The sequence below is a fragment of the Gymnogyps californianus genome, chromosome 1 (assembly GCF_018139145.2).
Source record: "Gymnogyps californianus isolate 813 chromosome 1, ASM1813914v2, whole genome shotgun sequence".
Classification (NCBI taxonomy): Eukaryota; Metazoa; Chordata; class Aves; order Accipitriformes; family Cathartidae; genus Gymnogyps; species Gymnogyps californianus.
This window is the reverse complement of record NC_059471.1, coordinates 210,544,268-210,615,975: the sequence shown is the minus strand read 5'-3', so window position 1 is coordinate 210,615,975 and position 71,708 is coordinate 210,544,268. Positions and strand designations below refer to the sequence as shown.

The 71,708-nt window shown below is 44.0% G+C and overlaps 1 protein-coding gene across 1 annotated transcript; it reads left to right on the top strand.

Moving 5' to 3' along the window:
• The first annotated feature begins 36,810 nt into the window (after window positions 1–36,810).
• Window positions 36,811–71,129, top strand: ELAPOR2 (endosome-lysosome associated apoptosis and autophagy regulator family member 2). The gene is made up of 20 exons (XM_050907514.1): window positions 36,811–36,989; window positions 37,615–37,762; window positions 40,618–40,704; window positions 44,197–44,302; window positions 44,952–45,104; window positions 46,185–46,273; window positions 49,639–49,819; window positions 50,577–50,705; window positions 51,676–51,766; window positions 52,930–53,032; window positions 54,266–54,403; window positions 54,689–54,952; window positions 55,928–56,101; window positions 57,579–57,768; window positions 61,891–61,987; window positions 63,212–63,313; window positions 65,421–65,547; window positions 66,332–66,510; window positions 67,509–67,674; window positions 70,729–71,129. The coding sequence occupies exons 1-20, from the start codon at window positions 36,826–36,828 to the stop codon at window positions 70,786–70,788; spliced, it is 2,748 nt and encodes a 915-aa protein (XP_050763471.1). The 5' UTR covers window positions 36,811–36,825; the 3' UTR covers window positions 70,789–71,129.
• Window positions 71,130–71,708: the final 579 nt, after the last annotated feature.

Below are 71,708 nucleotides of genomic sequence, written 5' to 3'. Positions count from 1 at the left end.
CACTCTGGTTCATCAGGACTTCACGGGGAGGCTGTGACTGAACGTGCTTATAAAAGAGCACCTTTTTTTTCTTGGGATGAAAGGATTATGGTTATGTGAACTGCAATATTGAATAATGAGACCATTTGTAACAGGAAGAATTATATCTGAGATCCTTCTAAGTAAAAGGACGAACTTTGCTTGCATGCAAGTACTAGAAAACCTTTGTACTTTTATGATTACCCGATTACATAAAAAATTTTCCTCTCCAAGCCACCCAGTTAGAGCTGTATTAAATCCATGAGCTCCAGACACAAGTAATTACATGGCAAACACCCCAACTGTGTGAGCAAATGCGCGAGCACCCTTCTGCTAGAGAGCCTGTATAGCCCTACAATCCTCTTTGTGACCCCCAAATACAGCTCTGTGGGCAACTTCTTCCCTTTCAGCTCTGCGTACAGCCTCATGGTTCGCCTTCCCCAGCCCCATGTGTGTCTGCCTCCAAGCCTTCCAACCATCCTACCCCCTACACCGAAGCACAGCCCACAATATCAGTTATGTCTGGTTTTGCCAAGCACGTTGCTCTCTGCTTGTTGCCAAATGGCAGCAGAGATTTAAGTGTTCAGCTGCTAATTCACATTCTGCACTACACAGGGTGTCTTCAGATGGTTTACCCCTGTGGGAGCTCTGTTACCGCCCAGGACCCACGTGGGTGAAGCATCTGTGAGTGGAAATATCCTAAATCAGCTGAGTGGTTGGCTGTGCCTTGCAAGCTGTGGGTTTCTCACTACTAACCCGAAGGTGGGACCTTGCTCGGCGATGAGTTTCCCATGGGCAAAGAAAGACACCAAAAAGCTGCTTTCTACTTCTGTCTACCATCATCTAACATGATATAGCTTAAGATTGGGTAGCATGTGGTCAGAGAAGAAAAAATTAGTTAGAACTTGATTATGCACACGGTAGCATCATTCACACCATTTTTCCTTCCTTAAAAACCATGCTGAGTGTGTAAGTGCAATGGCCTTGTACAAACAGCTGTTAGTCAGCTATATTATTACTATTTCAAAATATAGAGGCTTGTTCTCTGTGCAGGATGCGGGAATGGCAATTAATGGTCCAGTTACACCCACTTCTGTCTACAAAATTTAGGTCCTGGCTCTTCAGAGTGTTTCTCCATTTGGGATCGCTTACACTGGGAGCCAGCATGCGGATGCATGGCTCCTGGCAGCCGAGGGGCTGTGGGCAGAACCAAGCCACTGGCACTTATGAGTTGCTTGTGGCCAGGGGATTATGAGGACAGGAACTGGCTGCCTGTCCGCGGCGTGCCAGGTCTCATTGCACAGCCGTGGCGAATGGGGGAGAAGAAGAGGGGTCAGGATGTGCACCGTTATCCTCCAGCGTGGACTTGTCACCACCCTCAGGGAATGAAGAACATTTTCTCTGTCCTTTCTGTGAGTGGGACAAGGACATCTCCCACTCCGTTGCAATGGTAAGGTTTGGTGAGGCACCTCCCAAACCCACGAGAGGAGTGGTTTTGGTTGCACCTCCATGTTGTGCACTGTCAGGATATGCCTCTTCACCAGGTACCTTCTGCAAAGCACTTCCCTGCTTTAAACCCAAAGATAATCCTGGGATTACACCTTCTCCCTCCACTCTACAGGGCATCCATCACCCACCATTGCTATCACATAGCCCCGTGGTCTCCACGAGGAGGATGTGGCCCTTGTCATAGACAGCACCAGGCTGTTCCCAGGGAATGCTCATGCCTTACCATGCCTGAACCCATCTGCATCCCCCAGTGACTCTGCTTCCTGGCCACGGCTTTCACACCAAGCAAACAGCCTTGTTGCTCTGCCAGCGTGGGAAAAAAACCATCTTAGCTCCTCCTCTGCTCTCCGCTGGCCTGACTTCTGCATGCGCCGCTGCTTGCTGATGGCCCTGCCATTCCTCATATGCATTTTTATCCATAAGGGTCAATTAAATCACTAATGCCATCATCTGTCTGCCCAGGATGACTCCCAAGCACCTAACATTTTGCTGCGTAATAACGCAGAGGCACTTACTTCTTTGAAGCTGTCTCCGTCAATCACTGTAATGTATTTGCACAGCGAAAGGTATTTGGAATTAATGTGGCCCAAATCACGGCTATTGATTTAGCCCTCCTTTCTGTTTGACACTGTTTATGTTTTTTAACGAGGACACGTCGGCCATGCAGTTCACATTGCGCTGAATCATCGTTCATAAATCAGCAGGTCAGGTTGGTTTTTTATTTTAATCTCCCTGTCTGGCAGAGTGGGGATAGTGGTGCTTCGGGGGCAGCTCAGCCGCAAAGGGATCGGTCACTCCTGGGTTTAATTTTGCCGTGATTTACTGCAGCATCACACAGTAAAAAAAAAAAAAGCAAAGCAAACGCCCAAGCTCGGGCAGATGGCCTGTGCTGGTAATCCTTCATCGTAATGGCTCCTGACAGAGCAGCTGTGGTTCAAAGCTAGTCAGGGTTTTCCGTCAGAGACAACAGTTTTCCTGGGATATGAAACTTGGCTGTAGCAGTTTGCTTCACTCGAGCATCTCTCATACAAAAGAACAACACAGAAGAGGGAATTACTCTTTTGGAAAGGGAAGAGATTGAGAATCTGCTGGCACGTGACTTTTAGTCTCTGCCTATGCTTATGTATTTTTAAAAAAATGTCTCAGCCTTTAAATTGTGGTGTTGGAAAACTTTCGTAGAGGCTGGAGGTGAAAGCCTACAAAAGCAAAACAGCTTCAAATGGTCACAGATCTTCATAAGAGACCAACACGGAGGCAACAGTGAATTAGGGAGTCTGGGATTGCTAATGGAGGATTTGATTTAGCACTTTATTCCTTCTCTTTGTGAATCCCATGGACGTAAAGTTATTTTTTTCTGCAGGAAACCCCCAGGAGCTTCGCTGACTTTGTCATCTCTTGTGTTGGATTTTCCAGTCCTGCCTGAGGCGTCAGGCAGGTAGAAAGGCTGTAATTGAAATTTGCTGCGTTCGGTTCTGTGTCTGCACGTATGTGTGCGAAATACTCAGCCAGTGGCGGAGGATTCATAATTATTTCTCTATCTCTGTGCCCAGCAGTGCACAGTTGTATGTTGATTTGCTGTAGTCGAGATGAGCAGACTAATTACGACGTTCCATTGTGAACACTGAACTATGGCATTAGACAGACAGTTGTCTGGTGTGTGACAAATTGTGAATAAATAGGACAGGACGTTGCACAGAGAAAGGCACGTGGAAGGTAGCAGGTTGGAAAGGCATGGAGCAGCTTTGGCTGACTTGGCAGGGCTGCTCCATCCCTGGAGTCTCCCTGAGTGCTGCAGGAGACTCTTAAGGCATGTTGACTGCGGTTATCTCTGCATTGGGTGTTACGACGAATTAGTACTGATGGTGTCTCTGTCTGACACAATAAAGCTTTGGCTGGGTTCTCTCCAGCTCACGTGGAACTGCCATACAGGTTGTGCTGTAGCTGTATTCTGAGTCCTGACAAATTTTTAAGTCTGCAGTATTTTAAATGAGTGAAATGAGAGAAAAATGTCCACTGGGTTGGTTTTGTGGTTTTTTTTTTCTTAGAAGAGAATGTTCTGGTGGATGGGATTTGAAGTCTTCCACATTAAAAAGAATGTTTTCTAATGCATTTTGACAAGCATGCTTTTAGCTGGAAAGCAAGCCATCTCCTGTTGAGTTGATATTTCAGAATGAAATATCCTTTGCTTTTCAACTGAGAAAACTCCACAACTCAAACAATCCTCCCTCCTCCCCTGCCTCCTTCCAGCCTTCAGGGTGAATGACTTTGACATCCTGAGTGGTTTCATCTTAAAGACCCTCAGGTGGCAGAGACTCCTCTGAGATGACATGTACCATCCTCTGGAGGCCCTACCTCTCTCCTTGGACAGTGAAGGGAGACATTTAGACTCATTCAAATGAGGACAGCAAACTTCCAGACTCCAAACTTGAGGCAGATTTGATATACTGTTGAAATAGGTACAGTTTGCGGAGAAAAATGGAAACATAATCATGCTATGCCTGTGCTTAATTCTGATTTTCAGAGCCAATTATGAATGCATTTGGTTGCCCACTGCAAGGTACAAACATGTCATGCCCATATGACAGCCCTTAATTTCCACTTGTCCCTCCTTAAATGTTGAATCTTGCTTAAAACTTCAATTCTTGCAAAGTACACTGTGGTCAGTGATGGGAAGATGCTGTGGAAACCCATGCCAACCTTAGCCTGAGAAATATAGAGTTAACACTATTTGGAAATCAGCTGCTTTATATGCATATTGCCTTTCAGTGTATTATTTTTATGATTTTTTTTTTTTACATCTAGACTACATTAACCTTGTGCTGGCTCCATCACGCTGGCTGACATAAGATGGATGGTGTTGGTGGCCTGGCATAATGGCCCGCACGCCAAGTGCCTTTGAATGGCACCCGCTGCCTTCAAAGGGAGAAGCCTGTTTGCTCAATAAAAGCATGTTTAGCAGTGCTATCTATCTGCCTAATTGGCTGGAGAAGCCCATGCTCCTGATTTTATGTGATGAGCTTTCCTTGGCAAGAAAACAGATGGATTATCAGGAAAGCTTTGCAGAATGACAAAAATGGGGCCAAATGTTCCTATTTTGCTGCTTTTTGGAGCTCTGCTGAGGTGCTGGTTGGGATTGCCATGGTGGGAGCTGCTGCAAGGAGATTTCCTCCCATGGTGAAAGCACCTTGCTTCCACCAGTCCCCACTTCAGATTTAGGATGCTCTTAAGGAGGAGATTGATCCAGTCTTTAGACCCTCAGGAGACCTGCATTCAATTTTCTTGTGTGCCACCTTGTCATAGCACTTGGGGCATGACTCTAAGCTAGTCAAGAGCCCAGCTGCTGTAGTAATAGGTGCCTGGGTAGAGCAAGGCTCTTAAGTACCTTTTGCAAATATGGGCCTAAATACCCTGGGTCTGAACTCAGAATTAAATTGGGGATAACAACACTCGTTTTCCATAGAAAGGTGCTATGAGGCTAAAGACACCAGATAGCCCAAGATGTGCTTCGATATTCTGTGTCATAAGGAAGCAGATGTAAGCTAAACACTGAATTATAAGATTTTTCAGACTCTTATTTCAGATCTCAGATCTAGAAGCTGAGAAGAGCAGTACAGAGCAGGTATTGACATCAGGGCTGTTGTCACCCATTTCAATGGGTGCCACCACTACCTCAGAATTTCACATTTTCCAGTTAGAGTGGGAACACGAACCCCTGCAGACAGATCCTGCTTCGGACACGAATTTGCAGCAAGCTAGGTGAATGTCAATGTGTGTGTCGTGAGCTGGTCAAGAGCTTGTATGCTGAACTTCCAGCATGCTCAGAAAACTTTTGCTTAACAGAGACTGACTTAAGCATGTACTGCGGTCTTTCCTCGTACCCGTGCCTCAGGTGATGCTCCAGTTTTCGGGAGAGGCGTAGGTTTGCTCTGTTCTTATAATTTCAGACTTGCTTTGAATTTTGCCTTTGGTGCTTTTTTGGGTTGACTCCCGTACATTTTAGTGTTAGGGCGTTAGCTGCAACTCCTTCCCCAGCTGCGTGACAAAGACACGGAGCCTGACTATCTGTCGCTGGTGACAGTGGAGCGGCGCGGCGAGCCTGAGCCTTCAGTTCTGTAAATTCCTGTTTATCAACAAGATTCTTCTGCTTTTGGCTCAGAATTAATAATGCTTATTTACTTCCTTACGCGGGGAAAACGCCTGATAAACTCAGAGGGAATCATATGCAAATTCTGCAGCCCCAGGAACAAATATTACGCCTCTTTTAGCTCTGCATGCAATCAAGCCTGTGCAACTCTTTCTGCGCTCTGTTGTGACAGACAGCGCAGTCTTGTTTCTATTTCAGGCCTTGACTGATTGAACTTTTGTTTGCTGGGTTTTGGCTCCGTTGTTCCATGCTACCTGAAGAGGAACTGAGGGAGCAAACAGCTTTCCTGAGCTATTGTTACTGCCCGGGGCAGATCTGAGCAGCTTGGCCGCCCCACGCAGGCGTGAGCAGCGATCCTGAGGGGTGGCCAAGGGGACAGGGACAAGATGGGGAGTTTGGCATCTGCTCTTTGCTGGAGGGATGAGGCTGGTCTGGCTTGGCAAGGCCACAAGGCTAGGAAAATTCTCATCGGCATCTCCAATGTCAAGAGGGAGGGAAGAGGGTTGTCACTGCCCCAGGAAAATGGTTGTAAATTGTTTTTTCTGCTCCGCTTGCTGAAGACTATCTCTGTCCAAATCTTTTGTGGCCTTTTCCCGTGGGAGTTTTGCATAGAAATAGGAAATAGAAATAATGAAAGGGGGAAAAACGATTATGTGGAATTCGTGGGGAAGTATTACTGCAGCTGTTTTAGCTGGAGCTTTAGGTCACAGTCCTTAAAGGAAAGGGAAGAGCCTTTGGTTGCTCCTGATTTACCACACAGGTCTGAATGCCTTTCTGCCTTGTCCTGAGTTATATTTCTGCCCTCCTGTATTTCTGGGGCACCTGTATCCCTTTCAGCTCTCTAAAGACCGGCACTTGTCTCAGGCCAGGTTAAGGTGGTCTGCTGGCAACCGTCTGAATTCAGAGCAGCATGTGCTTCACTTGAAGAGTGATTTTTATCTTACCAGAGTCACAGATTCGTCTCCATGTAGCTGAGGTGAAGCACACACTGAAGCACTCAGGGTGCTATGAATGGGCAGTTGCATTGCCCCTGTGATGTGTTTCCCTCTCAGTGTCCATCAGGATATTTTCTATCCAGCTCTACAGACCTTAGGAGCTCAGATACTTGTTTCCTTGCTATTGGCAATCCCTTGTCAGGCTGATCTGAATCCCTGTGTAGAGGTAATTGGAGTCAAATTTGTGTGTGTGCATATTTGTTGGGGTGCCACAGAGACAGAGGCTGCAGGAGAAAGCACAAAGCTGGAGTAGCGCAGGTGAGGAGAATAGATTTGTAATCGACAGAAAGGAACAGATGGCTTTGGTTGTAATGCCTGTATTTATATTTAATGTTAATATTCCTCCCAGAGCACCAGCACTTCAGTGATATGTAACACAACATAAAAGCATTTAGGGAGAGAGGGGATAAGGGAAATGGGTTTGTCGGATCCTGGGAGAAAATCCAGCCATGGACTTTGCCATGGGTTTCAGTGGGTGTTAGCAAGCAGAGAAGGCAGAAGTTAGCTACAACCCTCTTCTGGAGCACTGTGGGCATTGCTTTGACATGCCCATGCCATAGACCCTGAGGAACCATGATGGGACCCTGGAAGGAAGCGGCGTTTGGGCCCCATGCCCCAACTGCAGTGAGATGTTGCGTTGTGAAAGGAGCAATTTCTCAGAGCATTTTGTTTATTCCAAGATAGGGAAAGACATCAAGCTCCTGCTCTGTCGTCCTTGCTACCCATGTCCTGGCGAGGTCAATCCCATCCTGTCTGGCTCCTTATAGAGTCTCCTCACGCTGGTCCATGGTGGGATTTACTGGCGTGCTTGGAATTGCTTTCTGATTCATTCTGTGAATGCAATTAGTCACCACCGGCACACAGGTGGAAGATGAAAGTTAATTCTGCGGCACCTAATTAGCTGTCATTGCTGGAAGGGTTTGAAAGCAGAGACAAAAAGTTGCAGTTCTGGCTGCATGATCGGAGGGTCTCATGAAGCAGCAGTGAGATACACCAGATTTCACCTGAGACCTATGTGTTACCTTTAATGACCTTTTGTCTTTCTGTTAAAAGATAAACAAGAAGCTTGAGTCTCTGTGGGTGTAAATCAGTGTAGCTCTGCTGCAGACAGTGGAGCTGTACCAAATTTTATCAGCCAAGGAGAGAGGAGCCTGCGGGTTAAATGATGACAGAATTATCCTTGTGTGAGTTCTTGTGTGTGCGTATGAAAATGCACATGCAGGTGTGTACGTGCTCACACACTAGTTAAAAGTGACTGCTTTTTTTATTTGTTTGTATTTAGTGCACCTTGGAGGCTCTACCTAGACAACAGTCATAAATGAAATGTCATCAGATCTTTAACACGTCCCCGACTTGTTAACAAAATAATCGCGTGATTTGTAGTTAAAAAAGCCAATTGAAAGACTCGCTGAGTAATATTCCTTCCAGTCCCCTTACATGTGCATATATTAGAAATCCATCTGATACAAAGCACAGGACAAAAATGATCGATAGCAGGTTACAGTGCTCTTTATTACAACGAATTAATTGATCACGTCTAGCAGATTTTCCTCCCAGCGGAAGCTCTGGGTATTGAACGTGTCTCTCTCATTTCTCTTCTATCCTTGCTGTTGGAAACATGCCAGACAGTTTCATATCATCATTTAAATTTATTTGTGACCTGAGAAAGTTGTGTCACCCTTGAGACAGTTAACCTTCAGCTAAAAAGTTTGGTGACATTGTAGGAGATAGAGGGATGGATATTATAGAAAGTTTTCTGATGAGAAGGTGGAACTCCTCAATCCAGTCCTGCATCAGCAGGTCCCACCTGGAAGCTGCGTTGAAATGTTTTTCCTGATCCTTGAACTACTCTTATTTGACTGGCATCCTATTCTAAAACCAACATACTCCAAAGGTATTAACCAGCACTGTTTTTCATAGTCCTGGGCAGAGAAGCCCAAAAGCAAATGATTGCAGGGAGTATCCCTTCAGCCTAGAGAGGAGACTTCTTGTATCAGATGATGACAGGGAAGTGTTGGTGGAGAAATAGAGTGGGAAACTTCTACTGCTTTCTGTGCCATACTATTTGACAGCTTATGGCCTCTTTCTAGTAGGTGTTTGGCGGCTCTCATATGTGGAATGACCTGTCAGAGACACAGCAACAGGTTATTAACCTGCTGTTTTTACAAGCTCTGTCCTGACAGAAGTGTCCTCTTCGAGGCTCCTGTAACTGGCCTGTTACAGAGTCCTAAATGTAAAGAAAGTAAGTGCTCCAAGCCTTTCATTCTTCTGAAGCTATGCAGACAGTGGGCGACATGCTGTGGAATTACATTAGTTAATTTAGATCTGTTTTGTGGTTTCGCCCTTTGCCTGTAGAGTAAGAAGTCTTACCTGTCTAAGGACTCAGCTTCTGGATTCCACTCCTGACTTGTCTCATAGTTTGACGTTAGGTAAGGGTTAAACCACGACACACTCAAAAATGGTCTGGCTCCCAAAACAATCTACAGAGAAGTGTATCATCTCCAGGTGTCCGAAATGAGATTATACTTGTAGGGCAGGTTAGTGAAGACTTCTTTGAGACTCCACAGCAAGCCAGCAGTTGACCAAGGAGGAGGACTTATGCCTCTGGTCCATACTAACCTGCCTATGCATTATAAAAGAGCCCTAATCCTCCTGTTTGCTAAAGGATTTGAGATCTCCTGCCATTTTTACAAGGTGCCATTTACTGCTTCCATCTCATGTGCTTTACCTGAGATGTGTCTACAGCCCTCACTCCCACATCTCCAAATTACCCAAGTCAAGCTATGGGGGGACAATGGAACAGGGTGGGGGGAGGGTTTAAATCCTACTTTCTCATTTAGGAAAAAATATTTTAGGGCTTAAGATACATGCAGCCATGTATCATCATATCTGAATTTCTTGCTGATGGCTTTCCTGTGAGTTGCTTTATGTAAAGCAGGGAGGGGAAGTATTAAAACAGGAGTCAGCATTTCACCAAAGATGCAGTTAAAACACAAAGTTTATTCTTCAACTCTCTTTTTTTATGGCCTGATTGGCATTAAAAAGTCTCTCTTTCATGAAGATTTGTAAGGCTTTGTTGCTATGAACCAGAATATGCATTTGGAAATTCTGTTGAGTGGCTGTGGAGATATGTATCCCTAGAGACTGTTTTAATTTCCATATTCATGAAACTGTTCTGTGGTGCCTGAGAGAGACCCAAACCCTTGAATAACACAGCTGTGAAACCTGGGAGAGGAGACATCAGGATCAACGCGCACTTTTGCCATCACTTTAACCCAGTCTAAGTCTGCGTGGCCATTAGGTCAGTCCTGTTCCCTGCTTTTCTTCCCCTCTCCATCTTTCCACCTCGGCCACCCATTGCCACTTTCTCCTCTGTGTCCACAGCAGCGCTCACACAGCATGCGATGAACTGGATCAAGGAGCTGTTCTGGCTAAAAACTAGTGTAAAAACATGACTTTATGATGGATCAGGTTCTTCTAAGCTGTAGTGCTAACAGAAGGGAAGAGGAAAAACGTGGGCTGGGGCAGGCAAACGGCCCAATATCCCTTATTAACTTATTAAGCCATCACTGGAGATGCCTCCACACATATAGTTTGTCTGGCTGAAAATACTCTTTTCGAGGGCCATTTTGCACCAACCTGTAGAATTCTGTATTTGGTATCTCCACCCGTGAAATTCAATGGGATGATCTTAAAAGGTAGAAAGGTCTTTGCTTTCTCTAGAGTTTTACTTGCAAGGATGGCAATGGCCATCGCCTGTTATTTAATACTTAAGAGTGATGAGTACCTGAGCTGGTTGACTGTGGCTCATCCTGTTGTCCTTTGAAGTCAATGGCTATCTTTTATTGACTTAGCTGGGCAACAGATGAGGCCCTGGATGAAAGAGCCACTGTTCCACTAAAGACTACTTTTCTCTGTAGCTTGCAAAAATAAATAATCCCAGACACTTTCAAAAATGGCTGGGGTAGGGCTGCACATAGCTTGTTTGTGAAGCTTTATTTAAAAGAAAAATTAATTTCTCACAAAGGGCTGCTGGCTGACCTGACCTTTTCAGACTGAAAATCGTCCCTGAAAGGATAAATAAGATAATGATAATAAAAACTCTCCTAGTCATTACTGGACTGCTGCTGAAAGGGACTTGGCAAAGGCTGAAGAAATGTCAGAGTGAAAAAGCTCACCGTCTCTGCTGAAAGATGATTGTGTCTGACCCCGTCCGGTGCCCCGTGGGGCTGGTGAGATCTCCAGTGATTTCAGCCAGAGGGAGGGTGGCTGAAGGCCAAGAGGAGACGCTGCTCAGAGCACAGCCCTGAAGTTTCATGCAAGTGAGATTGTGTTACATGGGAATGCGCTGTCCTTAACAAACCATATAGTAAATGTATAGCAAGTGCAGTTTCTTGGAAGGACACAGCCAGCCCTTGGTGCCAGCCATGCTCTCTGAATCTGTTTATATGTCGACGTGGTACCTTTTGCACTGCGCTTTTCAACAAATAAACCCTTCACCCCCGCGTATTTCTCCTATCTCTTGTGCTTAGCTTCCTTGATTATGATAACTGTTTCATTAGCTGCCTAATGAATGGTATGTGCACATTAGCATCATTTTATCTAGCTGATAACTATGAGCTTTACCCTGCAAAGCTGTGTAACATCCATCACTCGGGGTTTTCTAAGAGGTTAGGCAAACTTCTGTCAGGAATGGTTTAGGTATGGGGGGCACAAGATGGACTAAATGGCTTCTGAAGTGCCCTTCTAGCCCTGCTATCTCTTACTTTAAAACTCTGCCGTAGTAATAACATGTTATTTCTATGACAAGCATCTCTGGGAGGCTCAGTTAAGAGATGGGTGCCTCTTGGACTATGAGCTGTTCAGAGGCTGCACCAATGCATTCAAAAGTGAAATGGCAGCCCAGCATGTCACAGCTGGCTGAAGAGGTACGAAGGGAAGGACTTGTCTCACCTAACCTCAGAGGCTTGTGTGGAAACGTGTGTGTACAAGCTAGGCTAGCTAGCTCCTCCAGCTCTGGAGGGAGAAACAAATACAGTTCACGTGCCCTGGTCTGAACACCTGAGATGTGCTGGAAGCACCTCCTCTCTCTGCTGACCATCATCCCATGCTGCAGTATGTTGACCAAGGGCAAAGGAGGTCCTTTGACCTGGTTGGCATGAGAGCTCAGTACCTTTCTCATTTCCACTGGGACACAATATTCATCCAAACACTTTTCTATCATCAGCTGTTTTTTTCTAAACATTCTAAGGGTTGTCTCTGTCCTCCTCCTGCTGATGGAGCTGCTCATGGCTCTCTGAACTTACACCATCATTCTGCAGAGATCTGTCCACTGCAGGTCACTCTGCTCACTGGCCTAGGACTAGACATTTATTTTAACACGTTTGGGTTAGAATCCTGGGAATTATGTTTAAACAGGTTATATAAAAACTTACCTAAAATGTCATTTATTCTGATTCCTCACAAATATTGATGATATATTTTTGCTGAATTTTGGCTTTCATTCAGTAAACCTCTTCAGTTCATCTTTAATTTGCAGATGGCTTTGGCAGTGTTTCAACCTCAGCTTCTGGTGGTTGAAACCTGGTGCTTGAATTAGGCTCAAGATGCAAATAGGCTGATTTTCAGAAAGTCTGAATATATGCAGCTGCCTTGTGGTGTTCTAAGTAATGCAATTAGGGCTGGGTTTCTCACTGCCAAAAAAGCTGCAAATGAATTAGGAGTCCGGAAAGAGAAATGCAAGAGAATACACATAAATGTCTTTAGGAATTTGGGGATTTAGGAAGATGGATGGAAATAATTGAAAGTCTGGCTCAAGTTTTCAGCTGAAAAGCAGTCATATAAGTAATTTCAAAGGAGATTAGAGAGGAACGTGTTCACGTTCAGGAGAAGTGTAGAGCTGGGCATTAGGTCTGAATGAGTGATGTGACAAAGCCCTGCTGATGGACAGGTCTGCTGCTCACTCATGGGCTGGGGAAGATAGGAGCACAGAGGGGAAGCAGGGATATTTATTGATGCCAGAGGATATAATTAGAAATAATGAGCGCAGTAAAAGAGGAGGATGGGCTAGAAGCCCATAACTAATAAGCCCGAAACTAATAAGAAATGGGAACTTGCGTCTCCTCTTTCAAAGCCTGAATTAGGAGAAGTGACTGATAGGCAGCCCTTGAAAGCACTGGAGTAGTCTCAAAGTGTTGAAAGTGTAGTCCCTGAGTGTGCTAACGCTACAGAGGCCAAACTTGGGGAAACACAGCCACGCAGAGAGACTGCCGTGTTTCTACATCTGCTGTCTTTTCAGATATCACGTCTTGGTGTACCAGGGAAGTGAAAACGTTGTCTCCTTTTCAGCGTGATTAGTCCGGGGGATCACAAGAAGGCTCAGTGGGGTTGGACTCCCTTATTATCTCCTCCTGTGTTCATTCTTTCCTCAAAGAGGCTTTTATTTGCCTGGGGGTCTTTTTTTTTTTTTTTTTTACAAATACACGGCTAATCCCTGTTGCACATGTAAATATAGATAGCACATAGGTCTGTAAAGATTACGGATGCCCCTTTTGGCAAGCAATATCTTTTAATAGCATTGTGTGCAGTTAATCGGGTTAAGCAAAAGTACCAGTGGAACAAGCAGAGCAAGTTCAGGGAAGGAATAAGTGACAGACCTGTTGAGAGTTGTTGTTTAGTAGTATTGTGGCAGGTAGGGTAGAAGCTTTTTTTTCTTTTTTTTTTGGCTCATTGATGTCTGTGGTTGGAAAACAACATGAGCAGAGCAAGCTGTTAAATTGCAAGAGGCTCTTGCTATTATATTTCACAACAGATATGGTAAGTGTTTATTGCTTCTGGGCTTCATCCATTGTTTTCTGCCCAGATCAAGTGTTCAGTGCATAGGGAACTGGTTGTAAGGGCCTGTGCCCTCTCTGCCCTTCAGTTCCAGTTAAGTAAGTGGGAAGGGCTACAGGGCATCTCCCATCTAGGTGAAAGGAGGGAATGAAAAGATTATTGCAGAAAAATGGGAAAGACACTGAAGTGGGTGTTGCTCTTTGTCATGGAGAAAGCTCAGTTCTACAGGGATTCATCTGGGAGAAAGCTCTCCAGTCAATGGAGAGGAAACCAATACTTCTAGAGTTTCAGAAATGCCCTGAAATAGGCATTGACTTTAAGAGGAGAGGAGCTGTGCCCTGGAAATGCCTGTGTCTGTCAACTGTTGTAAAGGACCGTGAGATGACTAGCTCAGATGTAGAGGTCTACACTGGAGATGTCTAACACTACATGCACTGGGTCTGGGGACCTGGGCAAGAAGGAGCACTCGGTGCCACTTAAAGTCAAGCCAAGGATTGTATGAGAAGAGGTGCAGTGGAGTTAGAGGACACACTGGGGGGGAAATGCCTCGCTGAAATGTTGCTCAGCCAGCTCATGGTGGGCTGGAAGCTGGAGAAGGGCTGCAGGGCAGGAGGTGCCGGTGCCCCCAGGGAGCCAGGAGATGTCTGCTGGAGTTCTGCACAGGATGCATGTGAGGGTGGCAGGCCCACACCATCGATCCCATATCGATGCTTTCTGAACATAGGACGCTGGACAAATTCTGTCATTTTTTTCTCCCCCTGGCAGAGCTGTGACCAGTGCACCATCTCTCTGAAGTCATGTGCATGTACGAGGGCATCTTTTTTGTACACGGTGTCCTTCAAAGAGAGCGTATGTACGTCAGAGACTTTCTTATAACAGCTTTGCATGGTAGTGCAGATGTGATGTCACTAATTCTCCAAGAACAATAAAGCAAAATTCAGCACAGGGTAAAACAAACACGCCTGCCTATTTTTGGTGGCATTTTTCAGGTTACTATTAACCTTTCATTTGAAATTTAATGCTGAGGACTACACATTGATTCTGAGTGGCTTCTTGGAACAGCATCAATTTTCAATTTAGAAAATTGGGGTTTTTTTAAGCTTAACCCTATATGGGGTGTTGTTCATTTTTTCCTGAGAGACACTTTCCTGTGGAAACCTACTCTTTGGGTCTGAAATTCAAACCAGTTTTGCCAAAGCCTAGGAATGATGAGCAATAAAATAGGAAATGTTATAGGAAATAACAGCTGAACTGGGGGAGGGACATGTTTAGAACATTAAGGCCAAGCCCAGAAAAGTAATAAAACAGAATCAGAATTACAGTCAAAAATTAAAACAGTACCATGGCCAAATTTAAAGATACTATATGTCTGGATGATAGTGAGGAAAAAATATTGAAAGCAAAAACAGAGTAATAGCTGGCAACGGATAACATCTGGCAATGGATTTGCCATGAAATTCATTTCAGACAACTGGTGGGTGAAGAAATTTCTCTGTCAGGGAGGAGAAGAAATCCCAACATAATGCAATGGCATTTTTCAGTAAGAGGTAAAGGTGTTGTAAGTGTCCCATGGTGCTGAGGAGGCTCCTCTGTCAGCCTTCTATATTTGGAAGTTCAAATTGCTGAGGCAGATTAGAAGCGCTGAGCCCGGTAAGCCAATGTTAGTGGGCGATTTCCAGTGCCTGCATACATCATGTGTGCTCTGAAGGTGTCAGTGCTGCAGTCAAGGGGTGTTTCCAGCTTGTAGGGATGGACCTGAGCTACGCTGGGTGCTAAGGAGAGTGTCACCATGGCTGCTAAACCAGCTTGAGATGCTGGATCATTTAGCTGAACCAGAGCTCCATGCAGTTATATTCACCCACTATAAGTAGCCAAGCTGGTTACTTTAAAGCTGGCCAGTGGTGCAGCTGAAGTTATGAGCTGCTGTCATGCCTGTGATGCAGCGTGGATATATTCTGGTTATAAAAGAGGGATACAGCTGGGCCCTCAGTGGTTGTTTCTAGGTAAAACTATAGTATAGGGGAGAAGAACTAGAGAAGAGAAGAGAAGAGAAGAGAAGAGAAGAGAAGAGAAGAGAAGAGAAGAGAAGAGAAGAGAAGAGAAGAGAAGAGTGTAGGAAAGCCAAGGCACAGCTGGAGCTGAACTTGGCTAGGGATGTGAAAAATAACAAGAAGCATTTCTTCAGGTACATAGGACAACAAAGGAAGATGAAAGAAACTGTACCCCCCCGATGAGCGAAATGGGAGACCTGGCTACAACTGACATGGAGAAGGCTGAAGTACTCAACAACTTTTTTTGGCTTGGTCTTCACCAGCAAGTGCTCCAGCCACACCACCCAATTCACAGAATCCAAAGGCGGGGACGGGGAGAATGAAGTACTGTCCACCGTAGGAGAAGATCAGGTATGAGACCATCTAAGGAACCCGAATATGCACAAGTTCATGGGACCTGATGAGATGCATCTGTGGGTGCTGAGGGAACTGGCGGATGAAGTGGCTAAGCCACTGTCCATCATATTTGAGAAGTCATGGCAGTCCGGGGAAGTTCCCACTGACTGGAAAAGGGGAAACATAACCCCCATTTTTAAAAAGGGGAAAAAGGAAGACCTGGGGAACTACAGGCCAGTCAGTCTCACCTCTGAGCCTGGCGAGATCATGGAGCGGATCCTCCTGGAAACTATGCTAAGGTAAATGGAAAACAGAGAGGTGATTCGTGACAGCCAACATGGGTTCACTAAGGGCAAATCGTGCCTGACAAATTTGGTGGCCTTCTATGATGGGGTTACAGCGTTGGTGGATAAGGGAGGAGCGACTGACATAATCTACCTGGACTAGTGCAAAGCATTTGATACTGTCCCACACAATATCCTTGTCTCTAAAATGGAGAGACATGGATTTGACAGGTGGACCACTTGGTGGATAAGGAATTGTCTTGATGGTCGCACTCAAAGAGTTGTGGTCAACAGCTCAATGTCCAGGTGGAGACCAGTGGTGAGTGGTGTCCCTCAGGGGTCCATACTGGGACCAGTATTATTTAGCACCTTTGTTGGGGACATGGACAGTGGGATAGAGTGCACCCTCAGCAAGTTTGCCGATGACACCAAGCTGACTGGTGTGGCTGATACTCTAGAGGGAAGGGATGCCATCCAGAGGGACCTTGACAGGCTAGAGAGGCGAGCCCATGTGAACTTCATGAAGTTCAACAAGGCCAAGTGCAAGGTCCTGCACATGGGTCGGGGCAATCCCAAATATGGATACAGGCTGGGCAATGAGTGGATTGAGAGCAGCCCTGCGGAGAAGGACTTGGGGGTGTTGGTGGATAAAAACTGAATATAAGCTGGCAATGTGCGCTAGCAGCCCAGAAAGCCAATTGCATCCTGGGCTGCATCAAAAGAAGTGCGGCCAGCAGGTCAAGGGAGGCGATTCTGCCCCTCTACTTGGTTCTCGTGAGACCCCACCTGGAGTGCTGTGTTCAGCTCTGGGGCCTCAGCATAAGAAAGACATGGACCTGCTCAAGCGGGTCCAGAGGAGGGCCGTGAAGACGATCAGGGGGCTGGAGCACCTCCCCTGTGAGGACAGGCTGAGAGAGTTGGGCTTGTTTCACCTAGAGAAAAGAAGGCTCTGGGGAGACCTTATAGCAGCCTTCCAGTACTTAAAGGGGGCCTAGAGGAAAGATGGGGAGGGACTCTTTATCAGGGAGTGTAGTGATAGGATGAGGGGTAATGGTTTTAACCTGAAAGAGGGTAGATTTAGATGAGATATTAGGAAGAAATCCTTTACTGTGAGGGTGGTGAGATACTGGCACAGGTTGCCCAGAGAAGTTGTGGATGCCCCCTCTCTGGAAGTGTTCAAGGCCAGGCTGGACAGGGCTCTGAGCAACCTGATCTAGTGGAAGGTGTCCCTAGGGAAGTTGGAACTAGATGATCTTTAAGGTCCCTTCCAACCCAAACCATTCTATGAATCTATGAATCTATGATTCTATGATTCTGTGATTCTAAGACAGTAGCATTTGTAGCTGGCAGAGATTTTTGGAGCTCTGTGTGTGTGACCAAGGGCAGAAATTAATTTGCAGAGCCTTCATTACAGTCAATTACCAGAGGAACAACCAAGTCCATGGAGTGGTTTTCAGACATAAAGTTGAGTTGAAGGTCAGATAAAAAACAAAACCAAAAAAAATCCCCCTCTTCCATAAGGGAACTGAGCACAGTTGAGGAAAAAGTAATGGAAAGAGACCATGTAAGAACTCTAGTTCTGCTGTACAACCTTCCTCGTGAGTCTTGGGACTCCTCTGTGGACACGGCTAGATGGACACAGGGATGGGGTGGTCAGAGGGAAGGACATCTGTTGGGTCCATCTCTCCAGAAACCTCATCTGACTGGTTAAAGCTGGAGAGATTTCCATGGAGGGATGGAAGAGGAGGGAGGGAGACCTGACTCTTCTGCCTGAACTTGGAAGGAGAGCAGAAACCCTTTTTTCTTTATAATTTTAGTTACTGTCCTGAGTTTTGAATCTCCGGTGATAGTTGACAGTCAGACAACCGTTAGAGGGGATGTTTCTGCACGGTGGGGTGTGTCCCTCACAGCTGCACCACTTCTGAGACCTCCTTTGGCTGCAGAGGGATTGCATGCTGGCTAGACATCCCTGAAGTGTATTTTGAGTGGGTGGCTATGAGAGCAACCTGGATTGTTGACACCAAACTGCTCTCTATAATTTTTTTGACCTGATATGAAATAGAAAAGAGATCTGAACATGAGTCAGATTCAGAGCATTTCAATATCCTTTTCTTGCTTCACTCCAGCCTTGCATATTTAATTTAATAGATCATTTTTCTCTTATGTGATACGAACCATGAGATGGATCTATTACAGATATGTTATTTATGTATTCTGGTTGCGTTATAGGCAGATTTCATACCAAGATGAATAAGGACTGGTTTTTTCTGTTCCTTGAAGATTGTATAATGAGATGAAAGGGGGAAAATGCATATTTTAATTGAGTATATTTGTAGAGTTGAGTGTGGTATATTGTATTTCATGTGTGGCTCTGGGTTTGATAGTATCTTCTTATGCCTTGATTTATTTTTGAGACAAATAGTTTTCCTTTCTGCTGTGCTGTTAGTTAGGTTTCTAAACCATAGGTTGAACCACAAAGACATTTACTGAACCGTGAAAATATTAATTCCAGAGAAATCAGAATATTATTTGCACTTGCATGCAAAATAGCAAAGGCTTTAGTGATGTTTAGGTAGAACTTTATTAACATCTGAATATCTCTGGAGAGCTATGGTAACAGTAGGAGAAGTATTAAACTCAGTATTGTTTGTTTTTCTTTAAGTAAATGAGGACAATTGCAAGTCTTCTCCTTGTGAGTCAGCTGAATATTTGCAGGCATTAACTAATCTATACCAGAGCCAGCATGGGCCGACCCTTATCCACCTGATTCCCCTTCTTCTGCTCCATCATGTGGGATGTCAGCACTGCAAGGGGTCATAGAAGGAGCAGGAAAAGATTGCCCCCCAAATAATCCTTGTGTGCACAGAGTACCTCCTCCCAGGGTAGCGTAGCTTAGGGACTGATGTCTGCAGTCATGGTGGCACAGATCTTTAGGAAGGCAGATTTATGCTGCCTCATGGATGGGTTTTGCTGTAGTGAGAGTGAGCTACACCAGCTAAGGAGCTCTTCTGCTTGTGCCTTGGGCTACAGACATGACCACTGCCTTCCCCCTCCTTGGTTCATGGCCAGTCCTGCCAGGAGAAGCCAGCTAAATTGAAAGGAACCAACCAAACTTTATGGATCCACCACACCAGTCTGCCCTAAAGCTGTGTAAACCTTGAGCTTGTGGCTAAAGCTCTGATTCCATTTTCCTCACTCCCACGATTTTGTGTGTTACTTTTATGGGCCACGCAGGGCTGTGCAGTGTTGGAGGTGGGGTTCCCCTGAGGAAGTGGAGAAGTCTCCATTCAAACCAAGTGGCTGGTCTCCCTCTGTAGCCAGTGGAGAGACAGAAGTGCTTCTAGGACGTGTGTTATCTCCTCGTCCCCTCTGCAGCAGGTGTCTAAAATAGGCATGTGGGCAACGTTTTCTCTTTATTGACTGCAAAGGGAGCTGGAGGTGGCCTTGCCCATGTGGAGACATCTCATGGAGCTGGCCAGTATGTGTCATTTTAATATAGGTCTGTTCTCTCTGAAGAAAGTTATGCACCAATTCTTCCAGCTTCACCCAAACTCTCTCTTGATACCTAGCTGGTTCAAGAATGAGATGTTGCTGAGGTTTATTTTAATAATAAAATTCTGGGATATGAATTTGGAAGCAAAGCTACAAAGACAAATCTAAAAATGTAGCTAGATGTGAGTCTAGATTGTATGTGGGATCTGAATCAATATCATTAATAAGATGAATAGCTAATATTCTTTCCTAGTTAATGCTAGGAAGTTCCTTACTGCTTTTCACTTAGACTGCTCAGGGCTTATCTCAGTCACAGAGACCATGGGGCTGATCTCCCCTCCCACCATCATTCTGCCTTGAGGTACTCCTCAGAGCTGACCCCAGATGGCATTTTCAGAGGTATCCCAATACTGGATTTATCTCCCCTAAGTTGTCTGGGCTTCCTCTGAAACTGATGAAGAGGGAAAGGCACTCGCAGAAGGTGATTCATCCCATCCATCTTAGACATCCAGCCTAACACGGGATGACTTGTGCTCTGAATATGGCTTGCTCCATTGACCAAAGACGAAGCCTGGTTGGCTTCTGTAGATCAGATACCATGATGGCCAGAAGTTTGGGATCAATCCTACTCTAAGAGACTGGGAAAAAAATTCTAGTGGAATCTGTGTCCTGTCTCTCAAGTGCTTTTGCAAATCCTGCCCTCTGCCTTAGCATTTTTGCTGCACAGCATCCGATGCACTTTGTGCTTGCTCTGTGATGATACACGGTGATCATCAAAGCAGTGAGAGTGCTGCACAGTATGTTCCACACCAGCTACTTCCTTTCTGGTTTAATTATAACTGAGTTTGCTAATCCCAGTCTTGATTAATGAGCTTAATATGCAAATGTTATGATGAAACTGAAACTCTTTGTAATTGCTTGCAGACAGATTACCACTTCGAGTACACAGAGTGCGACAGCAGTGGCTCCAGATGGAGGGTGGCTGTCCCGAATCCGTCGGCGGAGTGCTCTGGACTACCCGACCCGGTGAAAGGGAAGGAATGCAGTATGTTGGCACTTTTCATTTTACAGACCATTACTAGCTGTTTGTGCTATTTACCCTTGTATGGCTTCTTAGCTCTGTCACTGATGTCACTGAGTGTCCCTGAGTTAGTCCTTCCCCTCCAATCCTTCATCTTGTCTCTTGGAGCAGTGGAGCAGGGATTGTCTTTGCAGCATAATTGTATAGCTCAATATCTGCTACAGGTACCCTTGTATGCTAATTCACAGACAAAGCACGTCTATTACAACACCCCTTGATGAGATGCGGTTGCTTGTCTTGAGCTGCCATACTCTGCAAGTTCTGCAGCTCTCCAGTTCATTTGTAGCCGTATTGGCCAAAATGGTGACCAGGAGTGGCCAAATTATATTTGCATAGTGTCCACATTCTTTTTACCTGCATTATTTAGCTAATTAATAAGCTGAATGCATAAGTAATGGTAAAAGTCTTATTTGCCTGAGTTATTTTCATGCTGAAGCTTTTGCATTTTATTTATTTATGTGTTTATTTTTAACAGCTTGGAGTTTTCTCATATCACTTGGTCCTGCTTTTTTTTTAATGTTAAAACACTTCTTTGCATCTGGTGACATAAGCGAACTGCTGCTCTGCAAACACATTTGAATTGTTCCCTCACTGTTTTGTAGCTTCCCAGGCTGAATGCTCTTTCTAATCACGTTCCCTGCTCTAGCAATTCTCTTCACAAAAGATCTTAGCAGAGCTTTACTTTCTCAGTAATTTGTACCAGGGGGTGTAAATTATTGTATCTGACAAACAGGATGAACAATGGCAACATCCTTCCAGTTCTACTATAGGAGAGGTGAGATTTACTCACTTCTGACTCTCCTCCTGTAAAGGTTTCGGCTCTGTCCCAGCCGAAACCAGGACAATTGTTCATTTCTTTACGAGATATGTTCCAGTGTGAAGCACATAAATGTTGACCAGTAGCAGTGTTGACCACTGGAAGATTTCTGACGGTTTGCAAGCATCATTTGAGAAGTTGCCTGTGTCATTCCTGGTATTTGGGTTTAGTTTCCAAGGTTTTAAATGTGGAATCTCTGTATATCCTTAGGATGTGTTTTTCAATTACAGAAATGTAGAGCTGGGAAGCACGTCAGGTGATCCCATAATTTATCCCCCAGCCCAAATAGGTATAGTAGCAATGACTTTGTCATTCATGGCTGATGTTTGGCTGGACTGTTTTCAGGGACCTCCAGTGATGAAGAGCCCACAAGTTCTCCAGATATTTGCTCGTCTGTTTTGTTCTTTTCATTTTCCCTCCTGTTACAGCTTTTTCTGCTGTTGAATCTCCCTTGTTATACTTCAAGCCTGTTACTTTTTGCTGTCGGCACAATAAAGGAGCAGACAGTGTTATCCCTTCTGCTGCACAACCACTTTTGGTGTACTCTGGAGTTCACGGGTATAACTCATTTTTCTGATATACACTATTTCTTCTTAAATCTTGTGATAAATGGTTTAAGGTTCAGCAACATTACACTCTCCTTGACTTTCTGCTACAGATTTCGACAAATGGTGCACTTCCCTCTTCATCTCCTCTTATTTGTGTGTCTTTCTGGTCTTAAATCAGTTCCAATGAAAATTCAACTGTTCTATAACAAGAGATGAATCTCTGGCTTCTCCATATCTGGGCCCCTGCTAGACAAGGGGACAACTTTACCCAGTAGATTGGCTGTGATATTATACACCAAAGTACAGGATTCTGTTAAATACACTGGAAAACATCTACCGAGGTGAAGCAGATGCCTCTCCTCCTTGTAGTGTTGCTGTTAAGTCCCATGGCAATTCAGCTGGTTTGAGAAGCAATTGGATATTTGACTTTTTTTACTGAACTCTTCAGATCTCATCTCTCTGGGCTCTTGGGAGTGCAGTGGTGTTAATGTAGTTCTGTCTCTTTTTTGCATCTGTAGTAGATTATCTGGCTTCAGGAGATGTCTGGCTATATTCTGATGGCAAAAGTCATTTTAGATTTCTCATCTCTTAGTCTTTCACCTTTTGCTTTAAGATCAACCAATCTTTCAGGCTGAAAACATGAATCTGTCAACAGCAGTCAATCACTGCAGGAATGTGTGGGGAACACCCCTTCCATTTGGCTTGGCTAAGGTGGTGGTTTTTACTGCAAAAAATTTGAACCAGCGTAGAGTTTGGCTGACAGTCCATTCTTCAATGAGTGGGATATACTGGGAGAGGCAGCTTTTGAAAATTATGTGCCCTCCAGCTCTTTAGAGTTTGCACATGGGGATCTGTTGTTGATGATGAATTGTATTGAAAATGCTGACAGATAGACACCTCCTCACTGACTTGTCATATTCTTTGAGCTCGTGGCTTCTGTCTCATCTGACAACACAGCAGCTGGACCAAGGACGTCTTATACTAAAAGCACAAATTTCTGTAGCCTGAGGAAAATGAAACGTTCCGTATTTGGGGCTGCTACAACTCACGTTCTCAGTGGATCATGTACAGAGTGAGATTTGTGCTACAGACTTGGCCAGAGGTTGCATACACATCTCACCAAGTAGTTAATGGCTCCTTGAGATGCCTTCCTTTTCTCATAGGCCTAGTGTTATTTTATCCTGAGGCCTATCAAGAAATACCATAACTATGCCATATCCTTTGAGATGAGCCTTTCTAGACATTCTACAAATCTATTCAGATCCTCCTACATCTTGTAGATCCTACCCTATGCCAGAGCACACTGACACTGGAGCTCATCTTGACATTTGGTAGAGTCCTGGACTCCCTTAGGTATCTCTTTCAGTCCTTCAGCCTGCGGAACTGAGCACCACCGTACAATTACCCCAGGTAGGACGATTTCCAGCTTTGAAGATCCGTTATCTTCAGAATTTTTGATTGGTATCTACTAGTCCTGTGATATAGCTGAGCCAACTATGTCTCTGCTCTTAAAAAAGGGTTGCAGTTGTATAGCAGCATGAGCTCTTAGGGCTTTTTTTATCTCCTTGAGGTTGGCAGAGCCCTCAGTGGTCCTTGGTGGCAGTTAGCACACAATGGATATGGAGGAATCTGGGTGAGAAAGTGGGTTTTTTGGGGAACACATCTGCTACTGCTGCTGACTTCACAATGTACTGTTTGCAGTTGTTTTTAGCTATTCAGAAATGCCTGCCACTTGAGAATATCTGCTATTGATCTTTACTGCTCCCTGAAAACAGAAGTGACTTGCAGGTTGTCATTTATTTTGGATCCTGAGAATACTGCACCAACCTCTCCCGCTTCCAAATGCTCAGCAGTCATTCTCTTTAAATTGTGCCTGAACTAGGAATTCGAAAGATGATATAACAATATGTTAAATGTCTCCAATCATCTCTGTAAATACGTCTAGACTGTGGTCTCCAGTGGAGTGGAAAGACACTTGAGATTGCTAAAAATGTATTATCTCAGGTGCTTCACATATCTGGAGCAATCTAACTGTGGCACCAGAGCTCAGTCGGTGTCTCGAGATGTGCTCATTTTCAGGATGTTGTGTTTTACTGCTTTTCATTTGAATGAACCCATTTAAAATTAGGTTGGTGTCCTGGTTTCAGCTGGGATAGAGTTAATTTTCTTCCTAGTAGCTGGTACAGTGCTGTGTTTTGGATTTAGGATGAGAATAATATTGATAACACACGGATGTTTTAGTTATTGCTGAGCAGTGCTTACCCAGAGTCAAGGCCTTTTCTGCTTCTCACCCCACCCCACCAGCGAGCAGGCTGGGGGTGCACAAGAAGTTGGGAGGGGGCACAGCCGGGACAGCTGACCCCAACTGGCCAAAGGGATATTCCATACCATAGGATGTCATGCTGAACAAAAAAACTGGAGGGAGTTGGCCGGGGGTGGGGGCTACTGCTCGGGGTCTGGCTGGGCATCGGTCAGCAGGTGGTGAGCAATTGCATTGTGCATCACTGGTTTTGTATATTCTTTTATTATTATTATTATTTTCCCTTCCTTTTCTGTCCTATTATCTCAATCCATGAGTTCTACCTTTTTTCCGATTCTCTCCCCCATCCCACTGCGGGGGAGTGAGCGAATGGCTGTGTGGTGTTTAGCTGCCTGCCGGGTTAAACCACAACAGTTGGGTATCTCTGCGCTCTGCTGCATTTTGAAGTGCACGCCGACCTGCAAAGCACAGCTGACTGTGACCTGCTGAGAGTAACTGCCAGCATTGCCCGAAATGGCTGTAGTCTCCAAAACATGTCAGGATTCAGCCCTTTTTTTGAGTCTTCAAAAATTTAATTGGCAAAGTTTACCTGCAGAGAAGACAGGGTCCTCTGAGAAATAGTCATGGGGTTCAGAGTAGAAAGGACTGTCATATTTTAACTGCTTTATGACCTGGTTATTAGAAGAAGGGTTTTTTTGCCTTTATCTTGCCATGAGCACAGAGCAGCGTGATGACCCACCTTCCTCTCCTGCTACCCTCCCCTCCACATCTCTCCCATCCAGGTGGGAGGTGGGAAGGAAGAAGGAACCTCACATGACAGATGTTTGTGATGCTGTAGGAGGTCGTGCTATGCAGTGACCCCAGATATAGGAGGGAAGGTGCAGGAGCAGCTCTGCGGCACAGTAGCTCACTTGCAATGCACTGGGACAACATGCCCCGTTCTATATTTCACTCCTCTCTTTTTTTCTGATCTCCTTGCCCTGCGGGGCTGCAGCCACCGCCACTTTCAGGCACCACATCAGGGTGTCAGCCTGCATTTTGCCATTCAGTGTGGTGTGGTACCTCAATGCTTGCCCCATGGGGCAAGCTGCCTCTGGACAGGCCACGGCACAGCCACACCAGGCTGCTCAGCCACCTCTCTCAGGCTTGTGCTTGTTCAGAAATGAGTCATATTTTTGATGCTGCCACATCATGGTTGCAAGGGATCCTGCAAAGAGACGCGTTAAAAGTGCAGCAAAGATCTTGGCTAGGAAAAAGGCAATATTTATTACACCTAAAGCTACTCTGTGGCTCTCCTCAGCTTCCCATTTAAGATGTCCCCTCCAGGCATCTTCCCAGTACCGTTTTGGAGGTGGGGTACATACATGGAGGCAAGGAGTGTTGCACTGGGGGGGAGGCAGACAGAGAGCCTCCCTCAGCGAAATCCAGACCTCTGAATCACTCCATTACTTCTTAACAGTCGGGAATGTGCTTAACTAATTTGGTCTCGTTCATTTTTAATTACCACAGATCTCACTCTGATCTCCTCATGAGTCTGATAGCAGGAAGGGAATTTAGCTGATAAGGATCACTGCCATCAGGGCAGTTGCTTGGCTTTTTAAACGGAAAATATTTATGGCAGTCAATGGGAGCATTTTGTTTTGGGGGCTAAGCCCTTGCCTGCACCCCCTTACAGCTGGTATCTCTGAAAAACCTTTGCTGTGGTGTGGGGGCTGTATGCAGCATCTAATGGGGACCTTTTGGGGCCTGGCAGTGGGAGCAGGACTTGGCATCGTGCTCCCGCTGACACTACGCTGCAGTCTGTTTCAGTGGCCGCAGTCAGGTTTTTCTGCCAGCCTGACCATATGCTGCATGTTTTACAGTCAAATTAAAAGTCTGAATTTGGAGCCTTCCTTCCTTCCATGTCTCCGTTCCTTCCTCTCTTCTTTGTCTCCCTTCACTCGAGTACAACCCAAATATCTGGTTCAGAGTGTGCCCTTGCTGTGCCCAGGTGCACTGGTATGCTCCTCTCAGCAGAGTTTGTGACCAGAAAGGGCTTAAAGGGTTCACATTTTGACCTCAAATTCTTTTTTAATATTAACTTTCTTGTTCCACAGAATATGAGTTATTTTTTGCCATCCTAAACAAGAATAGATTGCATCTTATCTCATAAATATCTGTTAATTTTAGTGGTGCTATGTGCATAATAAAGAAACTATGGTGAGAATAATAGAACAATTTCAAAAGGAGTTGAATTTGCCATGTTAAAACAGAAAAAGTGCTGGTAGTGTCACTGTTATAGTCAGCATCCAAATGCCAGTTATAATGAGAATCAGTAAGATTTCTTAAGAAAGGAGACACAAAAAATACTGATAATATGGAAGAACTTGATCACCTACGGTGCTGTGGAGTTATTAATGGCTCTGCTTAGCAAACTCCACCTTTACCTGGTGCCACTAAGGCGGGAGCAACTTCTTTGAAATCAGGAATGTGCTTCAGTTTTGAGGCGAGGTGTGTGAGTGTGTGCCAAATGGTATGCATGTGAAAAGCTCCACTGACTTCAGAAAACAGACTGTCCTTAATTACAATAGACTTTACTGGGGCCTGAGAGCAAAATTTGTCCTGATTTATTGCTACTGAGCTGTGTTTGTTGAGTTTATTCTGACTTGTGTAATCTGCTCCTAGGATACCACAGGAGGAGATATGGATCTTCCTGCTAATTGCAGTGCACTTTAGACACAATTAGGGCAAATAACCTTTTTAAGGCTTCTAGGTTTTATAACACTTTAAGGCAATTTAAATGATCTGCAGGATTTTTAGCATTCTGCTTTCATAACAGAAAACTTAAATAGAAGGTTCTGAGTTTGATGTTGTCTTGGTCTCTGATAAGATTGGGTATCCCAAGCAGGTAAGAAGTGGGTCTGCTCCTAACTCTCTTGAAGTCAGTGAGCATCTGCAAATTTTATAAAGTACAGTGTATGCACATACATATCTCTGTAAATGGATAATATAAAATGAATGTTATAAGTCTGGCAAAACCTGTGTGCTTGTGGTACGGCCTTCTGACATTAAGTTTATATCTGTTCATTGTCAACTAGATTTGTATTCAGGCAAATTCTGTCTAGTCTTTGTGCTAAAGAATTGGTTCTTCTGGAGTTTTAGTTAGAATTTTGAAATTTGGCTGGCGAAGACTTGGAAATAGCAATGATAAGTTTTAGTAGTTTCTTTAATGTTTACATTATTGCACATGTGGATGTGAATGTACATATAAATACTCCCATGATAATGGTGCTATTTATTACACAGCCACATTTATTTAGGTTATCTCAAAATAGTTTGTTATGTAATCAAAAAAATTTTATTATCACCACAGTGTCATTGTCTTCATATATGAATGCATGTAAGAACTTCTTTTCATAGGGCTTAAATAAGTCCAGAGTTACGGCCTCTTGAAGCAAACATATGAATCCTAACAAATCATCAGGCAGGTGTTTTTCCTTTTTTATTTGACATTCACTGAGGATTATTTTCTGGTCTCATTAATGGGCTTTGAAATGATTGGGTTTTCTTTGTTTCAATTGAAGAGAGGAAATACGGTGATATCAGCGTACCACTGAGGACTAGGCATGTATCCATTCTCTTTTTTTCTCATGGCTTGAAAGCACTGGATCTTGTCTTCATCAACCTTGATGTACTAATATTTTTTTCATTTTTGATGTCATTCAGGCATTGCTTCTTTGGATATTCACCTTGGAAGAAACAATGAGGTCAAACTATTAATGGCTGCTGGTGTTTAACCGTGTAATTTAGATCTGACATATGCACATAGATATACTTACATGAGGTGACAGATGCTGTTGGTTACCCTGAGCTGTAGGAAAGTACTATTTTGAGACAGTGTTCAAAAAATGTATTCACAAGATCTCCCCTTTCATTCCTCCATCCTTGAGATTGCTCACTCGAATGGTATATGCTGATCTCCTCCTTCATTTTGACTATCGCCTTCCCTTCTCCCCTCTCTTTTGAACAGTTGTATGGCTCCCATGAAGTTGCCTGTCAACATAGAAGAGTCACACATGGAAGGTTCCTCTCTCAAACCTAAGTACCAAAAAAGTGGATTCTTAGTAGGCATGAAATCCAGGGAATCTGAGAATTTCTTGATATGCTATAGATTTGGCCCTTGGCCTGTCATGTATTACCTAGCAATTAAGGATGTCTGACAGAGAATAACATAACTCTGTCTCTGGAGCCACCTCTGAAACGAACAGCAGGATGTGCAAGACGTAGATTTTGAAGTCATGATCTTTATAGGGGCACTTTTGTGTGTATGACCTGCAGGACTGGGCAACTCAATTTTACCCGAGTCTCTTTTGTATCCCTAGGAAAGTTTTCATGTCTTTTCTGGAAGGAAAAGGGAAGGCTTTCCCACTAGAGCACACTGGGGAGGGGACTAGCACAAAACAGCGGAGGCTGCTCTGAGGAACACTGTGAAGCTGAGGAATTAATTCAAGGCTGTCATGTAGCAAAGACATTTAGCTAGCAGTGGTGCGCATGGCACAGTTTGAGAGTCGCTACTAAAAGGCTGTGATTTAGCAAAGCACTCAAGCAGATGTTTATTTCTGTTCGTCTTAGAGCATCCCTGCTAATGCATGTTCCTAACTCAAGTCAGGTAGGTAAGTCCTATTGATGGCATTAGGTTTCTCACCTGGACTGAGGCTCGAGGCTACATTGTGCCATGGCATTTCCATCTGGATGATGGCATTTCCATCTGGATGTTTTCCTAATGCGTTTTGTTACCCTGAGAGATACCCCAGTTTTACAAGTAATTTTTCCAGATTTTTTCCTCTGTCCATGAGCAATACACTGTCTTTGCAGAAAAAGTCCCGTTGTTGGCTTTTTGAAGCACAGATTGTTTTAGGTGAATAGTTTAAAGAGCAGAAGAGTATGCACTGAACCCACAGAATTTAATTCCTGGAGAAGAGTTACCAGGAACTGCATGTTGATGTGTGTATTGAGACTTGCAAGAGAATGGTTGGCCTTAGTGTCTTTTAATGATTTCTTCAGCCTATTTGTGTACGCAGTGTAATTAAATAAGTAAGTTAAACACAGCTTCCTCTGAGTCACTGATTTCTCTTTCAACAGGAAAGCAGCTGGCAAGACCTTGAGATTTACTATGGCTTGGTAGAGGGATGAGAGGCAAGCACTCTGTGTGTGTGTGTGTGTATACAGAGGACATCTCAAATGGCACTAGGAGCCATTGCATCAATCACTTTGGTTGGTGAGCAATCAAAATAAGCCTGATGGAGTCAGTGGGGCCTGGAGAGCTACTCACTCACCTCGAGGTATGTTTCCTGCCATCTCCAGTGCTGAGCCACTAGGATGGTTGCTGTAACCCTGGCAGCAAATGTGCTTGCAAACCTCTTGGTGATGACTACCTTCCTCCACTCTACGTCACACTTTCATGAATTTATTGAGTAATCCCATTCCAAAACCACACCTTTCAGTGTCCAAATGATGGAATAAAAGTGATAATAAAACTGTCCTATATGCCAGGCCAGCTGGGGAAAATGGTACTGTTCCGGTCAAAGAGGTGAACTGGAAAAAGCATTGCTCTATTTTGTAATTTCTTGGATAAAAGGAAAAATTATTTACTCTTAAGAAAAGGAAGGGTCTCTTCCACAGAAGGTACTCTTCCCCAAGTTACATCAGCTTTCAGTGTGATCACATTTCAAGCCTAAACAGCCTTGACGGACTTTTTTTCTTAAGTTTAGATTCAGTCTGGTTCCTGGTAACACATTGGGATATAATGACTGAAGAAAACGAACATCAATTATTCACAGTCTGTTGGAGAAGCCTTGTATAAATTATTCACGGGAGACATTCTGAAGCTGGCTGAGATTATAGGAAACGTTAATAATGAAGCAATGATTTCCTCTCATCCTTTGGCTTTCTTTTTTTCTCCTCATCCCGTATTTTGGTTGGTCCTTTGTTCCATGTTGTGTGGACCCCGGTGTCTCAGGGTGTCACTGAACAGATGCCTCTGTGTACTTGTCCTTGGCCCCATCTTCCCCTCCAGGTTTGTGGCATGTGTCTGCTGAACCCAGCAGCTGTTCAGAGGGACAACTGCCTGATGCTGCCAACCTCGTATTTCCTTTCCGAGCTACAGTTTTCACCTCTGCCCACAGGAGGCTGAGATAATTCAGCCCAGATTCTGCCTGCAGGAGACGGCAGCATCTCACCTGAATCCCAGGCAGTGGGGCTTTGGATGAACAACATAGGAATGGAGAGGGGAGAGATGGAAAGCCAGTGTTTGAGATTATTTTTCCTGTGTATTTTCACTGGTTTGGGTAGAATTGCTCCATTGCTACCCCCTTCTAATGTTGTTATAATCTGGCAAAATCCAGTCCTGTGTCTTTTTTTAAATGGTAATGTATTGAGAGCCAGGGGGACACAGAAGGATACACAAGAATGTGCACATGCTCAGTGGCAACAGAATAAACAGAAGAGCTGAAATAGTTTTAGGTATCATAAGAAATGTTTGGAGAAAAATGTCTGCTGAGAAGAGTGATAGAGGTAGAAGTAGTAGGTCCAAGTGGTGTGGGAAGGGAAGCTAGCTGAGAGAAGGTGTAAGACTGAGTGGCCAGGGCTGCATAAAGAAGGAAAGCAATTGAATATATTATAGGTTTGGTGTTGAAGGATGCAGGGCGTTGAGGCAGCTTTGATTAATCTTCTGGTGAAATCACAAATACTCTGATCCTTCTCACAGTGTGGCAATATCTGGGAGATATTTGACATGAGAAAACACTCCAGAGGAAGGTTTCAGACCTCAGAAGAAGTTAAGTAGTCATATACATGTGAGGATCTACTCTGTTAGTCCAGCTGTGGTCATGATAAGCCTGTCCTGATCCCCAGCATCTGAAAGTTAAGCAACGTGAGATCGTTAGGGTCAGTTACTAGAAGAGAAATGTGCCAACTAACATTGATCCTAGTCCACCAAAAATCACTGGGAGGGCCACAGCTATACTAAAAGGCAGAACGTGACCCTGGAGCCTTGCAGTCAAAGGGCGAATGAGGCAAGCTTGTTTATGGTCTGTTTTGCTCTCTGGGGAGCTGTTTCCGTGTCTACAAAGTGATTGTAAAGTGCTGTCAGATCTGCGGAGTAATCTATTGCAAGCACTCCTTGGAAGTGGTTACACAGTGGGCAGGGCTCCTGCTTCAGGGTGCCCCATGCCCATGGTGTGTCCCAGGAGGGACGTAAGATACCATCACTCTGGACTCGCAGGGTTTAAGAGGAGGGGGATTAATTAGATTCGCTAGTTTGACCTCGCAGGCCATTAAAATGCATCCATCTAGGCTGATGCTGAGGCTGATAATTTGTATTTGGCGTGAGCTTTTCTTCCATATGGTATCCAGTTATGGTACGAAGCACATGAGAGACAAAGGGTCCATCACATGCCATGACAGATTGTTCCAGCAATCAGTCATTCTTCCTATTAAAAATGTGTGCATTGTTTCCAGTTTGAATTTGTCTGCGTTCAGCTTCCAGAAGGTAGTTCTTCTCATGCAGTTCTCTGCTTGATTAAAGAGTCCAGTGGGATCCTGTGTTTGCTGCCCCTGGAGATGCTTATATATTAATCAAGTTGACTCTCAATCTTCTTTTGATAACCTAAACAGACTAAGCACTTCAGATCTCTCATTGCAAGACATTATCCCTAATTTTAAAAGCATTTAAAGTCCTTTTGTTTTGCATTGACCTCTTAAAAATGCTAAATCACAACCATGTTCAGTATTAGAACGATCTTCCTGCCTGTAATACACACATTCCATCCTACACATCTCTACCTCCACCTCTAAATATATCCACAGATCTCACTAGCGCCTTTTTGCCCGTCTGGACAGTGGAAGCTCTTGATGAATGGCGGGTCCACTCCGACCCTCAGGCTTGCTGCCCTCCGGGATACGTTTCAGCCTTCTGCAGGCAGGGCCGGCGCTCCTTGCCTTCAGTGGCTTGTCTTTACCTTTGACTCTGTTAAAACACACTGACTTCGAGTGGGCTCAGGCTTGAGAACAGTCTCTCACCCACCGATTTTAATACCGTTCCTTTTCTATTTGCCTGCAGATCGTTGATAAAAATGTGGACAGCCATCAGACTCAGTCCCAGGGCAGGCAGAACAGCCCCCTTCCTCCCTGCTCAGTGACGGTTTCCCTCCGACAGCCCTGTCTGAGATCTGTTACTCAGGCAGTCCTTAATCCGTTTAAGATGTGCCTTACTGGTATTGTGTGGTACTACCTTCTTCATCAGAATGACATGCAAAACTAAGTTAACTGTATTAGAAACCGTAAGTCTATTACATCCACTCAGTCACCTTTATCAAGTGACTTGTAATCCTTTTAAAGAATGAAATGAGGTCTGTGTGACAAGACTTATACAATGGTTTCGGTGGATATTAGTACTGTAGCTCTTATTAATTTTTTATGAAGTGAACCTGGTATCAGCTTTATTGCATGCATGTATGAATGTGTGGGGCTGCCTGCGGCACTGTCTCTCTAACAGTACTTTACAGCATCTTTTGTGACCAAGACTGGTCACCTGTACAGACCACAACATTTTTTTTTTCTTCTGTATTTATTTTAAGAAAGCTACAGCTGCAAATCACCAATAATTGCATTGGCTTCACTGGAGCTACTGCAGGCGTCAGTGTATCCAGTACCACAGTATGTCGTGCTGTTCCTAACTGCCTCTAAAAATGTTCTCCCAGTTTTAAAAATGCGCATGATGGGGCAAGTCATGAAACCTTTTAATGCATTTCACAGTTTTTTTCACAGAAAGAAAGAAGATCAAATTCAGTCTTCACAATGTGTGTTGCTCTGTGTAAGTTGGTCTGTAGCACCCAAACTGGTATTTGAAAGGTGTAATGGGAAAGTTTGCAGTCAGAGAGGGAGAAGGAATGGTGATGTCCAAACAGGATCAATAGTGTCAATTCTGGAAAAGATTTTCAGAATTGCCTATGTGACTTAGCAGCCTAGTTCTGTTTTCTGAAACAGGGTAGACATGTAAGGAGTTATTCAATAGAGATGTTTTCTCTGAAAATTAAGTATCATCAAATGCTTAAACAAATGGGCTCTGGGGTTGGGGGCAGATGGTGTTCACAAAAGCTACCTCTAAGCCAGGAGACTAATTTTTCCTCTGGAGTCTGAAGCAAGAAGGAGGGTTTAGTGGAGGACGAATCAGAGCACACACCTAAAATATATGATTTGGATTCCTGAAACTTCACATCACACCTTGACCTCCTATGTGGTGATACTGTCCTTCCTGTTGACAGCATCTTGCGTGTGTCACCTCCACGAACACAGCGGTGCTGCAATAATGTCAACCATTTCTGTGGACAAGCGGTCGCTGGTCAGCACTGGATCTGTGCTTAGCTCCATCTTAGTGAGATGGAGCAGCCATGAGCAAGGTGAAGCAGCAGTGCCCTGGGATGGATCATCTGTCTGTGCCCTGTCCCCCTGCAAGTGCCTCCTGGGCCATCGTGGGGGACATCTGCTCTGCAGGGTCCCTCTGGGCACGGCCACAACCTGCCCATCTCCAGCTGGGACAGACTCCTGAATTGATGCTGCTTAGATTAAAGAGGGTTTGGCCTGGCTTTTGGTCTCCCTTCTTGCTGGAAGAGCAAGTTGTGCGACACTAGGAGAGGAGACCATCTCTGTGCTCGTCACATGCCGTGTTTCCTCCCCATCCCCCTCCAGCCGCTCCCGACCGCCTGGAACGAGACCAAACGATGCATCTGTTCCAATGTCGAAAGTGGTTTGTGTTGCCATTAGCCACGTTCAGCCCCAAATTGAACCTGGCAAGCATCTGGCATGCTCAGAGCTAGCTTGCTTGCAGACGTATGTGTTTTGACGGGAAATGCTGCTGCCTTTGAAATACGATTCTTAGAAAAGAGAAAGAAAGTAATTCCCCACCTAAATAAGAAAAGGCTCATCTCTCTCCTGGAAGGTGAGCGATGGATGGCAGTGTCCTGCGTGGCAGCCTGCCTGATCTCTTATACCCTTTTTTTCTCTCAAATGATCAGGTTGCAAGGAGTTAAAAGATATTAGCTCGGTTAAAGCAATAATCTCCGCTCAACCTCACTGCAATGGAAGAAGAGGGGCTGCTGCCTTCTGTGTCTTCATTATGGCAGCGAATCGCTCACAGTTATTGACTCCTTATTTGAAATTCACAAATCTGGAATATGTGGTTAAGCAGCGCTCTCCATTTCTTGCTATTTAACTTTCTTAAAAAAAAAATGTTGAAACTGTTAAAGGATTCGAATATGTCATGAGAGAGCTCACTTTTTTACTTCCCTTCCTGATGGCTTCTCTCTGCACCCTTCAAAATTAAAAAATAAAGCAGGATTTATTAATAATGCTAAAGCAGTGAGTCAGGACACCTTTACGCATTTAAGGTGAAAAGCTGTACAAGGTGTGGTCTTGGTTCAGACACACGGGGAAGTGCTCACTGCTTTTCTCCAGGCCTCTGAAGAAAGCTGTGTTTCCGACCCCAGCTGCAGGTACATCCTATGGCTTGAGCTGAGGTTGCAGAGGCAGTCAGATGGGATGTTAGCTGTACTGCTGTATCATGTGCCACTGCCTACAGAAAACCACTTACCCTCATTGAGGGTGGATTTTTTGCCTGTCTGTCAGTCTTTCGCAGAAATCCATTGTGGCAGGATTTCCTTGTATATACCCACCCCAACACCCGTCCCTGCGAGGCTCCTGCCCCCTTTCCTTCTTGGTCCATCACCAGGGAGCGAAGGGGTTAGAAAAACAGATTTGTTAGCTTGAAGTCCACTGGTTCAAATTCAGAGTATGCTGATATGACCAAGAGGGAAAAATGACCCTTTGGCAGATCTTTGCATCAAAATGGACCTTTTATCTGCATTCCAGTGCTGCCCGTCAAGGACAATTACACAAAGAAATGCTTTGGGATCTGGCATAGAAATGGGAGCCTGAACGGCAGTTGGATTCAGATGGAAATTGGTGTTACACAGCCATGTCTTTGTATCAAAGTACTCACAGTCAAAGAAGTTTGTCTGCAGTTAGATAAACATCAGCACATCTATAAAACTGCATATGCTGGGACCTCAACTGGCATCAGTAGTTTTGGGCCAGTTTCACCACTTTTGCTAGCAGTCCTGTCTCGTCCTACAGTTTCTCAGACTAGTGAGTTTATGTCTCTCGAAGTAAGTGTATGAAATATCTGTCACTGCACAACGTGGCATGCGTGAAGCAGTAAAAAATCCCACCATTTCTTGGGATGCGAGTTGTGTGCATTTCTCTGAATCCTGCTTTGGCTACACTGGCACAGTTAAGTTTAAAAATCTGCAAGCAACCTAGGAAATATGTGCTGCAGAAAGCGCTCTTTTGTTTTCCATCCAGGATGTTCAGTCTCAGTGAGGACGTGGTGCAGCATAGGGCTAGGGGAAAGTGCGATGGTCTGCCATTGAAATGAGCGTCCGGGCAGGAGTTAGGATTCCCAGCACAGACATGGGGCTCTGTGGGCATACAGGACTTCAGCTGCTGTCCAGGTTTCCTCTATGTAATGGGAATATTCTTTCCTTAGCAGATAGAGGTGTGATCAGACTGGAACAAGGGACATATAGTTACTTGGAGTAAGTAATTTTAGAGACATCAGTAAAAAAGGCGCTTTGTGAACATTCCTTCTAAATTATACTTCCCCTAGTTACATATGTTTAAGTACTGTCTTTGCTGTGCTGGCAACCAGTGTTTATCTTCTCAGCATGTTAATATCACCCCAGTCAAAGATCCTTGTTTGCTAGACACAGGCCCATTGGTGATCTTTTCCAAGACCACCTGGTCTATCAGGCAAGATGTTCAAGGCCTTGTAGGCAGCCCATGTGAGGAGAAATGTGGAGAGACCCTTGGATTAGGTCTGCAACTCTCAGCCAAGGTTTGTAGTGTTACATTACCGTCAGCGTGCTGCTGTACACTCTTCTTAGCTACCATACAGGTGGGTGAGAGGAGTCTGCTCTGGCTCTCAGGTGCTGGTGATTTCGATTGAGTTCAAGGTGTGACAGGTGGGTGAGTAAGGGTGAGGAGAACCGTATTACAAGTCCTCATTTTCACAAGTTGCTTTTGGACACAGTCTGTGGGTAGAGATTTCGTTTCTAAAATCTTGTTTTGCCAACGAAGACAAGCTGCAAATCGGGAGCCGTCACTTGAGATTTGGTTTCAGTGCTGCCACGTCGGTGAAAAAACAGGCACTGGTGGACGTCTCAGTTTTGCAGCCAATGTTGGTCGTTCAGCTGTTGTGTTCCTGGGACTGAGGCATTCCTGTTTGGTTCCCTTTAGTGGCAGTTCACTCTTAATTAAGCGGCAAAAAATTAGTGGAAATTAATTGGAATTAATTTCTCCATTCATATGTTGGAAACGATTGTCTCCCCAGCTTTCTCCTGTGCCTCTGGCGAGTACCTGGAGATGAAGAACCAGGTGTGCAGCAAATGTGCAGAGGGGACCTACTCGCTGGGCAGCGGGATCAAGTTTGATGAGTGGGATGAGCTGCCGGCAGGATTCTCCAACGTGGCGACTTTCATGGACACGGCGGTTGGTTCGACTGAGAATAAAGCCGACAGCTGCAGCAAGTAAGAAGTTCTGTTTGCATCTGGGTTACGCAGCCATGGGTAAACCCGAGACAGCTCGGCAGCACAAAGCCAGCTTAATGACTTATCTAAGCTCTCCAGAGGGTAACCAGCCCTATTAATGGCAAACAAGAGTTGCTGGGAAGTGAAATTTGTAGCCATCTCTTTGCTGTCATCATGGTCTCCTCGGGCTCATCAGCAGCTAGTGAGTCTAAGACCAGCCTGGAGCTGCTCTTGTTTGTAGCTGAAAGGCTCCAGGGTCATGGTATAGTAAATGTGGCTGAAAGGTACTTTCACAGCCTATTTAGAGACCCATGGTGGCTGCAGAAGGCTGTTTCTGAGTATAATTGAAAGTATATTGAACCTATGGATGACAAACCTTTCCTACGTAGGCTGGGTCCTAAATTTCTAGTACCACATCCTTTCCCATGCACAGTTTTAATGAAAAGTATTATATTTACATGAAAAATAAATGGGAATCCAGTAATAAAGTTATAAATGCACTGCAGTTAGCTATTGTGTGATTCTGGGTTCTTTATTAAGTATCATGTTTTTGTATAGTAGTGTAAGAAAAGTCTCCTCAGTGTCTGTGATCTCAGCTGAGGCTTGTTTTGTTTATGTTCATCAGCTCTTCGTGGACGCCTCGAGGGAATTACATAGAGTCGAACAGGGATGATTGTACAGTTTCTCTCATCTACGCTGTGCACCTGAAGAAATCCGGTTCTGTCTTCTTTGAATACCAGTATATTGACAACAACATCTTCTTTGAATTTTTTGTAAGGCCTTTTATATGGTGGATCCAACCATATATTGTAAGAATTCAATCCAGATAAAGACCATTAGAAACAGCTTTTTCCTCCCTTTACATTCCTCATATGTCCATAGCTTATTATTGCTGAACAAGGTTAAAAAAAACCTTCTTCTCTTTCTGTCACTTATGCTGCCTTTTGGCATTAATTTCAGCTTCAAACTCGGGCTAAACTGATCCTATCTACCACGCACTGGGATTTTTCCATTAGGGGTCATGACTGCCCCTGTTAGTCCAGCCTTTTACAAGACAACTGTTGGTGGTAGATGCTTCAGTTTGGGGATGTTTGACTTGAGATGCCTTTGAAGGTACTTGACATTTAAAAAGACTTCTTCCAAGGTAGGCATCCAGAACCTGAGGTGCCCCAAGGCATTAGTATGTGGAAACCTTAGCTTTAGGTTTAGGTCAATTTGGGTCATAGCAATTAAGATGAAAAGAAAAGCAGGAGAAGAGACAAAAGGGTGATCCTTAAAAAAAAAAAAAGAAAAAGCTAGAAACAACAGTTCTCCTAAGAGATTTAGGAGTAAAAGTTCAGATGACTTTCAGTAGGAATTAGGCCCTGAGGACGCGTCCGCACTGCGAAATGGAGGGGCTGGGGATCATTAGCTCTGAAATGGGAGCAGCCTGGCTGGGCTTGCACCATGCTATACCCAAATTACTACAACAATCTGATCAGCAGTGACCAGAATGGGAAAGGCAACCCTGCTCTGCCCACATGGATGAACTGGTTGGGAGCCAGGGAGACGGAGGGTTCCCAGCACCAGGCTCCGCAGTGTGGTGTAGATGCCCCATGTCACTGAGATGCTTTGGAAGGTTCCACCAACACCTGCATTGCTTTCCTTGGCATGTTGTACCTGCCATTTGGGACAGAAAAAAACGTAATGGGAGGGCAACTCAGAGAAGGAGATGACTGGAAATTTTTAGTCTCCTCTGTTACTGCCTCTGTATCTGTCTGGTGAGCCCTGGTTTTTATCTGAAAAACACAGCTCGTGGTATCTCACAGGAGTGAGAAGCCTTAGCTGGTGTTGGTTAGTGTTTCTTGAAGCTTGGAGAAAAGTGCGAAGTGTCCTTATCCCTAGTAGAGATGGGAAAGGAAGACAAAAATAACCTGTTGGAGGCCCCCTCTTGCTGCTACATGAGTGCAATAGATTGCTATTGCGCTTTGGTAACAGACAGTGCAGGCAATATTATTTAGCCGTTTCAGTTTTATATTAGACTATCCAGCCTTCTTCATGGGGAGAAGGCAGCAAATATGCTTTCTGCTGTCAGATGAATGTATCAGGATTATGAATCCTAGCTCCAGTTTCTTGACTGACTGACTGATCTGCTCCTGCAATGGAGCAAATATATTGTTTCTCTGAGCACTGGCTTTGAAAATGACTTTTTGATTATTACTTTTATTCATATCCCACTCATTCACCTCCTTAAATTTATCATTCCCTGTTCAAGAAGCAGTGAGTGGTGCAGTCCTTTCTAGAAATGCCCATGTAAATAATTCCTAGTCAGCCTCAATATTTCAGGGAAACCATATTTAACACTCCTCTAAAAGTCAATTTTTTTTTCTCCAGCATGTCTTTGTGCTTAAATATATTTAACAATGACACTTTAGCTCTGGACAGCAGCATTTCAGTGGCAGTGCCTTGCAGGTTGCTGGGAAATGGTGAAGTTTTTGGGCTCTCCAGACGCAGGTGGCTGCACTGCTGGTCTGAGAGTAAGCAAGGAGATGTCCTCAAATGTGGGAAGCAAGCATGGACACTTCTTGTTAGATACCCAGTGCTTCTGCAGCCTGCCCTTCCCAGGCTGTTTTTACATATTGAAGCCCTTTACACCTTGTGAGAAGAGACTATATATTCTTATCTCCTTTTTGCAGATGGGAACTGAGGCACAAAGATGCAGTAGCTCAGATTGCACAAGATAATTAGGGATCTACCTTCTACTTAGGTGCTTCTTCTCACCTCTTTTCCTCAGTGCTGTTGATCTAGGTGGGAATTAAGTGCACAGATGCTTTGGAGGATGTGGGGTTACATGACTTATTTCAGACTTGACACAGAGCAACTTTGAGGAGGATGCTTGACCTCAGGTCTTCTGAAAGTGTTGAACTGGCCTTTCTCCCCGGTGGAATAAAAGCTGAGTAATTGAACTCGTGCCTCAAAGGGACTTGGTACTTTTTCTTCAGAGAAGACAGTTATGAGAAGAAAGAAGTGGACTACTGTGAGGCCATGCACCAAAGCCTGCTGCAAGGAAAGGCTGCTGAGCTGCACTGGACCTGGGCGAGGGACAAGCAACCTCACACTTCTGCCAGGGCAGACTCTCCATGGCATGTTGCCTCTCCCTTGATAACGTTACTCTCATCCCTAGTGAGGTCAGGTGGCAGGGAGCCAAAGACATAGCAGATATTGGCTGCAGAGAAAGCAGTTTGTCTTCTAGCTTTGGCGTGTCCACTCCTACCTCCCCTCTGACTTAGAAGCCCGTGGCCCCTGGCTTTTAGAGAACTGGGTCTTGGTGGGCTCAGGAGAAGGAGGCAGCCAAGACAAGATGCTCAGCATCTGAGTCTGACCAGATAGTGAGAGGACAAGGCTGAGATCTTCTCCTCCTGCTCTTTTTTTCCATCTGCATCAGAGGTGGTCATTGGAGGCACTGTTAAGCTGCTACCAGGTTTTGAAAGTTGGGGTTTTTTTTGCCCCAAGTAAGGCAGCTGCTCTCCTAAATATGTAGACAAGAGGAACAAAGCTGAATTGTATCATTCCCAGCCAGCAGTCATTATGCTGACAGAGAAATGCATCTAATTGATTGTGATCACTGATCTTGTTTTTTTATTAACAGATACAAAATGACCAGTGCAAAGAGATGGAGTCCACGGCAGACAAGTGGGTGAAGCTAACAGACAACGGGGAATGGGGCTCTCATTCTGTAAGTGTGAAAAAAATTCGTTCATGAAGCTTTTTTCCATTTACAAATGCCTGTGATTTCCTCTGAGCAGACAGCAAACAAGGGCCAGATCCTGTGAATACATTTGAAGAAGCACAGCTTTCCTAGTACTGTGGGCGAAGCCACCGAGATCTCTAAGGGGCTGATCCCAAAGCAAATGATATAGATGCAAGACTTTGTATCGATTTCCCTGGGCTTTGAATCAAGTGCTTTATGAGGTTAAATAGATTTATGCAAATCTGCACGCCACAGTCACTCTGCATGATTGTAATTGAAATCTTCTGCAACAGTTGTTTGTTCATGAGAACGCAAGATTATTCCCTGTTGCTCAGCAGAGCAGCGGGAGCGGTGTGTGTATGTGGAGGCAGGCAGGACGGGCATTTTGTTCTCAAGTGTGTGCAGAAGAGCTGGACTGCACCCAGCTTGTGCTCCGTGGTGACTTACCTGGTTGAAAAGCAAGCTGGCAGCACCAGGGTGGCTCCTGCAGCACTGATACGAGCATGTCCACGTTGGGAGCAGCAGCCCTTCGGCTGGCCTGTGACCCAGCTGGCTGAGTTTGCTCGATGCACAGACCACGCATAGACCAACTCATTAGCTCATGGTGACGCCTGGCTTCCACTATACCATCATACCCTAATTCCCAGAGCCATACCAGCAAAGGACCAGCATAGGTGACATTAAGCCAGAAGAAAAAGGCTTTTTATGGGCATAGACAGCAGCCTGGTCTCTGTTTTCCATGGTCTGCTTATCCTCCTGGAGGAGAAACCATATTCCCGAGCCAGCTCTGGTTGGCAGTGCCTGTTAGCTCAGGTGCAAGCCTGATGCAAGTCACATCAGGAGGCAGGAGAGCTGAGTGAGGAGGGGTGAGTGGCATGGGCTGAGAGGTAGATGCAAGGCCAGGGCATCAACTTGGGTGAGCTGAGAGATGTAGACAGTGTCTGCATGGGAGATGGTGCCATCTGAGCTCATCATCCGGGATGTGCAAGTGTCTCCATGGATTATGAAGGTTGCTTGGATGCCTGGCTGAAATGTAGACACATGAGCTAGGTGAGATGACTATTCTGGCTCTCCTCAAGGCTTTTGTCTGCACTGCAAATCCTGTCATGCTGGCTTCTCTGACCCCAGTTTTCCAGTTGCTGCAGCCTCTGCTTTCAGCACGCTAGTCCTGCTGCACCAGAGCTGATGTTGGGTATCTCTACACCACACAACGTGATGTTCGGTTCAATATGGTCCCAGTTCTGCTGTTACCTGTGATAACCCAGCTCTCCTCTGCCCACCTGGATAGTAGCTTTTTGGGGAGTGGGAGATTCAATATGCTGCATTTCCATTTTGCTGGATTTTTGGACTCTTTATCCTGGGTGAACAAAAACTGTGGTTGTGCCAGGCCTGTACAGCACTGCTGTAAATCTCATTATCCTGGACCCTTATGCTGGCAGAGTTTATCCCTCTTCTTGTGTGAAAATATAGCACCTTCAGACCAGTATCACTGTGTTGGCAGTAGGCATCTTGTACTGGGCTAGTAGATACGGTACTTGGTAAACCTGCTGCTTTTAGTGAGTGATACTGTAGTTATGCAGGTGAGTTGAAGGCAGCAGGCACCAACACTGCTGCTGAAAGAAGTGGTCTTGCCTTCCTTCTGCCCCTTATCCCAGCCATGGTGCCACCAACCCACCACCCTTCCTGTGTGTGGTGGGTTGACCCTGGCTGGATGCCAGGTGCCCACCAAAGCCGCTCTATCACTCTCCTCCTCAGCTGGACAGGGGAGAGAAAATATAACAAAAGGCTCGTGGGTCGAGATAAGGACAGGGAGATCACTCAGCAGTTACAATCATGGGCAAAACAGACTCGACTTGGGAAAAAAAAATAAATTTATTACCAGTCAAATCAGAGTAGAATAATAAGAAATAAAACCAAATTTTAAAACCACCTTCCCCCCAGTCCTTCCTTCTTCCCAGGCTTAACTTTACTCCCAGTTTTCTCTACCTCCTCCCCCTGAGCGGCGCAGGGGAATGGGGAATGGGGGTTTGGGTCAGTTCATCACACGTTGTTTCTGCCGCTCCTTTCCTCAGGGGGAGGACTCCTCACACTCTTCCCTGCTCCAGCGTGGGGTCCCTCCCATGGGAGACAGGCCTCCACAAACTTCTCCAACTTGGGTCCTTCCCACAGGCTGCGGTTCTTCATGAACTGCTCCAGCGTGGGTCCCTTCCACAGGGTCACAAGCCCTGCCAGCAAACCTGCTCCAGCCTGGGCTCCTCTCTCCATGGGTCCACAGGTCCTGCCAGGAGCCTGCTCCAGCGCGGGCTTCCCACGGGGTCACAGTGTCCTTCGGGCATCCCCCTGCTCCGGCATTGGGTCCTCCACGGGCTGCAGGTGGATATCTGCTCCACCGTGGACCTCCATGGGCTGCAGGGGGACAGCCTGCCTCACCATGGTCTTCCCCACGGGCTGCAGGGGAATCTCTGCTCTGGCGCCTGGAGCACCTCCTGCCCCTCCTTCTTCACTGATCTTGGTGTCTGCAGAGTTGTTTCTCTCACATCTTCTCACTCCTCTCTCTGGCTGCAAATGCTGCTGTGCAGTAACTTCTTCCCTTTCTTAAATCTGTTATCCCAGAGGTGCTACCACCGTCGCTGATGGGCTCGGCCTTGGCCAGCGGCGGGTCCGTCTTGGAGCCGGCTGGCATTGGCTCTATCGGACATGGGGGAAGCTTCTAGCAGCTTCTCACAGAAGCCACCCCTGTAGCCCACCCCTGTAGCCCCCCCAGTACCAAAACCTTGCCATGCAAACCCAATACACTGTGCCAGCACAGGGGTTGTGCAGCCGGTTGCTGAACTATGCTGTGAAGACAAGTAGGTCAAAGCAGTTGGAAACCAGGTTGTTTTCTGCATCTCATCTGCTGTTCAGGGTCAGAAATGAGCAGGAGGGATGGGACTGCTGCTGGAGACATTCATGGTTTGTGCCTGGCTTACTGATCGTGATGCTGTAGTGTTAGATGCAGGCAGAGCTTGACTTTTAAAGCCTATAAACAAAACTCACTTGTGAGCCTGGATTTTTGAACTCTGGGTAGTGCTGGATTTCTTTATAAAAGTGTATCTCAATGCTTTAAAACCAAACTGATTGACTATATCTGAACACAGAGCTAGAGATAAAAGCTCCTGAGTGCCAGGGGTAGCTGGATAAAGGCAGGAACAGCTTTTTCCCAGTTCTGCTTACAACAAGGTCAGAAACAGCTCTTGGTGTTCTTCCATAAAACTGGGGTGTTGAGAAGCTTTTTTATAAAGCACACACTTTACCACTCCTCAGAGATGTCTCTACAGCATCTGCCTAGCTGTCTCCCCATTACTTCTTGACTCACTAAGCAGCTTAGGAAAAGCCAGGGTTGCTGCTAGGATGCAAGAAATCTGAGTAATGGAAGTAAGAAATAAAACAATTTCTTGGTAAGGCGATGTCTGCTAACTGTCATGTGTGTTGTTGCAGGTAACTCTGAAATCAGGCAGCAATATATTATACTGGAGAACAACAGGGATTCTCATGGGGTCCAAAGTAGTAAAACCAGTTCTGGTGAAAAACATCACAATTGAAGGTAAGTGATATTTGCCTTTTAGGTCTTATCTCACTCTTTTGTCACAGTGTTTGCCAAGTGTAATTTCTACTGGTGTGCCTACAGCACCAAAGTGGCTTTTTTTAGCCCCCTTGTCCCCTGTCTCCTCCTCTAAAGTGTAGAAACGGAACGGCAAAACTTCATACTGTCAGGGAAAGGCTGAAAAATTAATTCAGCTAGTACATGATGCCGTCTACTGGAGAAGACTGGCTTAGCAAATAGAGAGAAAAAGGAATAAACAGGTTTTCTTTAATGTAGTATAGAAAGATCATGCTTATTGGTAAGCCTCTCAACAGTCGTAAATGGATATATATATCATAACAGTGACAGTTAAATTACTATTTAAATAATTTAATTAATCTGGGATTGCTCTTTTGGTCCTGTTCTAAGTATAATCAAACTTGGAGTGTCATATAAGGTTCTTACATGAGTCAGACTTGCATTGAGGAGCAAAGATTAAAGACCTAAATTATCAGTCAGCAAAGCCAAAGTGTCTAAAGTGAGTGGTGAAAGTCTGTGATTTTTAAGCTGTGTTATGCAGCTGGCTTTCTTTCCCCCATAAGCAGGCAGGCAGTAGTTACAGAGCACACCTCTCTGTATTTCAGTGCTTTACCTGTAATTTATCTTACAGGAGTTGCATATACGTCTGAATGCTTCGCATGCAAGCCTGGTACCTTCAGTGACAAACCAGGTTCATCTGGCTGCCAGGTGTGTCCAAGAAATACTTATTCTGAGAAAGGAGCTAAAGAATGCACCAAGTGTAAAGAAGAAATGTATTATGCAGGTACATAAATCAAATGGGTTAAGCAAAACCAGGAGAGTCTGAGTACGTAAGCTCTTTCTGTGTGCAGATGTGAGAATGGTTTTATCCAACAATGAAGTTTAGTCTCCGGTTGGTATGCAAAGGGGAAATGAAGATGAGACTTCCCAAAAGCTGCAGAAGGCACATATATACATAATGGGCCACAGTCGATCTTGGCTAAGGTCATCTCTGCTAACATGACGGGATGGAGATCTTTATGACCTCGAAGGGAACAGTTCTTCTGAAGGATAATAACAGTCGTGCTGTGCCCTCTCGTGGTAATTTGTGTTATCGGTTGGTGATGACCTGAATTGGCTTCATCACTGCCTTCAGACTTGTCATGTTTCGAGGAATCTCCTTTCCAAATCCTCTCCTGGCCTGTCCCTGCCTCCTGTGTGGTTGGAAGACGTGGCGATCTAGTTGCAAACCCTACTGCCCAAAGTCCTCTGCATTCCCAGCTGTGGTTAGCTGGTGATCATCAAATAACACAGGCACAATCCATTCTTCATGGTCAAAATGTCTTCAGTTTTCTTCCTTGTAGTTGTTTTATAAGAAAGTTTTTGAAGAATCAGTTACTGGTCGTAGCACCTGCTATCACAGATTATGGCAAATGCCTGGGGACCTGTGCCTGTGCTCATGATGGGAGTGGAAATTTGGCAAGAATATCTGGGGAGAGGAAAAATTGGGCCAGTGTTGTAAGGAAGTTTCTAATAGGTTAGAGTGGTTTTGTTGCTTACCAAGTGAGAACATATTCCCATGCTTGGCAAACTACACAAATTACTGCCTGAAGGTGAAGGGGTGGGGTGAGGGTTTGGGTGACTCCCTGGTTATACCGAATCAATGAATTTCAGTGTGACAGTACAAGCATAGCTGGTATTTTCCCTGTTCCCCTGCTTCATTTCAGGGGAAGGTTCATGTAGACTCTATTAAGAGTTTGATTTTTCATTCTTGTTTTGTGTTTTTCTGCTGACTCACTTTAATCTCCAGATTTTAAGCTTGTTATGGTTGTTTCCAGGGACCGTTTGATAGTTTAACATCCTGTTCCTCATCCTTTCTTTTTAGATGAGGGATCCAGTGCGTGTATAGAGCGTCCTCCATGCACAAACAAAGACTTTTTCCAGATCCATACCCCATGTGATAAGGAAGGAAAAGTAAGTAGAAGGCATGATACTATTTTTAAGCTCATTGAGTTTACTGTGATCTCTTAATTTGAAAACAAGGTAGGATTTCTAGGAATCTCTTTCCCAATAGCTTTCCCAATTTTGCTTCCAGCATAGAGTCTCTCTGAGGCTTTGGGCTTGTCCTTTAGCTGCCTTCTCTCCAGCATTTATCCATCTGTAAGAATCCGCCTGTCATGGGATCTGTCGTTGTGAAATGCTAAGCTCCTTGCACTTGTGATTAGTCTGACTGGGTCACTGGTGCTACCTCCATGCTCATAAAAAAGCAGGGTTGGACCACAGGGTGAAGTACTGTCCCAGAATAAACCCTACTGTTTAGTTGTTAGCAATCTTTCCTGGCATACTTTTGGCTTGTGGCAACTTACCCTGTCCCAACAACGCCCAGGCATGATTCAGGTGCTACCGTGACACAGGAGCGTTGGACATGACCATACTTATTTCAGGTGGAAGAGTGTTTGGCTGCATAGGTATGATGTGTATCATGTCCATTAGTTTCAGCATCAAAGAGCCCGTGATCTGTTGAAGTAATGGTATATACATAGCCTGGGAGTATTCATGTGCGGCAGCAGAGCTCAGCTGCTAATAATGTGCTTGCCTCATGAAACACCGGGACTCTCAGTAGATTGTTTCACCCAGCGATCTTAGATCCACTGGGTCTCTTATAGAGGGACCTGCTGGTGGAGCAGCCTGGCTTTGGAGCTCTCCTGCCCTTTGTCCCAGCAGTCAAGTGGGGATTTTGGTGGGATTTGGAGAAGAAACTCCTATATACTGGGGTATGGAGCCCACAGAGGTGTGGACACGTGGTCAGGCCTGTTTTGTCTCTTTTCCCTTTCCCATCTCTCTTAGGTCTGGATGGGACAGCAAGTAGACAAAATCCATAGCACCTGTAGGTTGCTGGCCTAATATTTGCTGGCAGGATGGTGTATTTTGGAGTCTCCTGGTCAGCCAGTTCCAAAATGCAGCTGAGAGTTCGTGCGCTGTAATAATGAAGCATCAGTGAGTTTAGCCCCAGAGCCGGCAGGCTTTACAACCTGGTCTTGACTCACTGATTCTTGCTCTGTTAACTGCCTGTAACGACTCAAGGCATTAGCAGCAATGTTCACTGCTACACCCCCAGGTACTGCTTTGGTTGCAGCCTCCTGCGGATTACCCTGTCACTGCTCTGTGCAAGTCAAGGCTCCCCGGCATTGAATAGGCTCCTACTGTTGACCCTCTTCCTGCTTCCTCAATGGCCTTTCCCTTCACTGACGGACATCATCAGAATACTTCGTCTTCCACCCTTCATCTTCCAGTTGCAACAACAACGTGTGTCATAGACGCACAGATACTGGCTGGGTTTTCAGGACTGCTTTCACCATTTAGTGCTCTACATCTCTGGAATTTGGTCCAGGTTTGCCGTACTCCCCAGCCATCTCTCCATGTGATGCGGCAAAATGAGAGGGCCTGACTCTGCAGCCCATCTTCTGGTGAACAGTGGCTGTAGATCACCAGCCTAAAGGCCTATTACTAAAATAGTAATATTACTACTAAAATATGTAATATTACTATTACATGGCTTACTAAAATCAGCCAGATTTTTCACTGGACATTAGATTGCTGTCTCCCTCCTGCTGTCCCCACTCCATGTGTAGAAGGGGCCTCAGGAGGATTAGGCACTTGACTCCTCTTGGCTTTTCACCTACCTACTACTTTAAAAATCCCAGGCTGATTGCTTCAGCCCCAGTCTTAGAAACCCTGCGTGGCTGTGGGCACTCTCTGACCCTTGTCTCTCTGCTCAGATGCAGTAGGGTTGCTTTAGTGCGTACAGCGTGTCTGGGCTCTGGGCAACCACACAGGTACTTTGCCAGCTCCTGAGCCTTTTTATTTTAAATGCTGTGCACCCTGATGCTGCTGAAGCATTTCTGGAGCAATACACCAGAAAATCATCTAAGCGTTCGGGAGCAGCAAGGGCAGGCTGATCCATAAAGGACAGGTGCCACTCTGACAGCAGGAGCAGTCCCACAGTACCTGAGCAAAGCGAGCAAAGCAGACCCAGCGCCAGTGGCCAGATTCAGCCAAGGCAGCCAGACAAGTCCATAGTGATGAGGCACGACCAATGTCACGCTGGGACATGAAGTCCATGGGTCAGTCAGGATGTGGGTCAACCAGGGTGCATGGCCTGGCACAGGCATGGCTGCAACACAGCGCAGGCAGGGACAAAGGATGAGAGCCTCAGCTTAATTGCAGCTCCCAGGAGCTGGGGCCTGAGCCTGCACTGAGGCTTCTTCCAGCTTTTTTTCAAACAGTTTCAAAGATGATCCATACTTCTTGAAGAGTTCTGTGTTATCAGAGGGCTAACCTTGAGCGCAAGCAGCTCAATGCCCAGGATGGCAGGAGCATGTGCTCAGGGTCCTGGATCAAATTCATAAGGTGAAATCTTCCCTGCCAAGCTCTGTACCTGTGCCTCTGGCCTCAAGGATCCCTGATTGCACTGCTGAGACCAAAGGGTGGAAGTACCCAGAGGGGAAGTTGTGGCCAGGTTAAAGTCTTGCCAGTTGGGTTTCTCAGCTCTGGAACTCAGCTGATTTTCATCTTGAGATATTAAGCCCTTTCAGGGATAGACCCAAAGTCAGATGAAATTTGAAACCCAACTTCACGGGTGATCCATCTCGCCTAAGCCTTTTCCTGAAGACAGAAAACTTGTCTCCTCAAAGACACGTGATGACGGAGAGGCGATATCGTTGTATATGGTAACGTCAAGGACTGACTCATGTTAGTGTTCATAAACTGCTCCTTATGTGATGTGGAGGGATTGGAGAGGGGTTGGGAGAGCTCCCGTGTGGTTTTGGCATTTGCTCAGTAGGTGAAAATGGCTGGAGAGAAATTGAGGGCTTTTCAAAGAACAGGCTAGTATGGAGAAAAAATGCAAAACTTGTGTTCTCTGCTAACAGATGCCTTCCCAATAAAGCGATTTTATAATGCAGAAGTTGTATTTTGGGTTGCTATGCTTAAAATGTGGAGATTGCTTATGCAGTTGTTAGAATTATTTATCTGACGTTCCTCAGAAACATTTTCATGGGAAAATTCACTAGATAAACAGGAATGAACAGTAGTAATTTTTTTAAGCTTCACATTTTTGCTTTGCTCTTAAAGTCTGATATTTTGGAATCACCTGTGAACCCAATCACTTCTGTTTTCCTTCTCCACCCTTCCCTTCATTGTCCTGGATGTGCAAAGTCTGTTTTTGGCCTAAAACATTGGGAATACCCTAATTTCGTTTACAAGGGGGACCTTGATTGGTGCATCTAGTCCTAAAGCTTCGTAACACACCATGTGAGCTCAGTGTCTTCTCCTTCCAGACTCAGATTATGTACAAATGGATTGAACCCAAGATCTGCAGAGAAGATCTCCCAGATGCATTGACCCTACCTCCTTCTGGAGAGAGGAAGGATTGTCCACCCTGCAATCCTGGCTTTTACAGCAACGCCTCATCTTCCTGTACTCCTTGCCCACCAGGAACATTTTCGGATGGGACACAAGGTAGGAGTCCACAAAAAAATCGCTTGTGTCCCCAAAACCAGTTGTCTGCTTGCATGTGACTTAGTTTAATGACACATCATCATAAGCCAGAGTTCATTTTGCATAAAATACTTACTAATAACATTGGAGAGAGGGAGCTGGGTATCTGTTTTCTCTCTGAAGTCCTTTCTTATCAGGGATTGCTGCTGTAAGCTGACCTGCTGTCTTCTGGATGCATTTCTTGGCTGATATAAACATCCTGAGGGTCATTTTAAGGGATTCTAAGAGGGAATCAGAACTTTTACAGTCAGTAATTCCTCCTCACCCATTCTCCTGTCCATGCCAAGTTCTTCCCTGTGAAAATCTCATTTTAAACACTGTCAGATGAGTACCCTGCCAATGTTGTCTCACCTAAACTCTGGCTTGTTGATTCTGAGATGTATTGGCCCAGTGGTCACCTACAGCATTTTGTGGGAACTTATGTTTACCACTATGATCAAACCTTCAGCTGAAGCCATCAAAAAGGAAGTGTGGCTTGGGGGATCAATTGCAGATTACTTACCACGAGGTTATGATCTGCAGTTTATAAAATGCTAGTCTCGTTTCTACTCTTCTGGTCCTGATAAGTCTTTGACTGTTTAATTATAAAGAAATAAATTATTTTCTTTGCTCATTACTTGCCCCAGAGAGTAAAAAAGTAATACCTATGTTCTTTAAAACACTGTTTGAGATGTGCTTTGGCCGTGTGATTTCCTTTTCCTGCCCTCTCGCCCTGTAGAGTGCAAAGCCTGCCCTGCTGGGACTGAACCGGCTCTTGGGTTTGAGTACAAGTGGTGGAACATCCTGCCAGGCAACATGAAGACGTCTTGCTTTAATGTTGGCAACTCAAAGTGCGATGGGATGAATGGTGAGCCACACTCCCTGTGTTACGTGCCTGTCTTTCTCCTGTGCTGATCACTATTGTAACGGAGCACCCATCAAAACAAGTATGCTCTTTGCTGCATGAGTGACAACATGGTTTCCTCCCTTTTCTTTAATTGCACCAGGCTTGAAATTTCCTGTAGGAAGGAATGTCACAATATCACAAAGAAGAAATGAAAAAATCTCTTTTATACCAGAAGAGGGCAGGAGCTGCAGCCTCTGTGAAGTCCCCTCAGCCAAGAACCTATCCCACCGTAGACTTTGATGCATCTGAATATCCCTATTGAAAAAACCACAACTATTTGACTTCTTTCTAGTTTATCTCCTTTCATGTTTTGTGATAACTGTGCCCGTCGAGGTCACACATAATTCTTTTGGAAAACTTAATTAAAGTCTGTGATTTTGTTCATTTAGCACTCAGAGCTTTCTCTCTGCACATGTGCTAAGATTGCAGCAGAGAACAGTCACAGCTCACTGGTGAAAATGATCCTGTTCGGGACTTCTCCCACCTCCAACTTTCTCTGAAAGATTTTCCTCAGTCTGATCCACCCTGTCAGGCTGATGTAACTCAAGCTTTGAATTATGCATATTGAGCAGAGGGGCACTGAAGTATATGCTTGATGTTTAACACATAGATTCATTGATTCATCTGTTTTAAGGCTGGAAGAGATCAAATGGATCATCCCCCTTGAGCTGCACAGCACAGGTCAGGGAATTTCAATTGCTTTGCTGAGTTCAAGGTGACATTTGCCTATAAAATCAGCAGTTCATACAATTACTAAAATTTTTCATTCAAAAGCATTATTACACTGCTCTATAGTTTATACCAGACATCTTGAAAATGTGCTAAAGTACTGAATTGCTTAAAAAAGTATGGAAACATAGAAATTTTTTTGCCATATGACCCAGAAACCATCTATTTCTTGAATTTTTTTTTCTTTTTTTGTCCTGTGAAGGTTGGGAGGTGGCTGGTGATCACATCCAGAGTGGGGCAGGAGGCTCTGACAATGACTATCTTATCCTGAACCTGCACATCCCGGGATTTAAGTAAGGAATAGGATTTTTTTCCCATCTATTTCTCATTTATCTCTGTCTCTTACACCTATTTCACATTACCCCTTGGAATGAACCGAGTTTTCCTTTCTGAAGTGCAATGATATCATGAATGAGAGACAAGAGGAAACTTGGATTTTATTCCTGTGTCTCCAGTCAGCCCATTGCAGCAGACGATTCTGTAAGACCTTGTTTTTTAGCAATGTTTGCTTCAGTCTGAGATGCCAGCCGGCTGGCTGTCTGGAAACAGAGAAAAGGTATTCCTATCCCTCTGTTTCTAAATTATCCCAAAGTAACCAGCTAAACTTGCCACGGGGTGGATACTGGTGCCTGCCCTGAGGGTATTTTACAGAAACCCAAGTTACTTTGCGCTGTGGCTCCGGGCAGCCTGCACAGTCTGTCCTTCCCCTGGAGCCAGTGGAGAGATGCAGGAGAACAGGACATCCCGCCTCTCCTGGACCCTCAGACAGGATGAAATAGCTGCTTGAGGTGCTTGTGTCTCTCTGTCAAATGAGTGAACTTAGACCCCTAGTTCAGTCCATGTGCCAAATATTAAGACAGGTAAGGTATGGCAAAATGAACCTCATCCTCCCTTTGCCGTACCTCAGCTGAGGGGGGGTGTGACTTCTTACACCCAATGAGCAAACCCTGATTTTTATTATACAGTATGGGCAAACAGCAATTAAAATAAAAGAGAAGCAAGAAACATATCCGTGGAAAAGCTCGCTGTGTCCCAGTTTACTGTTTAGTGTTTAGTACTTTGCAGGGGAGCACCCTGAATACTTCTGGTTTGCATGAAACTCCTGAAAGCGTCTCCCACCAGCAGAGGGTAGAGACAATTAAATCAATGTAAATCACTTAAAGCATGTAATGCATTTAAGCAATAAGATTCCCTACCAATATGGTCAAATTTGGGTGTTGATTGTAAGGACGCAACTGTACCATAAAGAAGTCAGACACTTAAAAAATAGCCCTGCTGCGCCCGATACCCAGTGCGGAGCCGCTGTGCAAACCTGGCCTCCGCAGTTCTGCAAGGGCAGGTTTTATGTGACAGGACTTTGATGGTTTCCTCGCTGTACGAAAAGTAATTTGAAGGATTGACTGCTGCCTGTCTGGAGAGCACCTTGTAAATGTTTTGTTCCTTCTCTGTTAAACAGACCTCCGACATCGGTGACAGGAGCAACTGGGTCAGAACTAGGACGGATTACTTTTATTTTTGAGACCATCTGTTCAGCAGATTGTGTGCTGTACTTTATGGCGGTAAGTGAGACCTCTCTCTCCATGACTGAGGACTGAGCCTGGTATTCCACATGTCACTTTAATACCTCTACATAGGTGTGATTAGTTGCACTTGGTTTATTATGACTAAGATTAAGTATGACATTAGTTTAATATCTGCGGTGCCCTTGCAGGAAGGATTTAATGAATGACCTAGCAAAATTCCTCCACCACGTGAGTTGTGAACCATTCCTGGTTATCTGTTTATTTCAAAAGACATCATTGGACACCAAAAAGCCAAATTTTCCCCTGCTAAACTGACTGATAAAATTCTCAGTGTCTCTTGTGCAGTCGAGTTAGCCTCCCGGAGTTTAATAGAGTCACGAGTCAAGATGTGGGACAGAGGGGTGGGAAATGGAAAATTTGGAAATTTAGACTTGATCCTGTCAGTGACCTGGGGGATCAGTAGGGCAGCAGACAGACATATGTTTGTGAAAGCAAAGTGCCGTGTTTTTTACTTTCTTCGTCTGCTTATTGAAAGCCCATCAGCTGAGGAAGGTAACTGGATCTGCAACGGCTCCCTCGCCCCTTCCATTGCAAAGGGAAGCTGGTCCTTTTCTGTATTTAGTGGTACTTTAAAGGAATCTGCTCTTAATTTAAAGAGAATTAAGTGGAAATTAAGTGGTAATTTAAAGGAATCTGCCTTTAGTGGTAATTTAAAGGAATCTGGTTTAAAGGAAAAGCATCTTTCACAGGAAAATTTACAGCTGATGGAGAATAAGAAACATGAACATAGATTGAACAGGTTTTTCTCATGTAAACTTTGATGCTGTCTTATTGGCTTCAGTTCTATTTCACTAGAGACACCAACAAAGTGGGTATCCAAAGATAGCAGAAACTACAATTTTTCTTTGAATTTTGGCCTTCCCCTTTCTGTGCTCTGGTACCCACATGTTTTATACATAAACAGAATTTCCAGTCTGAAAGAACCACTGTGCTGAATCTGTCCTCATAACATTTATAACCTGCTATAGGACTTTGAACTTAACTGTTGTGTGAACTAGAGCATCTTTTGGAATAGACACACATTCTCAATTAAAAAATGGCCAGCGGTGGAAAACAGAATAAATATGTTTGCTCTCCTTTATTAAACATTAAATGCAATTGTAAAGTCCTTTATATATATTAATCTCTATATTATAAAACACTGGTGTTTATGGTAGTATGACCACACTTTTCGTTTTTTAAAAAAAAAAAATCATGTCCATTTTATAGGATATTAATCGAAAAAATACCAATGTGGTGGAATCCTGGGAAAGAAGTAAAGAGAAACAATCCTACACTCACATCATCTCCAAAAATGCTTCCTTCACGTTCACATGGGCCTTTCAGAGAATAAACGAGGGACAAGATGTAAGTATTTCTTTATGTACAGGGCTTTACAGCACAGCTTTCCTTGAACACTCACTGCCAGAGCTCTTGCCCTCCATTGAAGCTCACAGGCTTCTTGTAAGGAGCGAATGGCTGTCACCATATAGCAGCCCTTGGGAGGCAGCTGTGGATAAACCATCCGTGTTGAAAGACAGATGCATGCATAAGTTGATCTCTGAATCGGTGCACTGGTGCACAGAGTTGTGGTTAGTGTCCAAATGCAATGGCGTGATGACACCAGGGTCGTTTCCTTGGCTCTCGTTCCAGAGCAGACAGTTCATCAACGACATGGCGAAGATCTACTCCATCACAGTGACCAACGCAGTGGATGGAGTTGCCTCTTCTTGCCGTGCCTGTGCGCTGGGCTCCGAGCAGTCTGGCTCATCCTGCGTGCCCTGCCCAGCGGGACACTACATTGAGAAGGAGACCAGCCAGTGCAAGGAGTGTCCGGCCAACACCTTCCTGTCCATCCACCAGGTCTACGGCAGAGAGGCCTGCATCCCGTGTGGGCCTGGCAGCAAGAGCACCAAGGTACAGAAACTCAGTGTCTCTGAGCAATGGGCAAACAGGGTTTATTGGGATATAAGCACTCAAATGGCCTGTTTTAGTGCTTTCCTACAGGTATGTGCCTTGTGAGCATTGGAGTATAATTATAACCAATGATCCCATTCTTCCAAATATGTCTCTAGTCTAATTTCTGTTTGTAAATATGCAATAAGAAGATAAAATTGACCACACCAGCTCAAAAAAAGGTTCATTTCAAGCGGTTGTACTGGGGACAGTGTAAGAACAGGGCAAGCATATATGTTACTTCCACCTAAAACTGTCCCAGACTCCTGCTGTTTTAAACTCAGGGACTTCCTCAGCTGGATGATGTTTCTGTGCCTTTAGAAACCTCTAACAAGTTCCTCTTATATGAAATTGCCCTTAAGCCTAGATAAACATTTATCATGTGCAGCATCCTTTGGCAAGGAGCTGCACAGGGACTTGAAGAACAGTTCCAATTTGTTTGTATTCTGTCTGCCTTCAGTGGGGTACGTATCCTGTCCCTGTTTCTTGAGCTGTTTCTTGTGTTTCCTTTGCAAGATGCAAGTGTAACTGAGGCCATGTTCAGGTCTCTGAACATGTCCTCAGTACTGAGGAGTCAGTACTGAACAGTCTCATATACTGAGGTCTATGTACAGGGCTTTAAGCTGGGACATTGGGATCCTAAAAGCACTCACGACAAAACAAAGCAAGAAACTCTGCATTTTCTTGGCTAATGCAGCAGACAGCAGAAAGGCCAGGCTTAGGGAACATTAAAGTCCTCATATGTGATTGCAAGGGACTGAAACAGGAATGGGAATTCTCCCAAGGGAAAGGTGAATTACAGGAATAGGACAAAGTTCCCCTTCATCCTCGACAAGGAAAGCAGCCCTGTCTGCACCTGCTTGCTTTAACTCCCAGGTGAACGGTTTGCTGCCGGTCCATAACTGCTCTTTAATGGATGCCTCTCCTTCTCTGAAGGACCACTCTGCCTGCTTCAGTGACTGCCTGGTGTCGTACGTCAAGGATAACCAGAGCCTGAATTACGATTTTAGCAACCTCAGCCAGGTGGGCTCGTTGATGAGCGGACCCAGCTTCACCTCCCGAGGGACCAAGTTCTTCCACTTCTTTAACATCAGCCTGTGTGGGAATGAGGTGAGCTCAGCTGGTGTTGAGGGTCGGGGGGATTAACCAGTTTGCTGCCTGTGTTGATGCTCTGTGGGATCACACTGAGACAGGACGAGGACTCCCCTACAGCTGAGCTGTCACTGACACTGTGCAAACATTTCCCTCTGATCTTGCTCGGCAGTGCAAGAGGACTTTTGAGCAGCCAAGTGATTTTCCAGAGCAGAGATGACAGTGTTTTAGGCATAAGTAATGCTTAGAAGAAAAGCCCTGTCACATCCCTACCTTTTCTTAGTTCTTGTGCCTTCGAGTCGCTTGAGTCACAACCCTGACCTTTTTGTGCTGCCACCAAGGAACTCAAGTGAAGAGTCTGAGTTTTTCAGTTGCAAACTTCTTTCCATATGTTTCCCTCATGACTTGGCTGGAGATATTGCTGTCAGCAGAGCCCCTGGTCACCCTGCTCTCTGCCAGTGGCCGAGGTGCCTGTTGCTGACTTTGATTACAGCCTTTTAAAGTGGTGGAAAAATGTGTTTAGTCCATGAGTGCACACAGTCTCTGCCCCAGAGTCAAGATTTTTCTGTCTAGGGCTTGGACTGTACCAGAGCATGTTGTCACATGCATAAATTGAAGTTTTGGAGCAGTACCAGGGATGTGTATTTTCCCATGAAAACCAATGCATGTAGTTTACATTAATGATCAGCCCTGTAAAGTTCTGAAGTCTCTTTCCCATGTACCAAAGGGTTTGCATGAGTTGAGGCAAATGAGTAGTCACATTTCTTTACAGTGTTTTGCATACTCTTAGGCTTAAATGTGTGTTTAAGTACCACCTGGATTAGAGCTGCTGACAACTAGATCCACAAAGGTACAGGTATGCTTACTCTCCTGTGGATCTGCTCTTCATTTTCCTAAAATACTACAATGGTACTACAGTACTACCAACCATATGATTAGGTTGTGAGTGCTTGGCATTTTGTAAGGACAACTGAGTCTGGTGATTTGTCTTTCATTGCTGTTGCTCTGAGATTCTAGCACTGATCTTGACATGTGACATTAATGCAGCCTTGAAGGCTATATATCTGTTTAGGGATTTCATGTATTTGTGCTTTGAAAATACTTTATCTGGATTAAATCCCAAATAAAGAGGTATTCTACAGTATATTATTTAAAGGCAAGGGAAATACGGTTTTCCTTTGCAAGCCATTTTATTATGCTCTGCAAGTAAACACTGTGCTGTCAAGATAAACAAAGAAGAGTGCTTCCTAACACAGGTTTCTGATAAGACACATACCAGAGGTGACATCACATTTCTGAGTCTGTACAAGGCTTTAATCAGAGCTTTCACAATGGCAGTTTGTTGCTGCAATTTGTCCCTCTTATGATAGAAACATCAAGTTGTTTCTAAGGTACAGTAATGAAACTCATCCAGTTTGCAATCTCTCCTTTCCCAAACTTTTTCATGTCTTATCAACAACCAACAGCTTCCCCATTTTTTCCTGCTTGTCCACAGGGGAAGAAGATGGCTATTTGCACTGACAATATCACAGATGTTACTCTGAAGGACATGGTTGCAGAATCAGAAGATTTTTCCAACTTTGTGGGAGCTTTTGTCTGTCAGTCCACCATCATCCCGTCGGACAGCAAGGGTTTCCGAACAGCCCTGGCTCTGCAGTCCAACAGCCTTGCTGACAGGTTCTTAGGTACATGGTTTATCTTCTGCTTATTGTTATCATGGATGTACTCTCATGTATTTAGGGCTGCAGAGTAAATCCTTCTCGACTCAGCAGTGCTGCATTACCTTCGGGGAAGAGCGAAGGGGCAGCCCAAGATTCACTCCCACTTTGTTCCTGAGCTGTGAAGCAGATCTGGACAGATGCCATTGCTCTTTGCTGCTGTTTCAGTTCAGCTGATGGCTGGAGGAGAAGAGTAAGGGCTGCCCCCATTCTTTGTTTTCCATGCCTGTATTACTCACTCTTCCCTGTGTTTGGTCTGGTGGGTCCCATGGTGCATAGAATTTCAGCACAAAAATCTGGAGAATGTAATTAAAAAGCACTGGTTTTCTTTCATGTTTCCTACCCACCTCATGCAGGGCAAGACCAATCACTGTAGTAGTCACATTAGTCCAAGTGTTTCTGCCCATGCCAAGTCCCCACTCAGGCAATTTCAGAAGAAGAAGCTGGTGCTGGGACATAATTAGGCAAGGAAGAAGGAGGCTTAGAGCAGCATGGGGCCATACACATCATTAAGTCTTGCATTGCTCTGGCTCATAGGTTCCCAGAGTCTGAGGCCAGATTGGACAATGAAGTCATTTAGTCTGCTCACCTATCCATTACAGGCACTGAGTGTTTGTACTTTCTCCCTGGCACTGAGCCCAGAAACTCATGTTTGACAAAAGCACGTCTTTGAAAGAGCATTCAACCTGGACTTTTAAGACTGCCAGAAATAAAAGCTTTGCCACAGTCATTGGTATTTTTTTCCACTGGTCAAACACTGTCTCTGTATTTCATTTTAAAGCAGACTTGTTTCCTTGTTAGAATTTGCCTGGCTTCAATTTTCAGCTCTTGCTTCTTGTTATTCTTTCTTCATTTCACACCCACATTTTCCTCCTTGGAGAAATATTTTATGTAAGGAATCATCACACCCTCCTCAGTCTGCTCTTCTGATAAACTAAGTAGACCAAGTTCTTCTACGTCTCTTGCTATCATGTATTTCTCTCAAGCATCTGAATAATTTTTGAGGTTCTTGCTGCAGCCTCTGTAACTTGTTATTACATTTTCTTAAAGCATGGGCATCAGAATGGAATAATATTCCAGTATTCACTATAATGGCAATAAAAATCTCTTCTGTATTTGTATTTACATGCAAGGATAGAATGCCTGAGTCCTTCTTTCTCCAGACTCATGGGATTTCATGATGGCTTCTTCGATCTGAGGTCCACTCTAGATCTTTTTCAGAGTTAGTTTCCAAGGGAAAATCTCTCTTACTTAGCACTGCCCTTCAACCCTTGCTGCACTTGTCTGCAGTAAAATATGTTTAGTTTGATTGGGACCAGCTTACCAACTAAACCAAGTAGCTCTGTATTTTATTCCTGTTCCTCTTAATCTTGCAGAGAAATGGTCCCAAGAGTTCCAGCGATTTGAGGATAAGTTTTATTCTTAGTTAATAGTATATTTTATTTTACTTTAGTTATTAAACTGTTCTTGTCTCAACCCATGAGTTTTACCTTTTTTTTTCCCTCCTCCCCATCCCACTGGGAGAGGGGAGGAGGAAGCAGCTACATGGTGCTTAGCTGCTGGCTGGGGTTAAACCATGACACTCATCTACACACTTTACCAACAGTGATTATATAGTTACTTACAGATCCCTGATGATAATCTTGCATTTTGGGACTCTAGTATCAATGCCTAGAGAAGCCTGGGGACATACCACATTTGATGACAATTTCCCATGGCCGGATAATTTTATAATTAGGTAGTTAAATAATTTTTAATCCACTTCTAACTTTTCAATTAGAATATCATCTGGTAATTAGTGAAATACTTGATAAATTTACATAGTTTTCTTTAGCAACCAAATTCATGAGCACTCAAGGAATGAAATGAGATTTGTTCAACAAGAGCTGTTCTCCATAAGTTCATGTTGACTGTCACTCATTATGTATCTATCCATTAACTGAAACCCATCTTCCACTTACCATTCCTGTTATTTTGCCTCATCATGTTAGCCACATTGTAATTTGGCTCACCATATCCCCTCTCCATCAATCTTTTGACATTTCACTATCATTATAAGCTCTATTAAAGGTCACTCTTAGGTGTGGGTTTGCTAGTTTATAAGCTTGCATGCCAAGTAGATGCCAATATCTTCTCCTGCCACTGAAGGAATGAGGTGTTCAGTCATTGTCTTGGAAAGCAAGGAGATAGTCCTGATTTTTTCCTAATACAGAAAAAAGATACTAAGCTCTTCTGCTGCCTTTTCTTTATCATAGTTGTTGCATTTTAAAATGGTTGAAGTTTGCCTTTCCTATCCATAAAATGTACTTTCATTTCTAGTATTTCTAAAAAAGCTCCAAACTTATAATTTTTCTAGTGCTGCTAAACATAGGCTTTTCCCTGAATTCTTTAGCATCTATTAGCATTTTTCTGTAACCCATAACTTTTGATTTTATTTTGTTTGGATTTGATTCTGTATTCCCCTCCATTAAGTTTGTGCCGATGTTTTTATTTGAATTGCTCTTTTACTGCTGTTCTGATGCGAGGTGGACTCTTAGTCAAAGCTATTGTCATTCTTGAGAGAGTCATTGTGGCTTTTTAGCCATATAATTAATATCCTCTGAAGAATGACATTTTTTTTTTCACACTTGCTTTTGCTTCTAGTGTTCTTATTTTTGAGAAACTGCACTTTGAAATGCCATCTCTACAGTACTGCATATTGGATGGGAATATTCTCTCATTGCCTCTGTTGAATATAATAAGGTCTCTAGGAGCTATCATCTTCCAGTCTAGTGAGTAACGAATCTCTGTCCATTGTGTTGCAATCCAAATTTAAGTTACCCTGTGTTCGATGCAGTGTCTTTGGTGAGAGGAAATGATCATCCTTGCTGACATCAGCATATGTTCTCAGAACGGAGGCCCCTCCACAAGAACCTGACGTCTTTCTGCACATGCTCCTGACGGTTGCTGCAGCACAGCTCATTTTGTTCTGTCTGTTGATGTGGTGCTCTCTAGCTATCCCTCACATGCAAGCCCTCTTGAGCAATGTTACTGAGCACATTCATCCACATGCTTTCACAATCCCAGGCTCTGACTTGTCCTACACCAGGTAGTAGTGTCTAGTGCAAAGTGTCACCTTTGTTATCTACCGTATTTACCTAAAAGGGTTATAACCAGACATGGATTTTCCAGCTGTGTGAATCGTCCTCCCAAATGTAATGCCAGTCAAGTCAAAGTCAAGTCAAAGTCCTAAGAATTCAGCTAGGCTGCCTGAACTGTTGCAAGAACAAATAGAAAACTTCTTTTCTTCAGTCTTTCCCATCTTCCCACCAGTTGCTGGCTGCTACCACTTTTTCTTGTTGTTCTAGCAATTTTTCACCTCACTAGAAGGATGCAGCCTGTCCCACTTGTACAGCTCCCTCTTCTTCTGAAATGTTGCAGTAGAGCACCAATATTTTCTGTCTTCTTTGGTTCATGGGGTTGGAAGGATCTTTAAGAACTTTGGTTACTTGAATTTTCCTCTTTTTCAGCTCTTCTCCAAAATCCATGCAGACCTGTGTAACCTATGTTGTTCCACACGCCAGCCTGTCATTTGTTCCAAAATGTGCCATCAAGGCTTGCCTACGACTCCATAATCCTTCTGAATCTTGTCATTGCATCTTTCAGTTTTTCTCCCACAGTACTGCAGATTGCTCAGGGTGTTACATGGTTATGATGTGTTAGGGTTATACATTCAAGGCATATGCTTTGAGCAGTTGATTGGATCAGCTGTCTTCAGCAGTCCTTTCCCAACCTAAATTATTTTATGATTCTGTAATAGCCCGTGATTACTTTAAATTCATACAAAAGAGTAAAACTTATTTACACTGGTGTTGTTTTATTAATTTTTTGGTTTATTACGTCTGTATGAGGAAATCAGACTGTATGAGGAACATAAAAATCTGCAAAGTTTAGTTAGAATAGAAGAAAGTGTATATGTATAGTAATGTCATTAAATGCTATTAAATGAGACACATACCTTTCAGACTGAGTAAATGTTATATGTGAACCCCTCAGAAATCCATTCTTAGCTTGTTCCTTCCCCCCCCCCCCCCCCCCCTCAAATTTTAGGAGCTACTGTTGAAACAACGCTGGAAAATATCAGCATCAAGACAGATATGTTTCCTCCCTCTCCAAGCAAAATACCTGATGTGCATTTCTTTTACAAGTAGGTAAAAAATACTGTTTATTGGTATGTCAAATTTCTTCATTTGTTTAAAGGAAACTAAAGCTGTGAGGGGAGATCTTAAATCCACCTTTAATCTTTATCACTTTAGTCAGTATCTGGCTGATACTGACTGGCATGTTGAAGAACATCTTATGAAATCAGCAGGCACTGTTTACTCAAGTCTAAATTACACTTGATCTGTAGAGAGTGATACCAGAGCTTTGATTCATCCAGGTGCCACTTCCAGTGTCATGTTCCTTTCCATAATTTCTCATATACGGCTTTGATATGTCCACTTTCTGTCACATATTTTCTTTCACATTCATTTGAATTTACTTTGATGTTACAAAACCGAACTAGTCGAGGTTAAAAATAATTGTTCCAACCCGCACAGTTACTAGTGTGCTTTTCCTATTCTTCACTTTCCCCATAAAAAGAATACCTCAGCTTGAGTAAGAGTTAGCTCAAAGATCACCTCAATTAAGATGTCTACATGCTGGTGTCTTCATGTGAACTGGGTTTCTAAGCTTGGACTCTGGAGCCCGTGGAGCTATTCAGCTTATCTTAAGGCACATACCTATATTTGTTCTACTGATTGGCTCTCTAGATTGTGTTGACTTTAGTGATAGATCTTAATTGGCTATAGCACTTTGGATATCAACACTTTATGCATATGTGAATACTTAAATTCTGTGTCTGATTCTGCAAACTGAACCCCACACCAGTGACCCTACTTTGAGTATATTATGAACTTGACTTACAATGTCTACCATGTTGAAATATGGTCCATTTTTTGAATCCCCTTTGCCTTGTGCTATTTCAGGACAGTGTGGTTCTCAGATTACTAGGCGAGGAGAGAGCCATCATAAACTCTCCAGCAGAGTAACACACCAACCACAGCACCTGCGATTCTCTTTTTTTAATCGTTCTAGTCTGTTTTGTGGGCAGGTTTATTCCTTGACTCAGCAGAATTCAAACTAGCTAGAAAAACAGAGCAGTCCCCTGAGTGGCATCTCAGAGCGCTTTGAGATTTAAATGAAGTGGTGAAACCTGCCCTGCTTCTGTTGCTCCTCTTTTTCCTTCCAGCTGACAAAGGCAAAAGCACTGTGGCAGAGGGTATTTCTGTAGTATTGCAGTTGCATGAATGGACAGAGACATATGAAAGAGCAACATGTATTTACTGTAGTGGAAACATATTACATTTCTCCTCTTGTATGACATTAGGTCTTCAACAGTGACAACCTCCTGTGAAAATGGCCGTGCAACTGTTGTGACAATGAGATGCAACCCCAACAAACCAGACCAAGGAGAGCTTTCTGTGCCCAGGTATTTAAGTATTTGTACCTTAGTAGTGCCAAAAAGCCTTTTCTCCTCAGGTAATCTTTACAAAACTCATTAGTAATTTTAGACTTAACAGCAATGATGAGGAGTGCTGTCTCCCTTATCAGCCACCCAGGAGGTCTCACTTGTTTCTCCTAGGTGAAGGAGATGTGTGTCCCTTACCTCCCAGCAGACCAGCTGCTCTGTATTTAGGCTGTGTGGTGAGAGAGGTTAGAACTTGGGCAAGTTGTTCCAAGCTTAAAGCCAAAAGAAAATGTAGTGATGTTTTCTTGTCTCCACTTCTCCTTTATTTCAGTTCCTCATTGTGATCTTTGGCCTCCTGATTAGAACTGCCTAGTCAGGGCTTTGAGAGGTAGTTTTTCTCCCTTGATCTACAGCAGTGGCTGTGGACAAAGTGATTTATTTGACAAAGAGCAACCTGTCCTAGGAGCTATGAAATTTGCTATTGCAATGCTTATGTGAGCCCTGACTCTGTCTAGTTCAAGTTCTATATGTATTTATTTATGTGTCTCATCACTCCAGTTTGTATCCTGGACCCCTTGTACCAGTTGTGGTTAATTTGCTTGACCTTTTTTTCCCTTCACTCTGACTCAAGTGACTCCAAAAAGGTGTTTTCTTCCAAAGTCCTGTTTATGCCTGCACCTGAAAAGTTGCAGAGAAAAAACAGTAAAAGAATTAATTCTATTACTCTTTAGCAACACCCTGTGATTCTTCAGAAGTTCTCCTCAACTCTGATAACCCTCCTCTTTGGCTGTCAAGGCCCATGTTAGTCTGTCTGGACGTTACCTCTGGGGATGCTTACCCCAGTTTCTAAGGGACCTGACACACTACAAATTATGCTGGGCAACAAGCCACTATCTATCAGCTGCCGTGTGAAAATCCTCCAGGTGTTCTTCTAATGTTATAGGTTAAACACGATGTGAGCTGTGATCACTCACCAGTAGTGAAGGAGGAGTAAACTACCTTGCTTTTAAAAGTGTGAGCATGGGCAGAAATGGCACACAGCTGACATGACTTACCTTCTCTCAGTTCTTGTTGACTTCTCCCTTCCTAGCCCACTTTGATTAGCTCAGCAGTCAGACAGCTATTTTCAAACAGTGAGGTATCTGATACATGTCAAATAATGCTGCATGTAACTCCTTGATCCTACAGACACGGTGTTTAGTATCACATGAAGTTACAGTATAAGATGAAAGAGGTTGAGGAGAAAGGTCTGTCAATGCTCTTGCCATGTACATTGAAAAAATGTTCCATAATCCAGAGAGGACAGTTGTCAGTTATTCAAATCAGGATAAGCCAGAATGGGCTTTTAGGGCTGTGGATTTTTCAGTCCTTCAGATCAGGATAACAGATTTCCAGATGATATAGAAAAAAAAACTTTAAATCCATTTTTCTGTATGGATATATTTCACATTTACATGACCTACCTTCTTGCACGGACTTTTGGCCACTGCTGCTGTTAGACCTGATGTAATTGTCAGTAACAAAAGCTGCATGAATGTCCTGCCACTGCCAGTACAACTTTCTTCTGCAGGCTGAATACAAAATAGGGTCATTAGTCTTTCTTAGACTAAAAGAAGCTGTTATCTCTTCATTAACTGGTAAACATCCTTCTAGTAATTAACCATGACAGGACAAGTCCATTCCATATGGACAAAATCACCCAGACATCATTAGAACAACAGCAGGAACCAGCTAGCAGTATTCATGTGGAACAGCCACCCAGTGCAGGAGAACAGCAATAGAGGTGCATGCTGGGCTAGCCCATGCTGGTGAAACGCTGGAGTAGTTCTGCTGGTCTCTAAGGCTTGCTTCTTTCTCTTCTCTTCATCATAGGTGCGTGAGTAGCACTCACTGCCATGAACTGAACTGTTATTTTAGAGCTTTGACAGTCCAACATCTGTTTTCCCTTGAGAAAGCATTTTACAAACTGGGAAAAATTGTTCCCCCAGATTTTTCCATCTGCTGACTTGATGGATGTTTGCCTATTTGTTGTACCTTCCATTACCAATCTTCAGCAGCAGAATGTGGAGTGAGGATGCAAACCCCAGAGTGTTTCATAAGTGATAACTAAGCTTTGCTCTCCTCCTAGCTCATGCCCTGCGGGCACCTGCGATGGATGCACTTTCTACTTTGTCTGGGAAAGTGCAGAAGCTTGCCCTCTCTGCATGGAGCAAGACTACCACGAGATTGAGGGAGCGTGCAAAAAAGGATTTCAGGTACAGGACCCATGTCTCCAAGTCAGATGGGTTCATTTGGGTATAACTTGGACTCTGTTGAAATTCAGTGTGCAAATCGATATGTAAGTGCAGCTAGAGTTGGGAAATCTCAGTCCAGGCTCTGAGCTGGCTGGGTGCAAGTCTTATTGGTGAGGTGCTGTGTTGAGACTCAGGGATATTTGTGCCAAGGGCAGCATGGTTCCTGGAGGAGAGCTGGCTTGTGCTGACCAGCTATGTGGGTAGGGATGTGAACTCTATGTGCATTCACACATGCAGGCAAGTTATTTGTGAAGGACGGAGTGCCCAAAGGACTTCAATCCTTTAATAGCCGTAAACATCAGGTGCAGGCTAGGAAAAGATTCAGAATTTCAGTTCATAAATTCGTCCTTCCTTGCTTGCAATTTTTTTTGCTGCTGCCTTCTCTAGTCAAATATTAGGAAGTCCTTTCACAGGTTCAGAACTGTCCTGCGGATCAACAGCTCCAATGCAGGCACGACACATTCACAATCACTGTCCAACCCATATTGTGCCAGGTGAAGAACAATACGGAAGGGGAAATCCTTTTGCCATGTCTGAACTGCAGGCACAATCAAGGGGAGAATTGAGTAGACAATATGACTTCACCTAGAGTCTGAAAACCTGAAGTACATGTTTTGGTTTGCTTTCATTGAAAAGATATCTAACCTTTCTACCTCAAAACAGCTTGTTTTCTTCAACTCTAAATAGTTCTCTCTTTTCCTACAAGGAGCTCACTTTTTGGTGTTTTCTGTTTTCTGTTTGAAAGGAAACCTTGTATGTATGGAATGAGCCAAAGCATTGCATTAAAGGGGTTCCCTTGCCAGAAAAAAGGACCAGCACTTGTGAAACAGTGGATTTTTGGCTAAAAGTTGGAGCTGGTGTTGGTGCTTTCACAGCCGTTCTGCTCATAGCCTTGACCTGCTATTTTTGGAAGAAGAACCAGAAGTAAGTACTGCAAATTTTGTTTCTTATAAAAGTAGGCTAAAAGCTTGATGTAGTGAACAGAAAGACATTTCATGGATCTGACCTTATGACAATGTTGATGAGAAATACCATGTTGGATCCGTCCGTTAATCTACCAAGTTGAGGTTTCTTCTGCCAACAGTGGCTATCAAAAATGCTAGTGAGGAAAGTATAGAAAATCCACAGTAATTTGTTATGGCATACTTTCCCAACAGGAACTGTCTTTTTAACCCCTGAGACTTTGAAGGTGGCCATGTTTGAAGCAACATGGCTTTCTCAAGGTCTGAAGACCAAAAGGATATCTCTTCAGTCTAATTAGTCCCTTTCAGCTGGGTTAAAATAAGGTTAACCGTATATTGCTTAGGTCTATTTTGGCAGGACACGTCTGGTACACGCCCAAAAGATCCCTGCTTCTCAGACTGGACATACTGACTGTTCCCCATCCCCATTGTCCTCTGCTTCCCAAATCTCATGCCATAAACTTTCAAAACGTGATTCCACCTCCATGGGATTTCATCACCCCATGGCACATCCAGCTTCACCAAATCCAGACTCCAGTATCACGGTCCCCACCTCTTGCTGCCTCCTACCGCACAGTTACACATCTCTCCTCTCCCCCAGAGCCTCCTTGGACAGGAGTGTGATGCAGGTTCTGATACAGGCTGAAGTCAAGCCTGCTGTTGCCCCAGCCAGCACACAGGTCGCACTTCTTCATGCAGGAAATCCTCTCAACCTACTTGTGGTCTTTTGGGAAAACATGGCTCTTTTGTAAGGATAGAGGACTAATCTGGAGAGCCGGAGCTCGATGTATTGTTAACACTATTTTGGTTACATGTTTTTAATGATTGAAAAGTATCTAATTTCCAGTAAATACATCATGAGTAACTATGTGGAAGGACTGCAGATAATCTAAATTACAAATACCTTGAATATGGGACATTTGTAAAAAAATCTATGCCTGTCTGGCTTTATATCTTCAGGCTGGAGTATAAATATTCCAAATTAGTGATGACAGCGAACTCAAAAGAGTGTGAGCTGCCAGCTGCTGACAGCTGTGCTATAATGGAAGGAGAAGATAATGAAGAAGAAATAGTATATTCAAATAAGCAGTCACTGCTGGGGAAGCTCAAGTCTTTGGCAACGAAGGTGAGTAGTAATTACTACTATTAATACTAAAAATAATTATTACCTTTATTTATTAGTGGATGTGATGAGGCTGTGATGCTAATTTGCACAGTGCTTTGTGCAGCCTCCCACACACATTTCACCCAGCCCATAGTCAATCTGCTGAAATCCACAATATGGATAACGACAAGAAATGTTGCAGGGTATTGAGTAAATGCTCCATCTTCTGCAGACAGATTTCAGTAGCATTCTTTATTGTATGGGTGATACCTAAAAAGAGCAGTTAACAGCAAGGGGAACATCTCTGCCCAAATTCCTACCAGACACCTCCATTGTTGAGGCAAACACAGCTATTACAGATACAGAAGATTAACATTGGGAACATAGCTACCAGCCAGCTGCTTGCAGCTCACCTGGGCTGGCTTCATGTCTGACTTGAGAACCATAATTTTGAGTACTATAGGATTCAGTTGAACACGAGGCATCAGCCACGGCCTGTTACCCAATACAGCAACCTCCTCCATTTCAGTGGGAAGCAACAGGAAAAAGCATTTTTTTCTGCAGCGCATGTGATGTGGGTTGTTGCATGTCTGAATTCATAGCACAAAGGTCTTTGGTGTCCTTTGAACATTTCTGAGAGGAGCAACAGAGGACCATGATGGTAGATCCCGCAAGCACTTTGGTCTTCATTCCAAATGCCTTGAAGTCTATGGGAAGGGTAGTGTTGTCTTTAAGGGAGTCCAGCTGGGGCATCTATTATGATCAGTCTAAAGGTGGATGACATTTTCCCTTTCAAACAGTTTTGCTGAAATGGGTTGTTTCAAAATAGGAAGGTTTCTTAAAAGATCATAATAATTTTTTTTTTTTTAAAAGTCACCCTGTTGTTTCTTGTCCAAATAATATTTCAGAATGTTGAATTTTGAGATTTTTTCTTGTATTCCTTTTTTTCCTTTCTGTGGTTGAGTGCAATGTAATTAAAACCTGTGTGCCTCCTTTCTTTTCCCTTATTTTTCTCTTCTCTTTGTTCTTTTACTTTTTTTATTAGACCGCTGTCCTCTTTCCACGCTACCTGCTCCCCAGATCTCCCTCCTAGGAGAAGTTACCATTACACAGCTAATATGCGGAACTTCCCCTTGACCCCAGCCTGACTATTTGTCTTGCAAAATCAATATTGTTCCTTGTGGAAAGGGGCAGAAATTCAATATTAATTCTTAATTCAATATTGAGAATATTGAAAATGTAAATAAAATCAAATCACATCAAATTTTGTGGTGGTGTTGCGAAAATGGAAGTTGATTCCATTTTTGAATCCTATAGGGACTGACTTTGAAATACTGATGATGTTTTTTTGTCCGTGAAATGGTTTGGCTGGCTGCGGCTGAGCGTAATGACCAGTGCTGCTGGTGAGGGTCATGTTTTGCTGTACGCCTGATAAGTGTAAAAGCTTTGCTGGCTCCATTTGCAGCACCAACCACTGGCTCCTTCCTGATTAGAAGTATAGAGATGAAAGCATGGGAGAAGTGTTTTTTTTTTTTTCTCTTTAAAGCAAGCGTAAAGTACGTTAGTATTCAGACCACTTGAATGCCTATTTGGACTCAAAAAGAGTTTTTTAAAGTTCCTATATCCATTGTAGCAGGCTCCCTGAGCATTCTCTCCTTTTTAAACAAGCCCGTCAGATATTTCTAAGCTGGTTCCTTTTTTCCTGCTAGATAATCATAGCTGGCAAACTCAGCTTCCAGTACCTCATTAGCTTACTGAAATCTGTGTCCTGTATCCCTGCAGATAACTGGAACTTCATATATATATTTCTCCAAAACAAATGTTATAGGCATCAGCTTTCATTTATGCAAAAGATGAGGAAATTCATCTCCTGTTGCATATGCATGTAAAATACAGAAAAAATATATGGAGGAAAACAGGGGAGAAAAAGAGGAGAAATGTAAACTGAGAGATAAAGAAAAATCTGAATATCCTAACTATATGTTCAAGCTTCAGGCAATGGCATTTCTATGAAGCAAAACATCTCATGAAGCTATTAGTGGTTTTGCGTACCCAAGGAATTCAGGGCTAGGCTTGTAATATAGAAAGAAATGACTGTTATTTTTAATGAGAATATAGAAGTTAAAGAATTATGAAATTGCTTCAGATTGGAGGCTGTTCTAGTTCCATCTGTTGTCTCCAGCATAACAATGCCAGGTCCTTCAGAACAAGAAATATATACTCTGCAGTAGGCTAGTGTAGGACCATTTTCTCCCCTGCTCTTTCTCATGTCTGCACTAGGCTGTCCTGATCTGAGTAAGATAGCTTTAAAGATCAGATCATGAGGTTAGTTTAACATAGTTTCCAAACTGCTTGTGTACATCAACAAGTATAAAAGGTAGGTACACGAAGCAAGAACCAGCATTTTCTAGTGACTAGTTTTATTAGGGCTCTTTCATTCATTGCTTCTGCATGGGCCATTGGGTTGTTCATACACGCAGTAACACGTACATCCACACTTCTCACCCTGATGCCTGCCGGCCAGATGGCCTAGGCTGTCACCCAGCGAATAAAAACAGAAAGAAAACTCAACCTTCAGCCCTGATTTTTAAGACGGCAGAGGATTTGTAGACTCTTTTTGTCCTGTGTGTCTCCCAGAGGAGGAGTTGGGATGGGAATCCAGGAGTGAGGCAGTGGTGTTCACATTCACAGACTTTGCTCCAAACATTTTATTTATTGTAGGAAACACATTAATAAGTAATAATAACCATAGATATGATTACCTTGCATTTCCCCAGCTCTGACTACCTGTCCTGTACTATGAGCATGAAATGCAAACTTTCCCTGTACCCTCTAAAGTAAGTACCATGAACAATATATATGGCATAGTTTTAATGGTTTTGCAAATTTTTACAGAATTAGTAGTGTTGTTAAATAATAAAGGGACAAACTGTGCACTTAATGACTGTGGTAGAAATAAAGTGAAGTCTTTGGCAAAGGCTGCTCTGGAGATATTAAGAGAAGAAGTGACTGTGGTAACCGTTGGAGTGAATTTGAGGAATCCCAGTTGATGGGAACCTGTCTTTTCCATTGCAGGAAAAGGAAGATCATTTTGAATCTGTTCAGCTGAAATCTTCAAGATCCCAGAATATATGAAGAATTAATGCTGCCTTTGAAGAAACAAACCTAATTTCTATTTTTACAGGACCATATTTTAAACATATTCTGGCACACATTGTAGTGGTGATCTTGGTGAGAAATGCTTGGCCATTTAGGAGGAAAGCAGACAGGAAGCAAACCAGAAAATTGGATTGCCTTACCATGTGATTGAGTACCTTGCCAAAAAAGAAAGCAGATGCTTGGATTCCATACTGGGAATGAAACTCAACTCAGGAAGAGATATACATACTGCAAATAACATTAATTTTTTGCATTCACCTGGGCATCACTCAGGCATGCCATATGATTTATAGGTACCTTTCATTTCCTATCACTCCTTCGACGCATATTCATAAGAAATGATTTTCAGAGAGGCCTGAAACCTCCTGCAAAGGTTGTGTATTGTCCTTTAGTAGCGTAACTATGAGTCTCTCTTAAAATCAAAATTGTGAATGGTACTCAGAATGAGCCTCAGCTGAGTTTTGAACTTTGGAAAATACTTTTGATTTTAATGCTTTGAAGGGCTGGATGGTCTGTGTCGGCCTCTAATACAAGAGGCATGGTATTGCACCTGCAAGTTGAACCCATTCTGATGCCTAAGTCATGGCCATCAGGGTTGGAGTAAAACCTGGTGCTATTAAATTTAAGTGTGTTAACTTGTATGCTGTTGTATGAATTGTAGGTCTGGGCCCATGAGTTTATAGGCAGTAGCAGGCTCAAACTCTGTAAAGAGAAGGAAAGTGATACCTACGGTGCAAGTTGCACTTGTCCCTCTCTGTGGAAGCTTGTCCTTTCAAGAGAGGTCATTGGCAGTTTCAGTACCCTCCCTTGGGCTGCCAATATGTCACCCTTCCCTGGGTTGCAAACCAATAAAGCCTGAACTCTGGAGGTAAAGCAAGAATCTCTACTTCTGGAAA

Coding starts and splice junctions, on each gene's coding strand:
- ELAPOR2 (XM_050907514.1), top strand. CDS start 36,826: ATGAAGAACCAGGTGTGCAGCAAATGTGCAGAGGGGACCTACTCGCTG. Junction 37,763..40,617: donor ACATCTTCTTTGAATTTTTT/GTAAGGCCTTTT, acceptor TTTTATTAACAG/ATACAAAATGACCAGTGCAA. Junction 65,548..66,331: donor CGTGCAAAAAAGGATTTCAG/GTACAGGACCCA, acceptor TCTGTTTGAAAG/GAAACCTTGTATGTATGGAA.